Source organism: Rhinoderma darwinii, chromosome 1 (genome assembly GCF_050947455.1).
Source record: "Rhinoderma darwinii isolate aRhiDar2 chromosome 1, aRhiDar2.hap1, whole genome shotgun sequence".
NCBI classification, from domain to species: domain Eukaryota; kingdom Metazoa; phylum Chordata; class Amphibia; order Anura; family Rhinodermatidae; genus Rhinoderma; species Rhinoderma darwinii.
This window is the reverse complement of record NC_134687.1, coordinates 260,652,167-260,724,255: the sequence shown is the minus strand read 5'-3', so window position 1 is coordinate 260,724,255 and position 72,089 is coordinate 260,652,167. Positions and strand designations below refer to the sequence as shown.

The 72,089-nt window shown below is 44.1% G+C and overlaps 8 pseudogenes; all 8 read left to right on the top strand.

The window, feature by feature from the left end:
* Nucleotides 1-55,812: 55,812 nt before the first annotated feature.
* Nucleotides 55,813-55,931, top strand: LOC142707098 (5S ribosomal RNA; annotated as a pseudogene).
* A 67-nt stretch (nucleotides 55,932-55,998) lies between these two features.
* Nucleotides 55,999-56,117, top strand: LOC142694351 (5S ribosomal RNA; annotated as a pseudogene).
* Nucleotides 56,118-58,401: 2,284 nt separating this feature from the next.
* On the top strand, nucleotides 58,402-58,520 carry LOC142705908 (5S ribosomal RNA; annotated as a pseudogene).
* A 439-nt stretch (nucleotides 58,521-58,959) lies between these two features.
* Nucleotides 58,960-59,078, top strand: LOC142712005 (5S ribosomal RNA; annotated as a pseudogene).
* Nucleotides 59,079-61,191: 2,113 nt separating this feature from the next.
* LOC142736419 (5S ribosomal RNA) lies at nucleotides 61,192-61,310 on the top strand (annotated as a pseudogene).
* Nucleotides 61,311-61,749: 439 nt separating this feature from the next.
* Nucleotides 61,750-61,868, top strand: LOC142738253 (5S ribosomal RNA; annotated as a pseudogene).
* Nucleotides 61,869-61,930: 62 nt separating this feature from the next.
* On the top strand, nucleotides 61,931-62,049 carry LOC142702373 (5S ribosomal RNA; annotated as a pseudogene).
* Nucleotides 62,050-62,857: 808 nt separating this feature from the next.
* On the top strand, nucleotides 62,858-62,976 carry LOC142667738 (5S ribosomal RNA; annotated as a pseudogene).
* Nucleotides 62,977-72,089: the final 9,113 nt, after the last annotated feature.

Genomic DNA, 72,089 nt, shown 5'->3' with positions numbered 1-72,089 from the left:
CCTACTAGTCCGTCTCAATGAATTAGAAGATCATCAAAAAGTTAATTTATTTCACGAATTCAATTCAGATAGTGAAACTCCTATATTATATAGATTCATTACACGCAGAGTGATCTATTTCCAGCATTTTTTTCTTTTAATGTTGATGAGTATGGCTAACCGTTAATGAAAAACCCAAAATTTAGCATCTCAGAAAATTAGAATATTATATAAGCCCAATTGCAAAAAAACATTTTTAATAACGAATTGTTGGCATACTGAAAAGGAAATTTCAGATCACTTCATGCTTCCCTCCGCTGACCAGCTTTATGGAGATGCTGATTTCATTTTCCAGCAGGACTTGGCACCTGCCCACACTGCCAAAAGTACCAATACCTGGTTTAATAACCACAGTATCACTGTGAATGATTGGTCAGCAAACTCGCCTGACCTAAACCCCATAGAGAATCTATGGGGTACTGTCAAGAGGAAGATGAGACGCCAGACCGAACAATGCAGACGAGCTGAAGGCCGCTATCAAAGCAACCTGGGCTTTCATAACGCCTCAGCAGTGCCACAGGCTGATCGAGCTCCATGCCACGCCGCATTGATGCAGTAATTCATGCAAAAGGAGCCCCGACCAAGTATTGAGTGCATATACTGTACATACATTTCAGTAGGCCAACTTTTCGGTATTAAAATAATTTTTGAAATTGGGCTTATATAATCTAATTTTCTGAGACACTAAATTTTGGCTTTTCATTAACGGTTAGCCATAATCCTCAACCTTAAAAGAAAACTATGCTAGAAATGGATATCTCTGTGTAATTAATCTATATAATGAGTTTCACTTTTTTAATTGAATTACTGAAATTAACTTTTTCATGATATTCTAATTCATTGAGAAGGACTAATATATAAATTTAGTATCATACTTGAAACAAAAAATGTCTTTGTACAGAAAGGGTTAATGTGGTTTTCAAAGATACATTTTTATATTGTCACTAATTCTAAAGTCTACTCCACACTAACCTTCTAATTGTCTTACTAATTCCACAGTGCCCTGTTCTAGGAAAAACCGAAACCTAGCACATCTGAGGCAAACTGATGCCAACTGAAAGAGAAACAAAAATACCATTGAAATCAATGGTAATACAAACTGAGGCAATAGGTTCCGTTTGGCTTTCCATTCATCTGTTCCTCTGACTGAAAGGCTGAATGGAATAGATCAACGTAAGCCAGCACTAATGTGAACAGGCTCTTACTAGTTTGCTGGGATCAGAGCGGTTGGGGTGTATTTGTATGGTGCATTTTTGGAGGGGTGTGTGACAAGCTTCTTCAATCAGCGGCATCCATAGAATAACTGTGCACCACAAGGGAAACTACTGCATGTGCAGTGCCGGTTGCATTGTTCAATGTAGGCTGCTTAAGGATGGGTCTGGTCACACACCCCTCCATCAGTGGCCATATTTTGTCATTATACCACTAGCTAAAAAGAAAAACTTGGACTTCATTGCATTTGCACCTTCTAAAAATGTGAGTAGTTACCATTAGAGGTAAGTAGCAAAACGTGCATATCCGCAGTTCTCGTCAGTTGCTAGATTACTAATATAAATGACAGAAGCTGACTGGAATCAAGGGACATCTTCACTCCAGGGGAAGACAGACCAGAGAATTGCATTACGTTCGTCATTTGCAGCGATCAATTGTTGGCAGTTGTAGTTTCTCAGCAGCTAGAAGCTGTCAAGAGTGTCAACGCTCTCATTTTAGCCACCATAGGTGGACAAATCAGAAGTTATTGTATATTTTACAACTGAATTTGTATTTGAAGGCTGGGCCTATACAAATGTGCGCAGCAGCTTGTAAAGGTTTACACACAACTTACTAGTAAATATTTTCCCCTTAAAACAAACAAATAAAACTTTGCCTGGGGGGGGTGGTACGTGACGGCGATTCTCATGTTAATGTTCCATGAACCCATCGTGCTGTCCCCTCATACCAGACACTGTCCATAATGCTAAATGTCTTTCTTGGAGTGTTCTTATAAGCTTACAATGTCCTTTCTGTTTTCTCTTTTAGCATGAAGATTTAATTCTGCCTCCTGACACTGGACGCCAATTCCCAGGGAAGCGTGAAACCACCAGACCACCGTGCCAGTCTCTACCGCGTCATTACTAGCCAGAGTTGCTGTGAAATAGTAGGTTCATAGTTTAGTTCATTTAAGTCTGAATGACTTTGTCATATCCGATATCCTTGTCCCATAAGCCTTCAACTACATTCTGTGTAGAAAGACTAATCCTAATCCGCCACAACTGTTTGTGGCCTTGACTGGGATTTCCGATCCCTCCTCTAGATCCTTTGGCCAACTAGAATAATGTTCTTGGCTTTGGCCCTTCCTACATCCCATTCTCCATTCCATAATGTCCCTTGGCTTTTTTTGGCATACTGTGTGATTGTGATAATTGGGGGATTATTGCTTGAACGCCATGCTGAAGATGGCAGTCCCTAGGACTAAAATGCTCATAAGCATTTCTAGATTAATAGCATACATAATGGATTTATAATTCTAAACCATTGTAATAAATCATAGTAATAAGGCGATCACCGTACAACTACATGGTGAAAATGCCGACCCATCCCTAGTTCCGGCAGGATAGGTAGTAGCTACTTGAGCATGATTTGCTGCATTGATAATGGGGGGTTATCAGTGTAGCACCATGTGAAAATGGCTATAAAGATAGCAAATACTACTCAGTAAGAAATATTGATGCAGTGTATTACTGTATCCCTAATAACTTGACAGGCAGTATATGCCAGATAGGTGAGATCACTGATCCCAGATTTTTTGCCTTACAGGACAATGTGTTCTGGCTTTGGACCTTTCAGGGCTCCACTATTTAAAATTATATTCCCTCCATTCCATGATGTCCCTTTGCTTCTTTGGCATACTGTGTGATTGTGATAATTGGGGGATTATTGCTTGAACACCATGCTGAAGATAGCAGTCCCTAGGACTAAAATGCTCATAAGCATTTCTAGATTAATAGCATACATAATGGATTTATAATTCCAAACCACTATTGTAATAAACAATAGTAATAAGGCGATCACCGTACAACTACATGGTGAAAATGCCAACCCATCCCTAGTTCTGGCAGGAAAGGTAGTAGCTACTTGAGCATGATTTGCTGCATTGATAATGGGGGGTTATCAGTGTAGCACCGTGTGAAAATGGCAAATACTAGTCAGTAAAAAATATTGATGCAGGTAGCAGAAAATCCTAGACATAGTCCAGTATAGAACAAAGTACTAGTCCTGATAGAAGACCATTAGCAGTAAATACCCCAGAAATCCTGAGGTACAAAATGGAAGGACATAATGTCATTTGTTTTATTTTAACAGGGCTTGTTAGGAGTTCCTGGATTTCCAATGATCGTCTGTCATGAGAACAGTGGCGGATTAAGTAGACCATGGGCCCTGGGCTGTTACCCAAACTTGGGCCCCCCTTCCTCACCGCCGCCCTGCCGTAACTATTTTTAACACTACTTTTTTGGGCAAGCATTAACAGTGTTACGATTTCCCTTGTCACAGGGCTGTGTCCCTACATACTGAGAGTATCACACTGTGCAGGGACACAACCTCCTGACAAGGGGAATTGTCTATCAGTCCTGGACTGCAGAAAGACTTTTTGTGAAATACAAGGATTCCTATAATAAATGTGTCAGGAGAGGTGACAGATTCTCTATAAATCTAGTGACTCACAGGTGACGACGTCTCAGATTCTAGTAGTTTTTTTCCTCTTTTCTTCTCCATCCGGTCCAGCGCTCATGACGACTTCTCCCGGCCATGACTCCTTTCTGCAGAATTTGCCACTCGGACGTCTCCTCACTTTTCCAACATTTCCACACCTATAAACGAAAATAAAGTTATCATGGTGCCACATACTGTACCCCTAAATATAATAGCACCAAACACTGCGTGCCTGGATATAATAATACCACACACTGTAAAACACCACATACACACAGCCCCCTGTACATAGTGCCACACAGCCCCTGTAGATATTACACATCCCCATAGATATCGCCATACAGCCCCCTCTATATATCACACATCCCCCCCCGTAGAGAGCGTTACACACAGCCCCATATAGATAGTGCCATACAGCCCCCTGTAGAGAGCGCCACACAGCCCTCCCCCTCTTGTAAATAGCACCAAAAAGCCCCCCATAAAGAGCGCCACACACATACCACTGTGGATAGCACTACACAGCCCCCCTTGTATATAGTGCCACACAGCTCTCCCCCTTGTATATAGTGCCACACAGCTCTCCCCCTTGTATATAGTGCCACACAGCGCTCCCCCTTGTATATAGTGCCACACAGCGCTCCCCCTTGTATATAGTGCCACACAGCGCTCCCCCTTGTGTATAGTGCCACACAGCGCTCCCCCTTGTGTATAGTGCCACACAGAGCTCCCCCTTGTGTATAGTGCCACACAGCGCTCCCCCTTGTGTATAGTGCCACACAGCGCTCCCCCTTGTGTATAGTGCCACACAGCGCTCCCCCTTGTGTATAGTGCCACACAGCGCTCCCCCTTGTGTATAGTGCCACACAGCGCTCCCCCTTGTGTATAGTGCCACACAGCGCTCCCCCTTGTGTATAGTGCCACACAGCGCTCCCCCTTGTGTATAGTGCCACACAGCGCTCCCCCTTGTGTATAGTGCCACACAGCGCTCCCCCTTGTGTATAGTGCCACACAGCGCTCCCCCTTGTGTATAGTGCCACACAGCGCTCCCCCTTGTGTATAGTGCCACACAGCGCTCCCCCTTGTGTATAGTGCCACACAGCGCTCCCCCTTGTGTATAGTGCCACACAGCGCTCCCCCTTGTGTATAGTGCCACACAGCGCTCCCCCTTGTGTATAGTGCCACACAGCGCTCCCCCTTGTGTATAGTGCCACACAGCGCTCCCCCTTGTGTATAGTGCCACACAGCGCTCCCCCTTGTGTATAGTGCCACACAGCGCTCCCCCTTGTGTATAGTGCCACACAGCGCTCCCCCTTGTGTATAGTGCCACACAGCGCTCCCCCTTGTGTATAGTGCCACACAGCGCTCCCCCTTGTGTATAGTGCCACACAGCGCTCCCCCTTGTGTATAGTGCCACACAGCGCTCCCCCTTGTGTATAGTGCCACACAGCGCTCCCCCTTGTGTATAGTGCCACACAGCGCTCCCCCTTGTGTATAGTGCCACACAGCGCTCCCCCTTGTGTATAGTGCCACACAGCGCTCCCCCTTGTGTATAGTGCCACACAGCGCTCCCCCTTGTGTATAGTGCCACACAGCGCTCCCCCTTGTGTATAGTGCCACACAGCGCTCCCCCTTGTGTATAGTGCCACACAGCGCTCCCCCTTGTGTATAGTGCCACACAGCGCTCCCCCTTGTGTATAGTGCCACACAGCGCTCCCCCTTGTGTATAGTGCCACACAGCGCTCCCCCTTGTGTATAGTGCCACACAGCGCTCCCCCTTGTGTATAGTGCCACACAGCGCTCCCCCTTGTGTATAGTGCCACACAGCGCTCCCCCTTGTGTATAGTGCCACACAGCGCTCCCCCTTGTGTATAGTGCCACACAGCGCTCCCCCTTGTGTATAGTGCCACACAGCGCTCCCCCTTGTGTATAGTGCCACACAGCGCTCCCCCTTGTGTATAGTGCCACACAGCGCTCCCCCTTGTGTATAGTGCCACACAGCGCTCCCCCTTGTGTATAGTGCCACACAGCGCTCCCCCTTGTGTATAGTGCCACACAGCGCTCCCCCTTGTGTATAGTGCCACACAGCGCTCCCCCTTGTGTATAGTGCCACACAGCGCTCCCCCTTGTGTATAGTGCCACACAGCGCTCCCCCTTGTGTATAGTGCCACACAGCGCTCCCCCTTGTGTATAGTGCCACACAGCGCTCCCCCTTGTGTATAGTGCCACACAGCGCTCCCCCTTGTGTATAGTGCCACACAGCGCTCCCCCTTGTGTATAGTGCCACACAGCGCTCCCCCTTGTGTATAGTGCCACACAGCGCTCCCCCTTGTGTATAGTGCCACACAGCGCTCCCCCTTGTGTATAGTGCCACACAGCGCTCCCCCTTGTGTATAGTGCCACACAGCGCTCCCCCTTGTGTATAGTGCCACACAGCGCTCCCCCTTGTGTATAGTGCCACACAGCGCTCCCCCTTGTGTATAGTGCCACACAGCGCTCCCCCTTGTGTATAGTGCCACACAGCGCTCCCCCTTGTGTATAGTGCCACACAGCGCTCCCCCTTGTGTATAGTGCCACACAGCGCTCCCCCTTGTGTATAGTGCCACACAGCGCTCCCCCTTGTGTATAGTGCCACACAGCGCTCCCCCTTGTGTATAGTGCCACACAGCGCTCCCCCTTGTGTATAGTGCCACACAGCGCTCCCCCTTGTGTATAGTGCCACACAGCGCTCCCCCTTGTGTATAGTGCCACACAGCGCTCCCCCTTGTGTATAGTGCCACACAGCGCTCCCCCTTGTGTATAGTGCCACACAGCGCTCCCCCTTGTGTATAGTGCCACACAGCGCTCCCCCTTGTGTATAGTGCCACACAGCGCTCCCCCTTGTGTATAGTGCCACACAGCGCTCCCCCTTGTGTATAGTGCCACACAGCGCTCCCCCTTGTGTATAGTGCCACACAGCGCTCCCCCTTGTGTATAGTGCCACACAGCGCTCCCCCTTGTGTATAGTGCCACACAGCGCTCCCCCTTGTGTATAGTGCCACACAGCGCTCCCCCTTGTGTATAGTGCCACACAGCGCTCCCCCTTGTGTATAGTGCCACACAGCGCTCCCCCTTGTGTATAGTGCCACACAGCGCTCCCCCTTGTGTATAGTGCCACACAGCGCTCCCCCTTGTGTATAGTGCCACACAGCGCTCCCCCTTGTGTATAGTGCCACACAGCGCTCCCCCTTGTGTATAGTGCCACACAGCGCTCCCCCTTGTGTATAGTGCCACACAGCGCTCCCCCTTGTGTATAGTGCCACACCGCTCCCCCTTGTGTATAGTGCCACACAGCGCTCCCCCTTGTGTATAGTGCCACACAGCGCTCCCCCTTGTGTATAGTGCCACACAGCGCTCCCCCTTGTGTATAGTGCCACACAGCGCTCCCCCTTGTGTATAGTGCCACACAGCGCTCCCCCTTGTGTATAGTGCCACACAGCGCTCCCCCTTGTGTATAGTGCCACACAGCGCTCCCCCTTGTGTATAGTGCCACACAGCGCTCCCCCTTGTGTATAGTGCCACACAGCGCTCCCCCTTGTGTATAGTGCCACACAGCGCTCCCCCTTGTGTATAGTGCCACACAGCGCTCCCCCTTGTGTATAGTGCCACACAGCGCTCCCCCTTGTGTATAGTGCCACACAGCGCTCCCCCTTGTGTATAGTGCCACACAGCGCTCCCCCTTGTGTATAGTGCCACACAGCGCTCCCCCTTGTGTATAGTGCCACACAGCGCTCCCCCTTGTGTATAGTGCCACACAGCGCTCCCCCTTGTGTATAGTGCCACACAGCGCTCCCCCTTGTGTATAGTGCCACACAGCGCTCCCCCTTGTGTATAGTGCCACACAGCGCTCCCCCTTGTGTATAGTGCCACACAGCGCTCCCCCTTGTGTATAGTGCCACACAGCGCTCCCCCTTGTGTATAGTGCCACACAGCGCTCCCCCTTGTGTATAGTGCCACACAGCGCTCCCCCTTGTGTATAGTGCCACACAGCGCTCCCCCTTGTGTATAGTGCCACACAGCGCTCCCCCTTGTGTATAGTGCCACACAGCGCTCCCCCTTGTGTATAGTGCCACACAGCGCTCCCCCTTGTGTATAGTGCCACACAGCGCTCCCCCTTGTGTATAGTGCCACACAGCGCTCCCCCTTGTGTATAGTGCCACACAGCGCTCCCCCTTGTGTATAGTGCCACACAGCGCTCCCCCTTGTGTATAGTGCCACACAGCGCTCCCCCTTGTGTATAGTGCCACACAGCGCTCCCCCTTGTGTATAGTGCCACACAGCGCTCCCCCTTGTGTATAGTGCCACACAGCGCTCCCCCTTGTGTATAGTGCCACACAGCGCTCCCCCTTGTGTATAGTGCCACACAGCGCTCCCCCTTGTGTATAGTGCCACACAGCGCTCCCCCTTGTGTATAGTGCCACACAGCGCTCCCCCTTGTGTATAGTGCCACACAGCGCTCCCCCTTGTGTATAGTGCCACACAGCGCTCCCCCTTGTGTATAGTGCCACACAGCGCTCCCCCTTGTGTATAGTGCCACACAGCGCTCCCCCTTGTGTATAGTGCCACACAGCGCTCCCCCTTGTGTATAGTGCCACACAGCGCTCCCCCTTGTGTATAGTGCCACACAGCGCTCCCCCTTGTGTATAGTGCCACACAGCGCTCCCCCTTGTGTATAGTGCCACACAGCGCTCCCCCTTGTGTATAGTGCCACACAGCGCTCCCCCTTGTGTATAGTGCCACACAGCGCTCCCCCTTGTGTATAGTGCCACACAGCGCTCCCCCTTGTGTATAGTGCCACACAGCGCTCCCCCTTGTGTATAGTGCCACACAGCGCTCCCCCTTGTGTATAGTGCCACACAGCGCTCCCCCTTGTGTATAGTGCCACACAGCGCTCCCCCTTGTGTATAGTGCCACACAGCGCTCCCCCTTGTGTATAGTGCCACACAGCGCTCCCCCTTGTGTATAGTGCCACACAGCGCTCCCCCTTGTGTATAGTGCCACACAGCGCTCCCCCTTGTGTATAGTGCCACACAGCGCTCCCCCTTGTGTATAGTGCCACACAGCGCTCCCCCTTGTGTATAGTGCCACACAGCGCTCCCCCTTGTGTATAGTGCCACACAGCGCTCCCCCTTGTGTATAGTGCCACACAGCGCTCCCCCTTGTGTATAGTGCCACACAGCGCTCCCCCTTGTGTATAGTGCCACACAGCGCTCCCCCTTGTGTATAGTGCCACACAGCGCTCCCCCTTGTGTATAGTGCCACACAGCGCTCCCCCTTGTGTATAGTGCCACACAGCGCTCCCCCTTGTGTATAGTGCCACACAGCGCTCCCCCTTGTGTATAGTGCCACACAGCGCTCCCCCTTGTGTATAGTGCCACACAGCGCTCCCCCTTGTGTATAGTGCCACACAGCGCTCCCCCTTGTGTATAGTGCCACACAGCGCTCCCCCTTGTGTATAGTGCCACACAGCGCTCCCCCTTGTGTATAGTGCCACACAGCGCTCCCCCTTGTGTATAGTGCCACACAGCGCTCCCCCTTGTGTATAGTGCCACACAGTTATGTACACATTTAAAAACTTTATCATAATTTTATATATATATATAGAGTATGTGTGTGATTGATTGATTTTATTAAAAAATATTTTTACTTTTTGAGATACAGCTGCTTTCTATCCTGTATCCGTCAGGTCAGCAGGACTGACAGGATCAGTGACACGCAGGATCCACCTCAAATCTATCACATCTAAGATTATAATTTAGCGCAGGGCCCGTTTCACTGATCCCATCAGTCCTGCTGACCTGACGGATACAGGATACAAAGCAGCTGTATCTCAAAAAGTGAAAATATTTTTTAATAAAACATAATTACAAAGTTGCACCAAACACATTTTTATAAAAAAAAAAAAAAAAATACGTGATTTTTGCGACGTTTTTTCCGTAGACAATGCAGGTTTCGTTTTTTATCGTTTTTATGCACACCTTTTTTGCTATTTTAGAATTTTTATTCATAAAGTTTGAAAATAATAGTAAAAAAATAAGCTTTTTTAGATTTCAGCAATTTTTTGGGGTAATAACATAGTTTAACCCTAAAATAGACCTTTTATTTGTAATCGTCATTGTTTACCATAAATTTTAATATATTACATGTCTATATTAGGGTAATTGGGTCAGCGCTAGCGTTACAACAATGATTGGCGGAGGGGGAACTGTTTTTTTGGGGTGGGTATTTTATGTGTATTTATTTTATTTTTTTTGCACTTTACTTTATTATTACTATGGTCTGTTCCTCAAAGGTCAAAAAAGACCTTTGGGGAACTTTATATATTTTTTTTCTTTCTTTTACACCATGTTTTTCCACTGTAACTGGAGCTGCACAGCAGCCCCAGTTACAGGGGAAATCAGCCTTCTCATAGTGACTATTGTCACTAATAGGGCTGTGCTGGGTCTAGTTAGACCCAGCAACAGTCTGTCACTAACGGCACCCGGCGATCATGTGACCAGTCAAATGATCACCGGGAGGAATAGACAGCGCTGCTGCTGCTGTCTCTATTCCTATACACAGCGTTCATTGATCGCTGTGTAAGAAGACATCGGAGAAGACAGAAGCAGCGAAAGCTGCTTCTGTCTTCTCCTCAGGGTCCCCGGCAGTCACTGACAGCCGGAGACCCGACATTCAGCTGCCCGATCGCGCAGGCAGCAAGTTAAAACCCGAGCCGTAGAAAGTCTATGGCTCGGGTTTTAAGGACCCGTCCCTGACCGCTGGCCGTAAAAATCCAGCCAGCGGTCGGGAACCAGTTGGGAAGGAGGATGACTAACCTCAGCGCCGGTGACCGCCCGCCCAGCTCTTCTCTTGCAGCTTTGGAGTAACAGAACAGCCGTCCGTCGCTGTTCTGTTACTCAATGGTGGCGCCCGCACTTGTCAGGGAGGCGTGTCCTAGCCCTTTCCCGGCCAATGCCCTGCTCCTCCCCTCATCTTCGGCAGTTAGATAGCTAGCGCGCTGAATAGGTACCTTTGTAAGATGTGCGGTTCGGGCTGCCATGGGCCCCCTGGGAGCCTCAGGCCCCGGGCGGCCGCCCGAATCGCCCATATGACTGCATGAGAATGTATATTCTTCCTGAGCATCAATTGTCGTTCCTCTTCTGTGCAGTCTTCCTTTCTCAAACTAATCATGGAGGTGGAAGTGCTTGTCTTTTTCTTCCTTCTGGATTTGTTTACTCAAGTGCTTGAAGTTCATAAATTTGTGATTCTTTCTGCGTTTACATATTTTTAAGTGTGGGAGTTCGAAGTGAGGAACTCAGGCTTCACTTAAACATTGGAGATGTTGGTGGGTATTTTATTTGTTAACCTGCCATTCGTGTTGTGGCAGCCGCCGGCCCCTCTGTCACGTGTTGTGGCAGCCGCCGGCCCCTCTGTCACGTGTTGTGGCAGCCGCCGGCCCTTCTGTCACGTGTTGTGGCAGCCGCCGGCCCTTTTGTCGCTTGTGTCAATGCAATAACTGCAAATATTGCCTTTATGCGTTTCCACTTGTATAATAGATTACAGCTACTGCAATGCTCATGGTTACATTAAAGTAATATGATGCGGTGCAAATCTTTTTTTTTTTTTTCTTTTTTTTTCAGGGTTTGAAAGGTGGTGCAGCTTCTAAAGCTTCTATTGATGTTATCATGATCTGTTTGTTCAGTGTTTTTTACTTACTGTAATTTCTTGCAGGCATGACATTTTCGATCTCCCGTGGACCCCAGAAGTGACTTTAAACAACCACCTAAATTTGCCATCCATGCACTAGTCATTCAACAAGACTGGGCAGGAAGCCACCATAAGATGGTATGTCCATTGTGTTTCATTATTTTCTCACTTTACATTGTCCCTAACACAAGAGGCAAAAAATGGCAATCCTTAGCTGGTCTCGAACTCCCTTCCCTCTATTAAAACTAAAAAATAATGATTCATAATCCCCCCATTATGAATCAAATCTTTTTAGTGTTAATGGGGGAAGGGAATGTTGGCATTGGTGATTTATTGTTGTTTTTCTTAATCTTTGTTTTATTAATAGTAGGACTACTTATGTTCTACTCAAAGTAGTTTGTTTCCTTTTCACCTTTTCTGGTGAAGACCCACCCCATCCCAGATTTCCTTTTGTATATGGAGTAGTGCTGTATGCGACTACAGCCTCCACTAAAGTACATTGGCTTGTGATATTTTGCGAGACATCCAATGTCATCCGTTGATCCCATAGTACCAGGTTTTAAATGGCTATCCAAAGCTGACTTCCAGAAGTGCCCTTTTCATGATCACTTAAAGGTATTATGATTCATATGAGTCAATCCTTTCTGTGTGAATGGAGGGTTGCTGAAGGGTGTTGGTGGTAGACTGCTATTTAACTGGTTAGTTCCCTTTCAAAAGGTAGAGTTCATCTTCAAACAATGTTTCAGATGGCAGTGGTAGGTGGTAATCCATTATAAAAGTTATTTCCAGTACATCCCTCATGACAGCACTACAGGAGGTTGCCCTATTGACCTCTGTAGGGACAGGAAGACAGAGGTTAAAAGGCCCCTCCCACCACCCACTTGCCAGTGTTCTTCCTGTCCCCACAGGGTCAGGAGCAGAGAGACGTCGCTCCTGTGTTACTGCAGGAAAGAAACTCGGGCGGGGCCAAGATCGGGGGGTCCGTGCACTCCCCCTACTCTTCCCCCTAAAGCCCAGGCTAACACACCTCGAATGAGGGGTCCCTTAGCTCCCACCCTGAGACACCTACCGGGGAATCCTAGGCAGGGTTCGGGTAGTGTGTGGGGGTTGGGGTTTCCCAAGCAGGCTTTTGGCCTGGCCGCGGACCAGGCGGGGACCGGCAGCTCCATAAACGTGGACGCACCGGCAAGGATCCTCGCTGCACCGCATAGCAAGCCTCAGTCGCCGGCTATGGCGGCTGCACTCCAAGAGAAAACATGCTGGAGACGAATAGCCGACCGGAAATGACGTCGGGCTACTTCCGGTCCGTGGCCATCTTGGAAGGCGGGAAATTCAAAACGCCCGCATTTAAAGGGACAAGCACAGGTATGTAGTTAGAGCTGATAACTCTAACTTGGATTATTTTTGTGGATTGCATATTGCATTGCCTGTTACCTGTCGCGGTATGGAACTTCCTCGTCCTGATGGAACTCCAGATATGTCCCAGGGTCACGTGAGTCTCACCCTTGGGGAAGGGTTATGACCCCTTATGTATGTACACCATACTTTACCTACCTTCTGTTTTCTCTAGGAAAAAGATTCCTCTCAGAGACAAACTGATAAAAAGAAGGTTAAAAAATGTGTGACTTGTGCAAAAAAATTGCCAGAGTCCCATAGGAAACAATTGTGTCAGGATTGTATTGCAAAAATACTAAAGGAGGAACAACCAACGTTCATGTCTGAACTTAGGGCTATGATTCGTGAAGAAGTGGGTCAGTCAGTAGCCTCCCTCACCCCTCCGCAAGAAACTCCCTCACACTCCCGGGCAAAAAGACCACGGATTGAAGTGGATCAAAAATATTGTCCTTCTCAGGGGTCTGACTCTGAGCAGGAGTGTTATTACCTATCGGAGGGTGAGTTCGAAGGAGAGGAACTCTTGCCTTCAACTTCTTCCACTCAAGAGAAAAAATTATTCTTCTCTTCCGAGATGTCGGATACCTTAATTCAAGCAATACGGGAAACCATGGATATTCCCGAAGAAGACCAACCACATACCATCCAGGATGAGATGTTTGGAGGTCTAACGGAAAAGAAAACAAGGGTTTTTCCAGTCAACTAAAATCTCAAAAGAATGGTGACAACTAAATGGGAAGATTCAGAAAAAAGGCTCTTCATTTCAAGAGATTTTAAAAACAGACTTCTCTTTGATCCAGAGGACACTAAGCCTTGGGATGAGATCCCAAAAGTAGATGTCCCAGTAGCCAGGGTTGCTAAAAAAAACCGCAATCCCAGTTGAAGATTCCTCGCAGTTGAGGGACGCCATGGACCGAAAGGCAGACTGACTACTGAAAAGAGCGTGGGAATCTTCCTCTGCCTTGATCTCAACTAATATCGCGGCCACATCAGTAGCAAGAGCAATGTTTATATGGCTAAACCAGCTAGAGACCCATTTGATGATGAAGACATCACGACAAGATCTATTAGAATCTCTACCTTTACTAAAAATGGCAACCGGATTCTTGGTAGACGCTTCAGCGGAATCTATTAGATTTGCTGCCAGGAATGGGGCTCTCTCAAATGCTGCTAGAAGAGCATTATGGCTCAAAATGGGGTCAGGAGATACGAAGTACAAGAACAAATTGTGTTCTATCCCATTTACAGGGTCTCTGATGTTCGGTCCTCTCCTCGATAACATGCTGGAGAGTGCAACAGATAGGAAAAAGGGATTAACAACCAGAATGTCTCACAGGTATGTTAATTTGGCTAGGTATCACCCACACAGTGGTGTCAAGACACCTCCAAGAACATCACTAGAGAATAGCGAAACTCCGAAATTACATTGAAAACATGAGAAAAAGGAGTCGAGCCAAAAGTACACAGAATATATATATGATTTTATTATTACATCAAAATACAAAGTATAAAAACATGAGGTATTAAAACTGAGAGTAAACAAGTGGATCAATAATCCAAAACACCTCAACACAGGTATGCTAAAGATACTATGTAGAAAACGGTTCTGTTAACTATGGATGAGTTAGGGGAGGGAAACGCACTGCTGTCCCATACAGACAATGCTGATTCACTGCAACAGCATGTGCATTAACCTACCACCAAAAGACACATGCATATCAAATAGGAAGAAATTGCATCTATAAGATAATCACAGTGGAGTAGCGTCTAACTCTGCTTGATGCATGATCCTAAATATCGGACAGGAAATAAGGTAACCTGAAATGACCCGATATGAAAGAGAACCTAAATCCGCATAACAGACATAACTAAATGAAAGCTTACCCATGGAGGACTTGGAAGTAAGGTGATCCACCTAGTGTTAGAGGCACCCCGACGCGCGTTTCGCGTATGTCGCTTCCTCAGGGGGTGTGAGTGCAACAGATAGGAAAAAGGAGTTTCCTGAAGAGAAACCAAAAAAACCCCCTCAGTTTGGAAGATTTTGCCAACAGAGGGATCCTACCTTACAGAACTACAGCGGGAAAGGGAAGTCCGGTCGCTGGAGTTACCCCAAAGGAAAAAGGGGTCGAGGATATCTCCTTAACCCAAATAATTCATTCCAGCCCTCAAAGCAATGACGCCAAGAGCATAGGAGGAAGACTCCTACAATTTTATCCCAGATAGTCGAGAATAACCCAGAACCCCTGGGTTCTAAAGATCATAGAAGAAGGGTACAAAATAGAATTTTCCTCCATTCCTCCGGAGAAATTTCTAATAACCCAGTACCAAGCAAAAGACCTTCATCAGATTCTTATCCAGGACGTCCAGAAACTACTCAAATTGAGAGCCATTTCTCCAGTTCCCCACAACGAAATATGCAAAGGCCACTATTCAAAAATCTTCTTAGTCAAAAAACCAAACTGTTCCTACAGGACAATCAACCTGAAGGTCCTAAACAAATGGGTGAAATATCGAAAATTCAAGATTGAGTCGATCAGATCAACGATTCCTCTAATAAGGGAAGAGGCATCAATGTGTACGATCGATTTAAAGGATGCGTATTATCACGTTCCTATCCACCCCGCGTACCAGAGATTCCTCAGATTTGCAATTCAGGACGGTCCTTCCATTCTCCACTTCCAGTTTGTCTGCCTCCCCTTCGGCATTTCCTCCGCCCCCAGAATTTTTACAAAATATGGCAGAGATCATGGCATTCATAAGAAGTCAAGGTATAGTAATTATCCCATATCTAGACGACTTCTTGTTGACGGCAGATACTCCGGCTATCTTAGTCAGTCATCGGTCACAGGTTCTTTCCCTACTACAGGAATTGGGATGGATAATCAACTTTCAGAAGTCGAGTCTTCCTCCCCAGAAACAGAAGGTCTTCTTAGGAGTACTGCTGGACTCCTCCCTTCAACATTCCTTCCTCCAAGAGAGAAACAAATACTCCTACTGGCAGAAGTAAGGAAATTTTGGGGGAAAGACGCCTGTTCCATAAGGGAATGTATGCGGATGTTGGGAATGATGACGTCTTGCATCCAATCTATTCCATGGAGCCAATTTCACTCCAGACCCTTACAGAATCTGATCTTGTCCCAGTGGGATCGAAAACAAAACTCCCTGAATTCAAAAATTCAAATTTCCGAGACTGTGAAATCATCCCTCCTGTGGTGGCTCTGCACAAACAACATAGACAAGGGAGTCCCCTGGAGAACTTCTCCTTATGTAGTGATTACCACAGATGCCAGCAAACACGGCTGGGGGTCGGTAATCCAAGACCAGCACTGTCAGGGCACATGGCCTGTTCAAATGAAGATGTCCTCAAACTTCAAAGAATTAAGAGCCGTATGGGAGACACTTATAAGAGCTTCACACATCATAAAAGGGAAGCATATAAGAATTTTATCGGACAACACGACAGCAGTGTCCTTTCTTCACCATCAAGGGGGAACAAGACACACTTCTTCAGGCCCTCTCAGGACATTTTCTTCTGCCCAACTGAAAATGTGTAATCAGTCTCTGCAGTCCACCTAAAAGGCTCAGAGAACCTATCAGCAGATTTCCTGAGTCGGGAAAAAGTAGACCATGGAGAATGGTCCCTAAACAGGGAAGTCTTTCTGTCCCTAACCCAAAATTGGGGTTATCCACAAATAGACCTGTTTGCCACGAGGAAAAACTCCCAAGTAGAGACATTCTTCTCCCTAAATCTCAGACAACCCATTGGGAGTAGATGCATTGTCCCAAACCTGGGACATGGATCTGGCCTATGCCTTTCCTCCGTTTCCTCTAATACCAATGGTATTAAGAAAAATCCAGGAAGATTTGACAAAGCTCATCATTATTCTTCCCTATTGGCCAAAAAGAAGTTGGTTTCCAATCGTAAAATACCTAGCGTTGGAAGACCCCATCATGCTCCCAGTCAAGGAGAATCTTCTCTCCCAGGGTCCCTTATTCTTTCAGGGAATAGAAACTCTGAAATTATCAGCCTGGATCCTGAAAGGCAGATCTTGAGGAACCACGGTCTGTCAGATGAGGTAATTTCAACTATCTTATCAAGTCATAAAGAAGTTACCTCTAAAATCTATCAAAAAATTTGGAAGAAATTCTGTTCCTAGCATGGAAACCCAGTACCAGACCCCTTTTCTCCCAACATTGCGAAAATCCTAGATTTTTTACAATCTGGATTCAAGAAAGTGCTTAGTCCTAGTACCTTAAGGGTATGTTCACACGGCGGGGGTCCGTAACGGCTGAAATTACGGGGATGTTTCAGCCTGAAAACATCCCCGTAATTTCAGCCGTACCGGCATGTGCAGGCGCTTGAACGCCGCGTCAATTACGGCCGTAATTAGCGCTGCTATTCATTGGAGTCAATGAATAGCGGCTCCAATTACGGCCAAAGAAGTGACAGGTCACTTCTTCTACGCGGGCGTCTATTTACGCGCCGTCATTTGACAGCGGCGCGTAAATATATGCCTCGTGTGAACAGACAAACGTCTGCCCATTGCTTTCAATGGGCAGATGTTTGTCAGCGCTATTGAGGCGCTATTTTCGGGCGTAATTCGGGGCAAAAACGCCCGATTTACGTCCGTAAATAGGCCGTGTGAACATACCCTAAAAGTACAGATTTCAGCCTTAGGTAATTTTTTTTAACACTCCTCTGGCTGAACATCGGTGGATCAGAAGATTCACCCAAGCGGTCTCTAAACTGAAACCTTCCCTAAAGAAATCCGTTCCTACCTGGGATTTGAATGTGGTGTTAACGACTCTTTGTGAGCCCCCCTTTGAGCCGCTCGACACAATTAGTATGCATTTTTTAACTCTAAAAGCTGCATTCTTAGTCGCTATTCAGAAAAAGGATTGGAGAAATCCAATCTCTGTCAGTCATAGAACCGTACCTAAAAGTACAAGAGGATAAGATCATCCTAAAGCTGGATCCTTCCTTTATTCCAAAGGTATCTACTGCTTTCCATAGAGAACAAGAAATAATTCTACGTTCCTTTTTATCCAGATCCAAAAAACCAACAAGAAGAAAAATTCCATTGCCTGGATGTCAGGCGAACAATTCTTCAGTATCTGGATAGAACCTCTTCCTGGAGACAAGATAAATATTTGTCCTGTTTGGGGGAAAGAATAGAGGAAAGAGCCTCAAAAGGCTCTCTAGCGAGATGGGTAAAAACCACCATACAAGAAGCCTACAAGTCCCAAGGACTATGTGCCCCACAAGGCATCAGAGCCCATTCAACGAGGGCAGTTTCGGCATCCTGGGCAGAAAGAAGAGAAGCCTCTATGGACCAAATCTGCAGAGCTGCCACTTGGTCAAGCCATCATACGTTTTGCAAACATTATAGGCTCGATGTTCTGTCCGATACAGAGATTTAAGTTTTGGACGGAAAGTCCTTCAATCCGTAGTCACGCCCTGAGCATTATAATCTGGTATTGCTCCTGTAGTGCTGTCATGAGGGATGTACTGGAAAATAGCAATTAGACCTACCGGTAATTGTATTTCCAGGAATCCATCATGACAGCACTCTTACATTCCCTCCCTTATTGAATTCTGATTTGTGCAATTAACATGTCAGTTATTATCCCTAGAAATAAAATAGGGTTGCATCCATCCTGGTGTAGTAATTGAAAAACACTGGCAAGGGGTGGTGGGAGGGGCCTTTTAACCTCTGTCTTCCTGTCCCTATACAGGTCAATAGGGCAACCTCCTGTAGTGCTGTCATGATGGATTCCTGGAAATACAATTACCGGTAGGTCTAATTGCTATTTTCTGGCCATCAGGCGTAAGGTTTCCTTATTGAGGCTTTCATGAGGAGTCTGTAAACTAGAGGTCCCATAATGTTTAGAATGGCAGTTCGAAGCTGGCTTCCAGAAGTGCCCTTTTCATGATCACTTAAAGGTATTATGATTCATAAGCCCCCCATTATGAGTCCATCCTTTCTGTGTGAATGGAGGGTTGCTGAAGGGTGTTGGTGGTAGACTGCTATTTAACTAGTTAGTTCCCTTTAAAAAGGTAGAGTTCATCTTCAAACAAGGTTTCAGGTGGTAGGTGGTAATGCATTATGCTGGCTCAATTTACTCAATCGGGAATAGGGTTTATCTCCTCTGCAGTTGCAAATCAGTAAGTGAATTTTGCTAAACATTCCTAGTTGTAATGCGCTTCAATATACTGTAATGAGATTAAAATAATCTGAGAATTGAATTTTCTCTTCTAGGTTCACGCTGACTGGGGATTACTCTGCATCTCTTAATCTGCTATGCTGTGTAGTAATCATCCACTTGCAGTATCAAGAACACATGTGACTTGGAGACCTGGCTGCACAGGATTCTTGAAGAGAACCTTTCACCAGCCCATAAATGTGCATCTGAGTGCACCGTGTAATAGGCACCGCTGCACAAACCTTGTCTACTTTAAACTCTTCCTACCCCCCTCCGTTATTTAGATATCGGTGCCGTTCTATTTGGCAGCCATTATGTAAAAACCCCCTGAAAGATCAATGGGGAGTTTCTTTCATTGTAAATGGCAGGGGGCGTGATACTTGGCACCCCCTGTCGCCCTTGATTGCCGAGAGCTGAAGAAAGAGCGCACATGCGTGCACGCTCTCATTCACTTTTTTGCTCTCGGCAGACTAGGACGACCAGACTGTTTTGAGCTAGACTGAGATTACACAGCACAAGCCGCTCTGATACTGTCCGTGGCTGATTGGACAGTGTCAGTGTGTTCAGTATCACGCTCCATGCCATTTACAATAAGACTTAGACATTGGCCGTTCAGGGGGTTATTTACATATCGGGCACCGATATCTATCTATCTAAATAACAGAGGGCTAGGAACCGTTTAGAGTGGACAGGGTTTGTGCAGCAGTGCCTATTACATGGTGCACTCAGCTGGACATGAATGGGCTGGGGAAAGGTTCTCTTTAATAGGTTACAATTGTGCAATGCTAAAGTTTAAAAATTGATTAACATTTATTTCTTACCTTGAATCTACGTTTGCAATACCATTTAAGACTCTCTTGGATTTATGTTAAAAGTTTGTGAATAAAATTAGCATTTTACTTTTAAATGTATGGACTATTTTTGTTTTACATTTTAATATATGAAAAAACTGCAGGGAGTTGGTATTGGCAGGGCATACATGTCAGGAGAGCATGGAGCAACCCAGATTAAGGGGCGAAGGGGTACAGACAAGTGGGGAAAAAACGTGTGTGTGTGTACGTACACATCCTTTTTCTCCAGAGGGGGAATTGTAACACTATGTAAACTGGAACTTTACTTCAGTCTTGGTTCATACAAAGTGTGTGTGTATGTGTCAAAGGTTCACAGTCCAGTACAAATGTGAATCATCTGATGAATATTATTAATACTAGACTTGATCACAATTCCTTTCTATGGCAGCTCAGTCCAATATAATTACTTCAGCTAAAGAGGGCCTTCTCCACTTCGCTCACTGAGGTGAATATTTGTAGCTTCACATCAGGGTTACTCACAATTTGATGCTGCACAACTCTGGGGATCAGATTGTATGCAAATGAATGTGACATGGAAGCCACGGTGCACCTACTCCACCCAAACCATTAAGAGTGGTGAAGCAGAAGATTCCTTGCACAGCTCTCCTGTCTGGCTGGATATTGACTTATCCTTATGGAGCAGGATAATCTTCATGCCTGCTTAGTGTGGACTTGGATAGAGGTGTGATTCCTGGATGTTGAGGAAGAAAGGAACTGGGCTTGAGGCCTATCTTCGTTACTCTCTGAGATGCTCATGTGAAACGGCCTTCCTCTGGCTATGCCAGGTTGGATCTCCCAAGTTCACCACGAGGTGGTGGCAGTTTGTCACCAGCATTTCACCTATTAAACCAGCAATACCTGGTGGTAGTGGGTGAAAAATAATTTCCATATAACCTATAATGGTGTTCTTAGTCGGCTCTGTAGCTTTAGTATTCAGTTTTTTTAGTGTTCCTACACTGTATGCAAATGAGCATAAGAGTCAAATCTTAGTTTGAAAAGTCACACATTCATTCTCGTCTTTGAGTTTACCGCGCCTCCTTACTTTTGATTGACAGCTCCTCGCCTTCCCCAGCACACACAATCCCGCGCTTGTGCAATGATGATCTATTCTGGTGTGTGCGCACAAAGGGACATCGGATTATTACGATAAAAGGCGCAAAATGTTGGGAGACTGTTAATTACAGTGGGAGGAGGAGTTAAGGAAAGGGGATAGCGGCAATGAACTTTTGATAGCAGCGGCCAGCGAGGGATAAGTGAAGTTCAATAGGTGTAATGCTTGACAGGTTCCCTTTAAGCCAGGAGACGCCTCCCTCAAGGTTCCAGAAGCTTTACACAGAAGCCTCTCAATGTCATGTGACCAACTCCTATTCATTTATACATTACATACACATAAAATCAACCAGTAGACGGCAGCAAAGAAAAACCACCGGACACCATTACCTTCAGTATGTAAATGGAAGCCGTGTGAATGATAAAATGTGAAATTAACATACATTCCATGGTACCCAACACATAATCTGTTATACAATAACACATCCTCAGCCCCCCGACAACCATTACTACAGCGGCTGGGACATGTTTCCAGTGCACTCAAAGGGGTTAGCTAGTATATTTAGAAATGGTAGCAAACAACCTTTTGCACAGGTGATGAAAATCCTAGCTTTGACTGTGACAAACAGTAAGAAAAAAAAAAGTTGGTAATGGTAAAGCACAACTACTGTCGGGTGCCAAGTGTACACTTATCCTTGAAGGTTTTGGAATAATTTAACAGTTAAGCATGGTTAAAAATTTTTTTAACATGCAACACTATTTTACAAGGACCAAGTAATTTCACACTATGACCACATAGAAATGCCACAGACAAATATCACCATACAGGATGACCCAGGCACTCTGCGGAGTATAATGTTGATAGGGCCCCCTGAGTCCTCGGGCCTTGTAGTAACTGCTATCGCTGCCACGGAGGTAGTTACACCTCTGCATAAGGCAATCCGTTTCAGCCTATTTTCCTGCTATGTTGATCTAGAGGCATGTAAACGCAATCATGGCCAAAATATATTCGACTGAAATTTGTAATGGGTATGTCAACCGATACCCACACTCCAGTGACTTATCCAGTTTCCAAATCATAGGTGATAGATATATATATCTGTCAGAGAAGAGATGACACGAGACCATGCTTGTCTGCTCTAAATCCTTCTCTGGTCTTTATTGATGCAAACAAGTATAATGACAGGAAAGGTGTAGGCCTTGATTTCAGCCAATCTACAATATGATAATGACGCTGATTGAGCCAATGAGAATATTTTAATGCATTAGAATAATTCACCCCTCAAGGTCCCTACAAGTTAATGTGTCTCTACTTCTTATCTCACTAGAGAATGGAGACTGCAGATAAGATTAAAGGATGGGTGTCGTGAATTTATTTTTTATATATAGTATTGCTTTTAGTATGTTACGTTTTTTATTTATTTGTGTGTTGGTTTTACTTTTCTTTTTTTCGATCTTTTACTTCACTATGGGGGCTGCCATTTTTTTTTTTAATCTGTCAATTAACCCCTTCCTGCTCCTGGACATACTATTAGGTCATGCTAACCATAGCGTTCGCACTCCATGACAATAGTATGTCTCGGGAGTAACGGCCATTTTGGCCATCTCCCGACCTATATACAGGAGCTGTGACAGCTGCTGTCTCATACAGCAGCTGCCGCAGCTCCTACAGCAGGGACCGATCGCTGTGTCCCCGCTGATTAACCCCTTAAATGCCGCGTTCAATAGAGCGCAGATTTTTAGGGGTTAAGCTGCCATGGCCGGCCTGCTACACGATAGCGGCCGGCGATGGTGACTATGGCAACCGGACACCAAACAATGGCGTCTGGCTATGCCATCGACGGAAGCCTAGTGGGTCCTGACGAAGTCAGGACCCACTATGCTTGCTGTCAATGAGTAACTGACAGTCTAATGCACTGCACTACGGATGTAGTGCAGTGTATTAGAATAGCGATCAGGGCCTCCTGCCCTCAAGTCCCCCAATGGGATAAAGTAAAAAAAGATGTGTGAAAATAAGAAAATAAAACATTTAAAAGTAAAAATCCCCCCTTTTCCCTTGTCAGTCCTTTTATTATTAATAAAAATATATAAACAAACAAATAAACTATACATAATTGGTATCGCCGCGTCCGTAATGGCCTGAACTACAAAATTAATTAGTTATTTATCCCGCGCGGTGAACGCCGTAAAAGAAAATAATAAACCGTACTAGAATCACAATTGTTCGGTCACTTCACCTCCCAAAAAATTTAATAAGTCGCATGTACCTAAAAATGGTACTGATGGAAACTACAGTTGGTTACGCAAAAAATAAGTCCTTGCACGGCTTTATTGATGGAAAAATAAAAAAGTTATGGCTTTTAGAATAAGGTAACACAAAAAGTTAATTATATTTTACAAAATGTATTTTATTGTGCAAACACCATAAGACATAAAAAAAACTATAAACATCTGGTATCGCCATAATTGAATCGCCCCGCAGAATAAAGTGAATGTCATTTATAGCACACGGTGAACGCTGTAAAAAAAAAAAAATAGAATAAAAAACCAATAGTAGAATTGCTGTTTTCTAGTCACTGCGCCACTTAAAAATAGAATAAAAACTGATCAAAAAGTCGCATGCACCCCATGAAAACTACAAAATTCCTCAAGGTGTCTAGTTTCCAAAATGGGGTCACTTTTGGGGGCTTTCCACTGTTTTGGCACCACAAGACCTCTTCAAACCGGACATGGTGCCTAATAAAAAGGAGGGCTCAAAATCCACTAGGTGCTCCTTTGCTTGGGAGGCCGGTCCTTCAGTCCATTACTGCACTAGGGCCACATGTGGGATATTTCTCAAAACTACAGAATCTGGGTAATAAGTACTAAGTTGCGTTTCTCTGGTAAAACCTTTTGTCTTATAAAAAAAAAATGGTATAAAAAGGATTTTCTGAAAAAAAATAAATGCAAATTTCACCTCTACTTTGCTCTAAATTCCCGTGAAACAACTAAAGTGTTCATAAACTTTCTAAATGCTGTTATGAATACTTTGAGGGGTCTAGTTTCTAAAATGGGGTGTTTCATAGGGGTTTCTAATATATAGGCCTCTCAAAGCAACTTCAGAACTGAACTGGAACCTAAAAAAATAAATAAATTAGGCAATACTTTGCTTCTTACATTATACTGATAATAAGCCGTGCCTACTTCGAGATGACCCCAGTTTTGACCGTTTGTATAAATGGAGACCCCTATTAGTCCGTTTCAGTGCCCGGTTTTCCCAAGCATTCACCCCCGAGAAGTGTATTTCTATTGATGAGTCCTTGGTAGATTTTAAAGGGAGGGTTCAATTCCGCCAGTACCTGCCACATGAGAACAGCCACATGTAGGGTATTGACGTACCCGTGAGAACCCACATTACAGTTTATGGGGTGTATGTCTCCGGTCAAAATGCTCACTACACCTCTAGATGAATGCCTCAAGGGTGTAGTTTTTAAAACGGGGTCACTTTTTGGGGGTTTCAACTGTACTGGTACCTCAGGGGCTTCTGCATACATGACTTCGCACCAAAAAATCCCCAGTAGGCCAAATGGTGGTCCTTTCCTTCTGAGCCCTTCCATGGGCCAAAACGGCAGTGTATCACCACAAATGTGGTACTGCCGCACTCAGGACAAATTGCGCAACAGAATGGGGTATTTTATTTCTTGTTAAAATAAGAAATTTTCAGCCAAAACTACATATTATTGGAAAAAAATAATTTTGTTTTAATTCCCAGCCCAATTCAAATAAGTTCTGTGAAAAAACTGTGGGGTCAAAATGGTCACAACACTCATAAATGAATTCATTGAGGGGTGTAGTATCCAAAATGGGGTCAATTCTGGTGGGTTTCCATTGCTTTGATACCTCTGGGGCTCTGCAAATGCGACATGGCACCTGAAAACCAATCCAGCAAAATCTGGACTCCAACAAACACATAGCGCTCCTTTTCTTTCTGAGCCCTCCCATGGGCCCAAACGGCAGTTTATCACCACAAATGGGGTATTGCCGCACTCAGGACAAATTGGGCAACAAAATGGGATATTTTGTTCCCTGTGAAAATAGGAAATTTTGATCACAAATTACATCTTATTGGAGAAAATGATTTTTTTTTTTATTTCACAGCCCAATTAAAATAGGTGGTCAAAATGATAACAACAACCATAAATGAATTCCTTGAGGTGTGTAGTTTCCAAAATGGGGTCATTATTGGAGAATTCCTACTGTTTTGGCACCTCAACACCTCTTCAAACCTGGCATGATGCCTAAAATATATTCTATTAAAAAAGAGGCCTCAAAATGCACTAGGTGCTTCTTTGCTTCTGGGGCTTGTGTTTTAGTCCACGAGCGCACTAGAGCCACATGTGGGACATTTCTAAAAACTGCAGAATCTGGACAATACATATTTAGTAGTGTTTCTCTGGTAAAACCTTCTGTGTTACACAAAAAAAATTGAATAAAATTGAAATTCAGCAAGATAAATGAAATTTGCAAATTTCACCTCCACTTTACTTTAATTCTTGTGAAATGCCTGAAGGGTTAAAAAAAACTTTCTAAATGCTGTTTTGAATACTTTGAGAGGTCTAGTTTTTAAAATGGGGTGTTTTATCGGGGTTTCTAATACACAGGCCCCTCAAAGCCACTTTAGAACTGAACAGGTACCTTAAAAAAAAGGCTTTTGAAATTTTCTTAAAAAAAAGAGAAATTGCTGTTTATGTTCTAAGCCTTGTAACGTCCAAGAAAAATAAAATAATGTTAAAAAAACGATGCCAATCTAAAGTAGACATATGGGAAATGTGAACTAGTAACTATTTTTGGTGGTATAACCATCTGTTTTACAAGCAGATGCATTTAAATTCTGAAAAATGCAATTTTTTCTAAATTTTCTCAAAATTTTGCAATTTTTCACCAATAAACACTGAATATATCGACCAAATTTTACCACGAACATGTCACGAGAAAACAATCAGAATCGCTTGGATAGGTTTAAGCATTCCGACGTTATTACCACATAAAGTGAAATATGTCAGATTTCAAAAATGGGCTCTGAGCCTTAAGGCCCAAACTAGGCTGCGTCCTTAAGGGGTTAACGACACATACAGAGATTCTATACGGCAGCTACAATGCATAGGAGTCAATGAACGGCTCCCGTCTATTGTATCTGCTCTCTGGTTCTGTACTGCGCAGATGCAGGTCAGAGTCACACAGCAGAGCAGCTGTTTGCAGGGAGATAGCAGGTGCCATCATGAAGACCAGCTGTACTGCAGGTAAGGTGTGTGTCTGTCTGTCCCCTTTCTCTCACAAACCGCCGCTCTCGTGACACCCGACGGGCCCCTGCCCCCCCCCCCAACAGGCACCCCTGCAGTCGTGCAGGAGACTGTATAAAGGACACATGATGTAACTGTCCTGGGAAAGCTGGGTGATAAACAATATGCCCGCTGTTAGTGTGGTACCCAGCTTTCCCAGACCCCTGAACGATAAATCTCTCTTGTTGTGCTGAGACTGAGAGGTTCATTAGTCACATTCCCAAACAGTGTCAGTACAACTAGAGAGCTTTGCCGTTCAGGAGTCTGGGAAAGCTGGGTTACCACCATTACCCCTACTACTGGAGTGTGAGAGGTTCATCAGTCACATCCCCAAACACTCCAGTAGGAGGGGTAATGGTGGTCACCCAGCTTTCCCAGAAGCAGATATAACCAGGAAAGGGCTGGATGGATGGGCTGAGGGTGCACAGCGTTTTTGGTGATCCCCTTCTGTCATGTGATTGGACCTAGGTTACCGGTTCTGATGCAGATGGGGTTCATGTGTCTATAAGGGTATGTTCACACGGCAGCCTCCGATACGGCTGAAATTACGGAGCTGTTTTCAGTAGAAAATAGCTCCGCAATTTCAGACGTAATGGCAAGTGCAGGCGCTTTTCGCTGCGTCCATTACGGATGTAATTGGAGCTGTATTTCTATGGAGTCAATAGAAAACAGCTCCAATTACGTCTCAAGAAGTGACTGGCACATCTTTGACGCGGGCGTCTTTACGTGCCGTATTTTGACAGCGGCGCGTAAAAAAATATATTACTGTCGGCACAGAACATCGTAAAACCCATTCAAATGAATGGGCAGATGTTTGCCGACGCTTTGAAGCCGTATTTTCGGACGTATTTCGAGGTTAAAACGCCCGAATTACGTCCGTAAATAGGGTGTGTGAACCCAGCCTAAAGGCTTATTCAGACGAACGTGATATACGTCCGTGCAATGCGCGTGATTTTCACACGCGTCGCACGGACCTATATTAGTCTATGGGGCCGTGCAGACAGTTGCGTGATTTTTACGCAGCGTTAGTCCGCTGCGTAAAAGTCACGACATATCGGTTCTTTGAGCGTTTTTTGCGCATCACGCACCCATTGAAGTCAATGGGTGCGTGAAAACCACGCATGTCACATGGAAGCACTTCCGTGCGAACCGCGTGATTTGCACAACAGCAGTGAAAAGGATGAATGAAAACAGAAAAGCACCACGTGCTTTTCTGTTTACAAACATCCAAACGGAGAGTCATAATGATGGCGGCTGCGCAAAAACCACGCAGCCGCGCATCATATGATACTGCCACATGGAGCTGTAATGGCGGTGGGTGGCTCTGCCGTCGGGTCATCTCAGGACAGAGGGGGTGTCCGGATTGGAGACACAGCGCCGCACCTGTCCTCAGGTTGTGTCTGGTATTGCAGTTCACCTCCATTGAAGTGAATAGGACAGAGCTGTAATACCTGTAATACCACATACGACCTGAGGACAGGTGTGGCGCCATGTTTTCCTGGACGACCCCCTTAAGACTTTTCCTGTGTGTGTGTGTGTGTGTGTGTTTGTGTGTGTGTTTGTGTGTGTGTGTCAGTGTGTGTGTCAGAGTGGAGTGTGCACGGGCACCGCTGATACTCCATAGCCGCATATCAGCTGTTTTTAAGAAAGAGCGGCGAGCACCCCCCCCCCCCCCCACACGTAAAATGTGCAAAACAAAAACGGGTCAAATACACGGCGTGTGAACCGGTCAACTGAAAAGTCATGACTAGCCTAAGTAGAGTCATGTGCTAATTAACCATGTTAACCTATTATTCCTCTTTTCCTTCCAATTAAGACACGTGACAACCGAGGTTGGATGTGAAATGGCCACAGCAGCTGTTTGTTAATTGACATTATTTTAAATGCAATTTAATCCGAAACATTCGGATAACTCCTTTAGGAATTCGACCAGAGAATTCCTACTATAATTCACATGAGCCAACATGGGTCAGAATCATAAATAACAATTAAAATTTTTAACACTAAACAGAGCAGGGAGAAGTCCTTGAAGCCATTTTTCCGATTTTCTTTTAATTAGCCATCTGCAAACCACCACCAACTATTTACCTCTAGCCGTAAACCAGCTCGGAGGCACCGCTCACCCCTGCATATGGCTCCAACCACCAGAAGACCACTTCAAAGGGATAACACCCTATGAAGTCTTCAAATGATCTACCGTTTTGGGGGACGCATACCCCCGATGCGACCCCCCCACCATTTTGTACTGACCAACCTCAAGGACTCCCCCTGCCACAGCGAAACAGGCCTTGACCACCTTAAGCCTGTGAGTCCCTCCAAACCACCACCGCCCTCTCAATTCCTTCTGCTATGGCCAGGCTCCACAAATCAATTCCAACCTCGGTCAAATGTACCCCATCACTCCTCCAATAATTTCCGACTCCTGACTCCAAGTCCCTGTGTCGAACACAAATGCCCCTGTTCTTGGCAACAAAACGTGACACCGCCCGGTTTACCTTAATGCGGGCTTTGTTAACCCTCTCGACTGATCTCGCTAAACGCCAAAACTTCCTCGGAACTATGTCCGACCAAACAATCACTAGGTGAGGATAAGATGCCCATAAACACAATAAATCGTATTTAATATCCCGCACTAACTCCCGAAACGGGCGCACCCCTAGTTCATTCCCCCCCACATGTAACACCAGAACCTCCCGAACCCTATCTAACTGAGAGTATGTTTGAAACTCGGTCAGTACCCGGCTCCATAACATACCTCGGAATCCCAGCCAGTGTAAAACCGCATTGTGCCGCGGAATGCGAAGCTGGCGGCAATCTGGGCGAACGTCCGCCCGCAGTGCCCCCCAGTGCACAAAAGAGTGTCCTAAAACCCACACTAAACAAGGGCGATGATCTGAAAAGAAAGAGCAAGCACCTCACATGAAAACAATCAAAGCAAAATTACCCACTCACAACAAATGAGGGCGCACATAAGTCCGAAACCTATTGGACTCCCACCGGCCAATGCGACGCACACCCTCATCATCCAACCCCCAACGCCCCGCTTCAGTAGCAGCGCCGATCCTGAACGAGTGAGACGAGTAATATCCCTGCCCCACGCCAACCTCAGCCAAGCATTTTTTAAATACAGCACCAAATTGATACCTGGACAAAAAGTAGCCATTCTCATGACGGAGCAATGGCGACTCAGGCACCCCACCCCGTGGCTTAAAAGCAACCATACAAGCAACCGGACACATCGCCGACCCCGGGAGGGCAAACAACACTATGCGCTTACCCCGGCCCACTTGATCAGTCTTGGACCGCCGCAAAAACAACTCGAGTCTGTCCCTATACAGACCCACATCCTCCTGTTGAAATCCCCCAGCCCTCGCCGCACTAGGAGAAACCAACTCCCCAATTCTGAGTGCTCCAAAAAATGTGAGGGAAAAAGCCAAACGAAACAACTCTACCTCATAAGGTGAATTACAAACAGCCCCCAGTGATGCGCCCAACGAACCAAGGAGGGTAAATGACACGGGTCGCCTCTGATCTGTTTCAGCCCTGCCGCGACGCAAACCTTTCAAAGCTTGCCTTACTAAAAAATGCTTGGACACATCATAGAAACCCCGTAATTTAAATCCAATCGCCAAACCAGCAACAAAATTATTCACTTTAGCCAGGGAAAACCCCGACTCCCAAGCATCCCCCAACCAGTACAACAATGCTACCAACCTGTCTTGCGCCGTGCTGACGTTACCCAACACTCTTACCCACTCGTCCCACTGCTGCCAACAAGCCAAATAAGCGCTCCAAGTCGCACTAGCCAGCGACCGCTCAATCAACCGTTCCACGGGACCGAAATCAAATCCCAGAGAAGTTCCGGGCAAGCCAAACCGAACAGCTCCGCTCCCGGTGCCAATTGACGAAAACGATCCCACTGTGAGCGAGAAAAAGCATCAGCAATACAATTGGAAACCCCTGGTACATGCACCGCAACTACCCACGTGTTTAAAGACAAGCACACCAAAACTAGGTGACGCAACAACTGAACCACAGGTGGAGAAGATGCTGATAAGTTGTTAATTGCTAACACCACCCCCATGTGTTATCGCAGTGGACACAAACCTTTTTATCCCTGAGCCTGTCCCCCCAAATGGTCACCGCAACCACAATGGGAAACAGCTAGAGCAGGGCCAGATTCCGCGTAAGACCACTGATCACCCAGCTGTCCGGCCAGTTCCCCGCACCCCATTGACCTCCTGCATATGCGCCAAAACCCCGCCGCGTCAGTAAACAGCTCCAACTCGCCCATATCCTGTACCGGTGACATCCACAGTGATTTACCGTTATATTGCCCGAGGAACGCATCCCAGACCTGCAGATCCGCCCTATGATCCAAACCAATCCTCACAAAATGGTGGGACCCCGGATACCCGTCGTCGCTGCAGCCAATTGCCTACTAAAAATTCTACCCATTGGCATAATCCGACAGGCAAAGTTCAACTTCCCCAGCAGCGACTGGAGATTGCGCAAAGTGATCTTCAATCGGCAAGCCCGCCTTACCTCCTGCCGCAATGGCAGTAATTTATCCTCAGGATGTAAAGGATCTGCCAGGCCCAGTTTCTGTATCAACGCTCATAGGTAATCAGTCTGCACCTGATTCTATGTCTGTGAGACTGACTTCATCTTCCACCACTCAGGATGGCAGGCTTAGGAGTGGGAGAGCCTATCACAGCCTGGCCAGACGGAGCTAGCTTCCGCCCTCTGTCTATTTATACCTGCCTTTCCTGCTGCAGCTTCTTGAACTATTTGTCCTTGCTTGATATTGACCCTGGCTTACTGACTACTCTCCTGCTCTCGTTTGGTACCTCGTACACTCCTGGTTTGATTCGGCTTGTTCACTACTCTCCTGCTCTGCGTTTGGTACCTCGTACACTCCTGGTTTGACTCGGCTCGTTCACTACTGTTGTTGCTCACGGCGTTTCCGTGGGCAACGGCCCCATTTCCCTTAGCTTCTGTGTTCCCTTGTCTGTTTGTCTGTCGTGCACGTATTGAGCGTAGGGACCGTCAACCAGTTGTACCCCGTCGCCTAGGGCGGGTCGTTGCAAGTAGGCAGGGACTGAGTGGCGGGTAGATTAGGGCTCACTTGTCTGTTTCCCTACCCCTATCATTACACAGGAAGCCTGCACTCCATTGCAAGTGAATCAATTTCGATCCCTAAAAAAACAAATGGTAGAGACCGGGCCCTCCGCTTTACCAGGCGCCAGCGGGATTCCAAAATCCATCGCAACCTTCTGCAATGAATACAATACGTTACCGCAAACAGGGGAACCGCTAGGGCCGACGCACAAAAAATCATCAAGATAATGTATTAATGAATCCACCCCAGCTACGCCCTTCGTCACCCATTCCACGAAACTACTAAATGCCTCGAAGTATGCGCAAGAAAGAGAGCACCCCATTGGAAGACACCTATCGACATAAAACCCACCGTTCCAGAAGCAACCCAACAGCCGTTGGCTCTCTGGATGTACCGGCAGCAACCGAAAAGCCGCCTCGATGTCAGTCTTTGCCAACAACTCCCTGGACCTCGCCTGCTGCACTAACGCCACCGCTTTGTCGAATGATGTGTAAACAACCGAGCATAAGTCGTGATCTATCCCGTCAGTCACGGACGATCCCCTGGGAAAAGACAAATGCTGAATCAGACGGAATTTATGAGGCTCCCGCTTTGGCACAACTCCCAAGGGGGATACCACTAGATTCTCTATCGGCGGCTCGGCAAAAGGCCCGGCCATGCGACCCAACGACACTTCTTTCAAAAGCTTTTCCGAAACGACCGCCGAGTGCAAATAAGCCGATTTAAGGTTGCGTCGTGTAACCGGAACGTCATGTGGAGGAGGGGGGATAACAAAACCAAACAAAAACCCTTCGTAAATTAACCTGGCTGCAACTCTATTCGGATATTCACTTAGATACGGGGCCATCCTTTCCACCCTCAACGGCGACCGTCCCTTGACCAACGGCAGAAGACTGAGGGCACGACCGCCTACCTTTTCACATGCATTTTGCGGCCCCATGCGAGGACCCGTTGCACTCCGAACAGACATTCTTAAATTTACATGTGGCACCGAACTTACATTGGCCATTGTTTAATTGCCAACAGAACCCCAACTTTGACCCAGAGCCCTGTCCGGACTGACTAGACTGACCACCTTGGCCAATGCTCCCGGGAAAGGACTGTTTAACTGTGGCCATAACTCGTAACCACAGCGCAATATCCTTTTGATCCCACCTGATCGCCGGCCGGACCGCCTTCCGCTGGCGAAATTGCTCGTCGTACCGCAACCACGCCTGACCCCCGTATGCCCGATAGGCCTCCCCGATGGCATCAAAATAACAAAACAACGCAGAGCAATTTTCCGGCGCCTTTTCTCCGATCACGCTTGCCAAAATAGCAAAAGCTTGCGACCAATTGACAAACGTCTGCGGGATAAGCCTATACCGCCAATGTTCCTCTTACTCCTTCTTACTCTCATCCCGCTTGCCCTTATCCAAATTGAATTTAGCAAGCGGCAGAAGAGAAAAAATGGCCACGTATTCGTCCTTCCAAATCCGCTCACGGACCTCCTGCTTAAGGTGAGCCCCTAAAGGGCCCTCAAAACAGACATAAACCTCGCCCCGAGCACGATCATCAAGCCGAATTCTATCCCCATCCGTCGGTGCCTCGGTTTGGACAGACACTGCTACCGCGTCTTTGGCCACCCCCGGAACGTCACCACCCACGGACTGCGACTGTACCTCCCGAGGACCTTCCCAAACCACCACCGGGGACCCCGTCGGAACTACAGGCGCCGCTGCCCTATCTAAGCACCCGACTAACTCACGCAAACAACCCACTAAATCTGATAAGCCATCGCGCCCGACAACGCCACCGACAGCCGACACCTCCGCGCTCGCTGCCCCACCCCCAACACCCGACATGAAAATTGTTGGATACGGTAGAGTAGGAGTTATACACTCACCAGGCTGCCCAGGTGCTGTGTTCCCGCCAGCCGGAAAATTCTGACCGCGTTGCGACCCATCCAGCTCTCCATCTTCCAGATCCTCTCTTGCTGCCGATTGGTACTCGCATCGACATCTCCGACACGGGGATCCCGGCACGCTGGCAGAGGGGCCGACAACCTGCCGCCCGACCGCACGGACCCAGACTTCCGACCGAACCTGTTGCCGCATCGTCGTTGCCGATCTTGACGTCCTCACTGATGCTCTCGAGGAAGCCTGCCCCCTGGCCGGAACATCACCGTGCTGGGCGGCCGTAGACTGCATTACAAAAACTGCATCTGAAGGTGGAGGCGTGACAAGGAGCCCAGCCTGCAACTCCCTGTTAACCGCCGAGCTCCGTCGTGGCTGGGGATTCCTGCCAGGATGCAGGCCCTGGGAGGAGGCGCCCGTCCCAGCAGCCTGGCCTGCAGCGTCCTTAGAAGGGCTCCCCCTGCGACGCCGGGCCCGCGAGGCCACATCCGGACTCAACCGTTCAGGTGGGCGGGACCTCCGGGAGCGGCGGGGTGACCGAGCTTGAGCCACCGTCGCTCCCACCGACGCCCTCTGCTTTATCGGAGCATGGGCAGTAATCATCATCTCTCCCCCCACCGCCCTGTCACCAGCATCTGAGAGAGGGGCGGGGGAGGGGAGCGCATCCTTGCGGGCCGCCGACATAGAGCGCCGGGCTCGGCGCGAAGACGGGCCCGTCTGAGGAATCCGGGCCAGCGTCGCCACTGTCTCCTCCAGCCAGCCCGGATCGTGGTACGCAGATGCCCGCAGCTGCTCAAGCAGCAGGACCGGAGACGCCATCAGTTAAGCAAGAAGGGGAGCTGACTACTTTACTTGTTGTTCCTCCCGCTGCTTCCGGCTCAATGCCGAAAACAGCGGGAGGAACAGATAACACCCCCGGCTCCTCCCCGCTCCATCTCCTCCCTCTCCCTGCCTCAACTAACCCTCTCTTTTCTATTGGCTGACCCTCCCTCCTATGGCAGTCATGGAGGCTTACCGTTAAGCCCTCCGTGCTGCCGTCCAGCCTCTTCTTTCTCTTCACTTTCATCATTCTGAGGCCAGGTTTACACGAGCGTGTGCATTTTGCGCACGCAAAAAACGTGGCGTTTTGCGTGCGCAAAAGGCACTTAACAGCTCCGTGTGTCAGCCCCGTATGATGCGCGGCTGCGTGCTTTTTGCGCAGTCGCCATTATTATGACACTCCATTTGGATGTTTGTAGCACGTGGTGCTTTTCTTTTTTCATTCATCCTTTACAGTGCTGTTGCGCGAATCACTCGCGTCCCACGGAAGTGCTTCCGTGTGACATGTGTGGTTTTCACGCACCCATTGACTTCAATGGGTGCATGATGCGCGAACAGCGCACAAATATAGGACATGTCGTGCGTTTCACGCAGCGGCCACACGCTGCGTGAAAATCACGGACTGTCTGCACGGCCCAATAGACTAATATAGGTCCCTCCGACGCGCGTGAAAATCACGCGCATCGCACGGACATATAACACGCTCGTGTAAATCACACGCATTGTTTTCAGCTGAAAAATCGGAAGCAGGGTGTTTTTTACGTGGTCGTTTTCCAAAACCGGCACGTAAAAAGACGCCCACCAAAATGAAGTGCACATCACTTCTTGGGACGTTTTTGGAGCCGGTTTTCACTGACTTTATAGAAAAACAGCTCCAATAACGGCCGTTAAAAAACGCAAGTTTGATAAAAAAATGGCTGAAAATCAGGAAAATTCCGCTACACATTCCCTTTAACCCCTTCCCGCTCCTTGACGTACTATTACGTCATGGCAGCTGTATCGTTCGCGCTCCATGCCGTAATAGTACGTCTCGGGAGTAACGGCCGTTTCGGCCGTCCTCCCGACACATACAGGAGCTGTGACGCTGCTGTCTTGTTCAGCAGCTGTCACAGCTCCTACAGCGGGGACCGATCGCTGTGTCCCCGCTGATTAACCCCTTAAAAGCCGCGTTCTATAGAGATCGCGGCTTTTTAGGGGTTAAGCTGCCATCGCCGGCCTGCTACGCGATAGCGGCCGGCGATGGTGACTATGGCAACCGGACACCAAACAATGGCGTCCGGCTATGCCATAGACGGAAGCCTAGTGGGTCCTGACAACGTCAGGACCCACTATGCTTGCTGTCAGTGAGTAGCTGACAGTTCTAATACACTGCACTACGCATGTAGTGCAGTGTATTAGAATAGCGATCAGGGCCTCCTGCCCTCAAGTCCCCTAGTGGGACAAAGTAATAAAGTAAAAAAAAAGTTAAAAAAAGATGTGTAAAAATAAGAAAATAAAAGTTTTAAAAGTAATAAAAGTAAAAGTCCCACTTTTTCCCTTATCAGTCCTTTATTATTAATAAAAATATATAAACAAACAAATAAACTATACATAATTGGTATCGCCGCGTCCGTAACGGCCTGAACTACAAAATTATTTTGTTATTTATCCCGCACGGTGAACGCCGTAAAAAAAAATATTAATAAACCGTACCACAATCACAATTGTTTGGTCACTTCACCTCCCAAAAAATGGAATAAAAAGAGATCAAAAAGTCGCATGTACCTAAAAATGATACTGATGGAAACTACAGTTCGATACGCAAAAAATAAGTCCTCGCACGACTTTATTGATGGAAAAATAAAAACGTTATGGCTCTTAGAATAAGGTAACACAAAAAGTGAATGATTGTTTACAAAACGTATTTTATTGTGCAAACGCCATAAGACATAAAAAAAAACTATAAACATCTGGTATCGCCGTGATCGTATCGCCCCGCAGAATAAAGTTAATATATCATTTATAGCGCACGGTGAACGCTGTAAAAAAAAAAGTATACAAAAACAATAGTAGAATTGCTGTTTATTAGTCACCACGCCACCTAAAAATGGAATAAAAACTGATCAAAAAGCCGCATGCACCCCATGAAAACTACAATGGATTCCTCAAGGGGTCTAGTTTCCAAATTGGGGTCACTTTTGGGGGGTTTCCAATGTTTTGGCACCACAAGACCTCTTCAAACCGGACATGGTGCCTAATAAAAAAGAGGGCTCAAAATCCGCTAGGTGCTCCTTTGCTTCGGAGGCCGGTGCTTCAGTCCATTACCGCCCGAGGGCCACATGTGGGATATTTCTCAAAACTGCAGAATCTGGGCAATAAGTATTGAGTTGCGTTTCTCTGATAAATCCTTTTGTGTTATAAAAAAAATGGTATAAAAAGAGTAAATTTCACCTCTACTTTGCTCTAAATTTCAGTGAAACACCTAAAGGGTTCATAAACTTTCTAAATGCTGTTGTGAATACTTTGAGGGGCCTAGTTTCTAAAATGGGGTGTTTGATAGGGGTTTCTAATATATGGGCCCCTCAAAGCAACTTCTGAACTGAACTGGAACCTAAAAAAATAAATAAATGAGGCAATACTTCGCTTCTTACATTATACTGATAATGAGCCGTGCCCACTCCGAGATGACCCCAGTTTTGACCGTTTGTATAAACGGAGACCCCTATTAGACCGTTCCAGTGCCCGGTTTTCCCAAGCATACACCCCTGAGAAGTGTATTTCTATTGATGAGTCCCTGGTACATTTTAAAGGGAGGGTTCAATTCCGCCAGTACCTGCCAGGTAAGAGGGCAAGGTATGGCGTGAAGATGTATGAGCTGTGCGAGAGTGCATCAGGGTATACCTACAGGTTTAGGATATATGAAGGAAAGGCCACCCCCAAACCAGACTGCATCCTGGACTACAATAGGTACATGGGAGGGATGGACTTGTCAAATCAAGTCCTGAAGCCCTACAGCGCCATGCGGTGTGGTATAAGAAGCTGGCCGGGCACATCATACAGAGGGCTTTGTACAATGCGTATGTGCTACGTCGATGTGCAGGCCAGAGGGGAACTTTCCTGGAATTTCAAGATCTAATCTTTAGGGACCAGGAAGGGGGGGCACCCAGTACTTCTGGAAGCGAGGCCACACGCATCGTACCAGGGCAACACTTTCCAGGAGAAGGTCCCCAAACCGGTGGAAAGGGAAAGAGTCAAAAGAGGTGCAGAGTCTGCTATAAGAGGGGGATAAGGAAGAACACAATATACCAATGTGACACGTGTCCCGAAAAACCAGGGCTCTGTATAAAAGATTGTTTTAAAATGTATCACACATCCCTTGATTTTTAATTTACCCTGATGCACTCCGCACAGCTTACCCCCCTCATCTTTCCCTACTGAGCCCTGCCGTATGCCCAGGCAGCTGATAACAGCCACATGTAGGGTATTGTCGTACCCAGGAGAACCCACATTACAATTTAAGGGGTGTATATCTCCGGTGGCGCATGCTGGGTACACTATATTGGACACTGAAATGGCATATACATATATAAAATTGCAAATCTCACACTGCACCATCTGCTGCGCATTATCTTTTACACAGTACCTGTGGGGTCAAAATGCTCACTACACCACTAGATGAATGTCTTAAGGGGTGTAGTTTTTAAAATGGGGTCACTTCTCGGGGGTTTCAACTGTACTGGTACCTCAGGGGCTTCTGCACACATGACTTAGCACCAGAAAAGCTCCAGTAGGCCAAATGGTGGTCCTTTCCTTCTGAGCCCTCCCATGGGCCCAAAGGGCAGTTTATCACCACAAATGGGGTATTGCCGCACTAAGGACAAATTGGGCAACAAAATGGGGTATGTTGTTCCCTGTGAAAATAAGAAAATTTGATCAAAAATGACATTTTATTGGAAAAAATATCATTTTTTTTCATTTCACAGCCCAATTCAAATAGGTGCTGTGAAAAAACTGTGCGGTCAAAATGATAACAAAAACCATAAATGAATTCCTTGAGGGGTGTAGTTTCCAAAATGGGGTCACTTCTGGTGGGTTTCCATTGCTTTGATACCTCTGGGGCTCTGCAAATGCAACATGGCACCCGAAAACCAATCCAGCAAAATCTGGACTCCAACAAACACATAGCGCTCCTTTCCGTCTGAGCCCTCCCATGGGCCCAAACGGCAGTTTATCACCACAAATGGGGTATTGCCGCACTAAGGACAAATTGGGCAACAAAATGGGGTATGTTGTTCCCTGTGAAAATAAGAAATTTTGATCAAAAATGACATCTTATTGGAAAAAATATAATTTTTTTCATTTCACAGCCCAATTCAAATAGGTGCTGTGAAAAACCTGTGCGGTCAAAATGATAACAAAAACCATAAATGAATTCCTTGAGGGGTGTAGTTTCCAAAATGGGGTCACTTCTGGTGGGTTTCCATTGCTTTGATACCTCTGGGGCTCTGCAAATGCGACATGGCACCCGAAAACCAATCCAGCAAAATCTGGACTCCAACAAACACATAGCGCTCCTTTCCTTCTGAGCCCTCCCATGGGCCCAAACGGCAGTTTATCACCACAAATGGGGTATTGCCGCACTAAGGACAAATTGGGCAACAAAATGGGGTATGTTGTTCCCTGTGAAAATAAGAAAATGTGATCAAAAATGACATTTTATTGGAAAAAATATCATTTTTTTCATTTCACAGCCCAATTCAAATAGGTGCTGTGAAAAAACTGTGCGGTCAAAATGATAACAAAAACCATAAATGAATTCCTTGAGGGGTGTAATTTCCAAAATGGGGTCACTTCTGGTGGGTTTCCATTGTTTTGATACCTCAACGCCTCTTCAAACCTGGCATGCTGCCTAAAATATATTCTAATAAAAAAGAGGCCTCAAAATGCACTAGGTGCTTCTTTGCTTCTAGGGCTTGTGTTTTAGTCCACGAGCGCAGTAGGGCCACATGTGGGACATTTCTAAAAACTGAAGAATCTGGACAATACATATTTAGTAGTGTTTCTCTGGTAAAACCTTCTCTGTTACTAAAAAAAAATTGAATAAAATTGAAATTCAGCAGAAAAAATGAAATTTGCAAATTTCATTTCCACTTTGCTTTAATTCCTGTGAAATGCCTGAAGGGTTAAAAAACTTTCTATATGCTGTTTTGAATACTTTGAGGGGTCTAGTTTTTAAAATGGGGTGTTTTATGGGGGTTTCTAATACATAGGCCCCTCAAATCCACTTCAGAACTGAACTGGCACCTTCAAAAAAAGGCTTTTGAAATTTTCTTAAGAATATGAGAAATTGCTGTTTATGTTCTAAACCTTGTAACGTCCAAGAAAAATAAAATAATGTTCAAAAAACGATGCCAATCTAAAGTAGACATATGGGAAATGTGAACTAGTAACTATTTTGGGTGGTATAACCGTCTGTTTTTCAAGCAGATGCATTTAAATTCTGAAAAATGCTATTTTTTGTAAATTTTCTCTAAATTTTGCAATTTTTCACAAATAAAGACTGAATATATCGACCAAATTTTACCACGAACATGAAGCCCAAAGTGTCACGAGAAAACAATCTCAGAATCGCTTGGATAGGTTTAAGCATTCCGACGTTATTACCACATAAAGTGAAATATGTCAGATTTGAAAAATGGGCTCTGAGCCTTAAGGCCCAAACTAGGCTGCGTCCTTAAGGGGTTACATTTTAACAGAGTGCTTCTCTAAGGCTCATCACCCCCTCCATCATGGTAAACAATGTCATTGTCCATTTGACCAAGGCTAATTGATCTGCTTCTTGCAAGAGTAATAAAGCATTCAATTCAAAACACAACATAGAATTGCTTCAAGACAGCTGCTGACATATTACTTTTTACTTATTAATCTCAAGATGGATCCTTCAGGCCAAAAGATGAATTCCAATGATCCAAAATGGACGACTACCATACAAGATGGAGTCCATGCAAAATGTTATCTTTTAAACATTCTAATCACTTTCACATTTCCCACCTTTTGTTTATATGAGGATATTTTGCCAGGTACTTAAAGGAGGCCTTATCCCCCCTTGAGGACTTACCTAAACTTTTCACCTCATCTCCTCCTGGACATGTCAACCAAATTCCTTCCCATAATTGTTTCACTCATAGGGTACACTTGATCAAAAGATCCAGGATGGGGGGCTAATCATTTTAGCCTTTGCTGCGAAGTGTTGCAAGAGTTTTGTCAGGCCTCAAAATATGAGCCTCAGAAGCAAATATGATGCAATACATAATAAAATAACCTGCAGGACACTCTGGAGCAACCCATCCCCCAACACCCTTTAACCAGTTAAAGCTGAGAAAATAAAGGAAGAGTTCAGGAAAGCCAATTCTAAAGATGATTGGAACCTGGAGTGGCCAGATTGGTTGTCATGGCTCAATCCCTCTATCTACAGTCATACTTGTCCTGCATAATGCCAAAAAGGTCTATATAATGGCAAGAGGCTGTATCAACTACTTGGCGCATGCACACCCCACCTTGGGCAGCATTGAAAACATCAAACACAATCTGTAACAGTGTCCAATCTGTCACCCACTTTCTCTATATTATGAGCATTCTTTACTGTTTAAACCTACTAGTATTGGCAGTAATCCAAACGTCTCCTCCACGGTACTTGTATTGGTCATAATTGTCACACTGTCACTGTCCTAATGGGACTTTTATCCCTGCAGATATAACTGGTCGTGGGCAGTATCTTCCTCAAACCTAAAGACACCCAGGTAACAATCTCTGGGTTCTCATTGCTGCCATGTACTTCTTACTTATGAGTGACAACAACCAGTGACCTTCACCACACACCTCCACATAAAACTCCTCAGATTGTAATTTTTACACACCTTATAATTATAAACATCAGACAATATAAACAATAGGGCCTCAACTAATAAAATAATACCATCACCAATCTCATGCTATCACCCCTCAGGTTTTGGGTCCCATCAGTTCATTGACAAGTCCTGTACACCATCGTCCTCTTCTTCTGTATTCTGCTATTCACTGACTGTCGCCCTTAGGGTAACCCACACAATTGTGTAGTCAGGCTGTACGGTGGTGTCCTGTGGGGGATTTATTATTACCCTCCTCCTGGTCACTTATTAAAACACTGGATACTGCTGACGGATTCACTCAGGTCTTTGCTTTACTTTGATCTTTGCTGATGTCATCAGGACTTGGTTTGGTCCTTCTCATCTGTCAGACACACCGTCTCCTTTAGTATACATCACTGGGCTGTACTGTGAGCCTGGGGTGAGATCCCACGTAGATGGATTAGTGGAGTTTTATTATGACTACCACAAACCTTCCATATCTGTTCTCTTCCTCCAGTAAGTTACTTGTCTGCACGGCTGCTTAGAATTGTGACACTGCCGTCAGTTCATAACAAACGCGTTGTATTGGCTCAGGCTGCGCATGCCGCATCTCAGTGATGGAGTTCATCATATTAAAGGGAATTTTTTTTTTTTTTTTTCCGTTAAACAGTTAGTAAATACATGATTAGACATTGTTATGATTTTTTTTATGTTTTCACAAGTCAGGAAATGTTATAAATTAGATTCTAATTTATAACATTTCCCTGTGCTGGTCACTAGAGGGAGCAATTCCCAAAATTGCAGCATTGGCATGTGCACATTGCTTTATGCTGCAAATTTGGTGAAAACAAACACGCTCTAGTGAGCTCACAGAATCCCCCCTCCCTTATCCTGGCTAGTGCCAGGAGAAAGGAGGGGATTGAATGTTCAAACCTCATACACTGTATGCCGCCATTTTTTGAGTGTACATACAGTGGTAATCACACACTAAAACACGAACATACACAGACATAACTTACCTGCTCCTGCCGCCGCCGCTCCCTCCGGTCCGTCTACTCCGTCTGCTCCCTCCGCTCCTAGTGCTTGCTTCAGAACACATGTCCGGAAGCCGCGACCGGAAGTAGTCATCTTACTGTCCGGCCGCGGCTTCCGGTCCACAAGAAAATGGCGCCGGATGTCGCTCGGCCGAAGACCTTCCATTTGGACTGTGTGGGAGCGGCGCATGCACCGCTCCCACACAGACGGCGTACACCATAGTGAATGCGAACGGCTCCCGTTCGCATTCTCTATGGGGATGTATGTGCCGTATTCCATCTCTGTATGTGTCGTTAATCGACACATACAGAGATGAAAAAAAAAATGGCAGCCCCATAGGGAAGAAAAAGTTATAAAAAAAAAATAGTAAAATACAAACACACAAATAAATAAAAATTTTTTTTAATAAAACACTAAAAGCAAATTGATCTAAAATTGTTTTTTTTCGCGACACCCTTCCTTTAACCCCTTCCCGCTCCTTGACGTACTATTACGTCATGGCAGCTGTATCGTTCGCGCTCCATGCCGTAATAGTACGTCTCGGGAGTAACGGCCGTTTCGGCCGTCCTCCCGACACATACAGGAGCTGTGACGCTGCTGTCTTGTTCAGCAGCTGTCACAGCTCCTACAGCGGGGACCGATCGCTGTGTCCCCGCTGATTAACCCCTTAAAAGCCGCGTTCTATAGAGATCGCGGCTTTTTAGGGGTTAAGCTGCCATCGCCGGCCTGCTACGCGATAGCGGCCGGCGATGGTGACTATGGCAACCGGACACCAAACAATGGCGTCCGGCTATGCCATAGACGGAAGCCTAGTGGGTCCTGACAACCTCAGGACCCACTATGCTTGCTGTCAGTGAGTAGCTGACAGTTCTAATACACTGCACTACGCATGTAGTGCAGTGTATTAGAATAGCGATCAGGGCCTCCTGCCCTCATGTCCCCTAGTGGGACAAAGTAATAAAGTAAAAAAAAAGTTAAAAAAAGATGTGTAAAAATAAGAAAATAAAAGATTTAAAAGTAATAAAAGTAAAAATCCCCCTTTTTCCCTTATCAGTCCTTTATTATTAATAAAAATATATAAACAAACAAATAAACTATACATAATTGGTATCGCCGCGTCCGTATTTATCCCTCATGGTGAACGCCGTAAAATAAAATAATAATAAACCGAACCACAGTCACAATTCTTTGGTCACTTCACCTCCCAAAAAATGGAATAAAAAGAGATCAAAAAGTTGCATGTACCTAAAAATGGTACTAATCGAAACTACAGTTCGTTACGCAAAAAATAAGTCCTCGCACGGCTTTATTGATTGAAAAATAAAAACGTTCTGGCTCTTAGAATAGGGTAACACAAAAAGTGAATGATTGTTTACAAAACGTATTTTATTGTGCAAAACGCCATAAGACATAAAAAAAAACTATAAACATCTGGTATCGCCGTAATCGTATCGCCCCGCAGAACAAAGTGAATATGTCATTTATGGCGCATGGTGAACGCTGTAAAAAAAAAACGAAAAAAAACGAATCGTACAATTGCTGTTTTTTAGTCACCACGCCACCTAAAAATAGAATAAAAACTGATCAAAAAGCTGCATGCACCCCAAGAAAACTACAATGGATTCCTCAAGGGGTCTAGTTTCCAAATTGGGGTCACTTTTGGGGGGTTCCCAATGTTTTGGCACATACAAGACCTCTTCAAACCGGACATGGTGCCTAATAAAAAGGAGGGCTCAAAATCCACTAGGTGCTCCTTTGCTTCGGAGGCCGGCGCTTCAGTCCATTACTGCACTAGGGCCACATGTGGGATATTTCTCAAAACTGCAGAATCTGGGCAATACGTATTGAGTTGTGTTTCACTGATAAATCCTTTTGTGTTATAAAAAAAATGGTATAAAGAGGATTTTCTGACAAAAAAAAATGTAAATTTCAAATCTACTTTGCTCTAAATTTTTGTGACACACCTAAAGGGTTCATAAACTTTCTAAATGCTGTTGTGAATACTTTGAGGGGTTTCGTTTTTAAAATGGGGTATTTGATAGGGGTTTCTAATATATGGGCCCCTCAAAGCAACTTCAGAACTGAACTGGAACCTAAAAAAATAAATAAATGAGGCAATACTTTGCTTCTTACATTATACTGATAATAAGCCGTGCCCACCCCGAGATGACCCCAGTTTTGACCGTTTGTATAAACGGAGACCCCTATTAGACCGTTCCAGTGCCCGGTTTTCCCAAGCATACACCCCAGAGAAGTGTATTTCTATTGATGAGTCCCTGGTACATTTTAAAGGGAGGGTTCAATTCCGCGAGTACCTGCCGGGTAAGAGGGCAAGGTATGGCGTGAAGATGTATAAGCTGTGAGAGTGCATCAGGGTATACCTACAGGTTTAGGATATAAGAAGGAAAGGCCACCCCCAAACCAGACTGCATCCTGGACTACAATAGGTACATGGGAGGGATGGACTTGTCAGATCAAGTCCTGAAGCCCTACAGCGCCATGCGGTGTGGTATAAGAAGCTGGCCGGGCACATCATACAGATGGCATTGTACAATGCGTACATGCTACGTCGATGTGCAGGCCAGACGGGAACTTTCCTGGAATTTCAAGAGGTGATTATCAAGAACCTAATCTTTAGGGACCAAGAAGGGGGGGCACCCAGTACTTCTGGAAGCGAGCCCACACGCATCGTACCAGGGCAACACTTTCCAGGAGAAGTTCCCCAAACTGGCAAGAAGGGAAAAAGTCAAAAGAGGTGCAAAGTCTGCTATAAGAGGGCGATAATGGATGACACAATATATCAATGTGACACATGTCCCGAATAACCAGAGCTCTGTATGAAAGTGTTTTAAAATGTATCATACATCCCTTGGTTTATAATTTACCCCAATTTTACTTACCCTGATGCACTCCGCACAGCTTATCCCCCCTCGTCTTTCCCCTCTGAGCCCTGCTGTGTGCCCAGGCAGCTGATAACAGCCACATGTAGGGTATTGCCATACCCGGGAGAACCCACATTACAGTTTATGGGGTGTAGGTCTCCGGTCAAAATGCTCACTACACCTCTAGATGAATGCCTTAAGGGTGTAGTTTTTAAAACGGGGCACTTCTTGCGGGTTTCAACTGTACTGGTACCTCAGGGGCTTCTGCATACATGACTTCGCACTAGAAAATCCCCAGTAGGCCAAATGGTGGTCCTTTCCTTCTGAGCCCTCCCATGGGCCCAAACGGCAGTTTATCACAACAAATGGGGTATTGCGACACTCAGAACAAATTGCGCAACAGAATGGGGTATTTTGTTTCTTGTGAAAATAAGAAATTTTCAGCCAAAACTACATATTATTTGAAAAAAATAATTTTGTTTTCATTCCCAGCCCAATTCAAATAAGTTCTGTGAAAAAACTATGGGGTCAAAATGGTCACAACACCCATAAATGAATTCCTTGAGGGGTGTAGTTTCCAAAATGGTGTCATTTGTGGTGGGTTTCTATTGCTTTGATACCTCTGGGGCTCTGCAAATGCGACATGGCACCCGAAAACCAATCCAGCAAAATCTGTACTCCAAAGAACACACAGCGCTCCTTTCCTTCTGAGCCCTCCCATGGGCCCAAACGGCAGTTTATCACCACAAAAGGGGTATTGCCGCACTCAGGACAAATTGGGCAACAAAATGGAGTATTTTATTTCTTGTGAAAATAAGAATTTTTGAGCTAAAATGACATATTATTGGAAAAAATATATTTGTTTTTAATTCCCAGCCCAATTCAAATAAGTTCTGTGAAGAAACTATGGAGTCTAAATGGTCACATTACCCATAAATGAATTCCTTGAGGGGTGTAGTTTCCAAAATGGGGTCAGTTCTGGTGGGTTTCCATTGCTTTGATACCTCTGGGGCTCTGCAAATGCGACATGGCACCCGAAAACCAAACCAGCAAAATCTGTACTCCAAAGAACACGCAGCGCTCCTTCCCTTCTGACGCCTCCCATGGGCCCAAACGGCAGTTTATTGCCACAAATGGGGTATTGGTGCACTCAGGAGAAATTGGGCAACAAAATTGAGTATTTTGTTCCCTGTGAAAATAAGCAATTTTGGTAAAAAATTACATCTTATTGGAAAAAATGTCATTTTTTTAATGTCACAGCCCAATTGAAATAGGTGCTGTGAAAAAACTGTGTGGTCAAAATGATAACAACAACCATAAATGAATTCCTTGAGGGGTGTAGTTTCCAAAATGGGGTCACTTCTGGCGGGTTTCCATTGCTTTGATACCTCTGAGGCTCTGCAAATGCGACATGGCACCCGAAAACCAATCCAACAAAATCTGGACTCCAACAAACATATAGCGCTCCTTTCCTTCTGAGCCCTCCCATGGGCCCAAACGGCAGTTTATCACCACAAATGGGGTATTGCCACACTAAAGACAAATTGGGCAACAAAATGGGGTATTTTGTTCCCTGTGAAAATAAGAAATTTTGATCACAAATGACATTTTATTGGAAAAAATGACATTTTTTTCATTTCAGAGCCCAATTCAAATACGTGCTGTGAAAAAACTGTGCGGTCAAAATGGTAACAACAACCCTAAATGAATTCCTTGAGGGGTGTAGTTTCCAAAATGGGGTCACTATTGGGGGATTCCTACTGTTTTGACACCTCAACACCTCTTCAAACCTGGCATGCTGCCTAAGATATATTCTAATAAAAAAGAGGACTCAAAATGCACTAGGTACTTCTTTGCTTCTAGGGCTTGTGTTTTAGTCCACGAGCGCAGTAGGGCCACATGTGGGACATTTCTAAAAACTGCAGAATCTGGACAATACATATTTAGTTGTGTTTCTCTGGTAAAACCTTCTGTGTTACAGAAAAAAAAATTAATAAAATTGAAATTCAGCAAGAAAAATGAAATTTGCAAATTTCACCTCCACTTTGCTTTAATTCCTGTGAAATGCCTGAAGGGTTAAAAAACTTTCTAACTGCTGTTTTGAATACTTTGAGGGGTCTAGTTTTTAAAATGGGGTGTTTTATCAGGGTTTCTAATACATAGGCCCCACAAAGCTACTTCAGAACTCAAGAGGTACCTTAAAAAAAAGGCTTTTGAAATTTTCTTAAAAATATGAGAAATTGCTGTTTATGTTCTAAGCCTTGTAACGTCCAAGAAAAATAAAAGAATGTTCAAAAAACGATGCCAATCTAAAGTAGACATATGGGAAATGTGAACTAGTAACTATTTTGGGTGGTATAACCGTCTGTTTTACAAGCAGATGCATTTAAATTCTGAAAAATGCAATTTTTTCAAAATTTTCTCTACATTTTGCAATTTTTCACCAATAAAGACTGAATATATCGACCAAATTTTACCACGAACATGAAGCCCAATGTGTCACGAGAAAACAATCTCAGAATCGCTTGGGTAGGTTTAAGCATTCCGACGTTATTACCACATAAAGTGAAATATGTCAGATTTGAAAAATGGGCTCTGAGCCTTAAGGCCAAAACTAGGCTGCGTCCTTAAGGGGTTAAAAGTCTTTTAGTTCATATTTACTAGCACTTGCTGGGGACCCAACCCTTGTCAATTGTAAAAATATATGCTAATTTGGTGATAACATCATCCGCTAACACTATAAAAGTACATACAATGACAGGTCCCAGGACACAGCCTGTTTTGGCCTTGTGGACACAGATGATTTTTTCAAATCTGACATGTGTCACTTTATGTGGTAATAACTCCGGAATGCTTTTACCTATCCAAGCGATTCTGAGATTGTTTTCTCGTGACATAATGTATTTTATGTTAGTGAAAAAATTTGATTGATAAATTCAATATTTATTTGTGAAAAACGTCAAATTTTAGCAAAAATTTGCATTTTTCTCAATTTAAATGTATTTGCTTGTAAAACAGATAGTAATACCACACAAAATAGTTACTAGTTAACATCCCCCATATGTCTACTTTATGTTTGCATCATTTTTTTTCACGTACTTTTATTTTTCTAGGACGTTACGAGGCTTAGAACTTTATCAGCAATTTCTCATATTTTCAATAAAATTTCAATAGGCCATTTTTTCACGGACTAGTTCAGTTCTGAAGTGGCTTTGAGGGCCTTATATATTAGAAAGCCCCCATAAATCACCCCATTTTGAAAACTGCACCCCTCAAGGTATTCAAAACCACATTCAGAAAGTATTTTAACCCTTTAGGCGTTTCACAGGAATTAAGGCAATGTAGAGGTGAAATTTACAAATTTCATTTTTTTTGCCGAAATTCATTTGTAATAAAAAAAAATCTGTAACACAGAAGGTTTTACCAGAGAAATACAACTCAATATTTATTGAACTGAAACACAGGCCACAGAAGCAAAGGAGCACCTGGTGGATTTTGGGGCCTCCTTTTTTTAGGAATATATTTTAGGCACCATGTCAGGTTTGAGGAGGTCTTGTGGTACCTAAACAGTCGAAACCCCCAAAAAGTGACCCCATTTTGGAAACTACACCCCTCAAGGCATTTTTCTAGGGGTATAGTTAGCATTTTGACCCCACAGTTTTTTTGCAGAATTTAGTGGAATTAGTCTGTGAAGATGAAAATCACCTATTTTTCTGTGGAAACATAGAATTTTTTCATTTTTACAAGGAATAAAGGAGAAAAAGCCGCCCAACATTTGTAAAGCAATTTCTCCCAATTACGGCAATACCCCATATGCGGTCATAAACTGATGTTTGGACCCACAGCAAGCCTCAGGAGGGAAGGAGCGCCTTTTGGATTTTGGAGCGCAGATTTTGCTGGATTGGTTTTCAGTGACATGTCGGGTTTGCAACGCCCCGGAGGGACCAAAACAGTGGAAACCCCCCAAAAGTGACCCTATTTTGGAATCTACACCTATCAAGGAATTTATCTAGGGGTATAGTTAGCATTTTGACCACACAGATTTTTCGCTAAATATATTGGAATTAGTCTGTAAAAATGAAAATCTACTTTTTTTCTGAAAAAACATAGAAATTTGTAATATTTACGAGGAATAATGAAGAAAATCACTGCAACATTTGTAAAGCAATGTCTCCTAATTACAGCAATATCCCATATGTGGTAATAAACTGCTGATTGGACCCACAGCAGGGCTCAGAAGGGAAGGAGTGCATTTTGGAGCACAGATTTTGCTGGATTCGTTTTCGGTGCCATGTCGCGTGCGTTTGCAACGCCCTGGAGAGACCAAAACAGTGGAAACACCCAAAAAGTTACCCCATTTTGGAAACTACACCTCTCAAGGAATTTATCTAGGGGTATAGTTAGCATTTTGACCACACAGGTTTTTTGCAGAATTTAGTGGAATTAGGCAGTGAAAATGAAAATCAACTTTTTTTCTGAAAAAGCATAGAAATTTTTACAAGGAATAAAGGAAAAAAGAACCACAACATTTGTAAAGCATTTTCTCCTGATTATGTCAATACCCCATATGTGGTAATAAACTGCTGATTGGACCCATGGCAGCGATCAGAAGGGAAGTAGCGCCATTTGGATTTTGGAGCACGGATTTTGCTGGATTGTTTTTCGGTGCCATGCCGCCTTTGCAACGCCCTGGAGGGACCAAAACAGTGGAAGTTACCCCATTTTGGAAACACCCCTCAAGGAATTTTTATAGGGGTATAGTGAGCATTTAGACTCCACGGGTCTTTTGCAGAATTTATTAGAATTAGGCGGAGAAAATTAATATCACAATTTTTTTCCACTAAAATGTTGAATTTTCTAATTTTCACAAGGGATAAAGGAGAAATAAACAACCAATTTTTGTAAAGCTATTTCTCCCGGGTACGGAAATACCCCACATGTGGTCATACATTTTTTTCATTAGAAATTAATTAAACCTTTCAGGACTGATCTATTTTTTTGCTTTCTTATTTTCGTTTTTCACTACCCGCCTTCCAAGAGCCATAACTTTTTTTTCTTTCCGTCAGTAGAGTGATGTTAGAGCTTATTTCTTGCGGGAGGAATTATAGTTTCTATTGATACCATTTAAAGTGCCATAAAAAGTACTGGGAAACTGAAAAAAAATAGGAAAATATAGGAATATAGGAAAAAAATCTGATTACATTTTTTGGGGTTTTCGTTTTTACAGTTTCGCCGTGCGGTAAAAACGAAAACTACAGCGATTTTGGCGGTTTAAATTATTTAAGTTTTTTACGGTGTTCACCGTGGAAGTTAAATAATGGTATATTGTAATAGTTCGGCCTTTTACGGACGTAGCGATATCAATTCTGTTTATTTTTTTACATTACTTTTGAAGAAAAATGGGAAAAGTTTTTTTTTTTAACTTTAAGTTTTTTTCTTTCTCACTTCTAATAACTTTAATTCTTCTACACATTTTATTAGTCCCCTTAGGGGACTTGTACCAGCGATCATTGGATCGGCGGGTACAATATGCTGCAATACTAATGTATTGCAGTATATTGTTATTTTTACAGACTCCTGTAACAGCGCGATCGCTGTTCCTATCCGTTAGTCCCGGGTGTCAGCTGTAATACACAGCTGACACCCGCAGTGTATGGAGCGGGCTCAGCACGTGAGCCCGCTCCATACATCACCCCCGCACCATGACGTGCTATTAAGTCATAGTGCTCAAAGGGGTTAATGCACAACGGGTGGTGTGAATATTGCAATTTTCCACTGATATGCCATTTCAGTGCATAATATGTCGTGCCCAGTTTGTGCCCCTGAAGACAAATACCTCATAAAGCGTTAAGCGGGTTCTCCCGGGTATGGGGATGCCATATATGTGGGCACAAACTGCTGTTTGGGCACGCTGCAGGGCTCAGAAGGGAGGGACACCATTTTGCTTTTGGAGCGCAGATTTTGCTTGGTAGTAGTTCTGTTTTGGGTTTTGCTGGTATTTCAGTTTATAATGTGGGGACATATGTAATCTGTGCGGAGAACATCAGGGCATAATAAGAGGGTATAAAAATGCGGTAAATAAATAATAATTCATAGATGTGTGACCAGTGTTGCACTGATAAATGGTGTCTGATGTTACCCGCTTTTAGAAAACACTGCACATTTTGCATCGCCATATTCCTGGGAGCCAGAACGTCTTTATTTTTTCACCACCAGAGCCGTGTGAGGGCTTATTTGTTGCGGGACAATCTGTACCTTTCATTGGTACCATTTTGGGGTACATGCGATTTTTTTTGATCACTTTTTATTAATTTTTTTTGCAAGCCGGGTGACCAAAAACAAGCAATTCTGACAATGTTTTTTAGTTTATTTTTTGCGGCGTTCACCGTGCACTATAAATGACCATTATATTTTATTCTGCGGGTCGGTACGATTACGGCGATACCATATGTATATAGGTTTTTTTTATGTTTTGCAGCGTTTGCGCAATAAAATCACTTTTTTATAAAATAATTTATTTTCTGTCACCATATTCTGAGAGCCGTAACTTTTTTATTTTTCAGTCAAAAAAGCTGTGTAAGAGCTTGTTTTTTGCGGGACGGGTTGTAGTTTTTATCGGTATTATTTTCGGGTACATGCGACTTTTTGATCACTTTTTATTCTCTATTTTGAGAGGGGTGGTGACCAAAAAATAGCGATTCTGGTGTAGTTTTTTATTGATTTTTTTTGGGGTGTTCATCGTGCGGGAAAAATAACATTATAATTTTATAGTTGGGGTCGTTACGAACGCGGTGATACCAGATATGTGTACTTTTTTTAACGTGTTCATTTTTTTCCTATAATGAAAGACTTATTATAGAAAAAAAATGCAGTGTTTGTTTATATGACTTATAACTTTTATTTTTACACTTTTTTGAAAACATTTTTATTATCTTTTTTTGACTTTTTTGACTTGTTCCACTAGGGGACACTTAGACTTGCAGCTCTGATCGCTGCTAGAGTACATTACACTACACACGTAGTGTAATGTACTCTAACTGTCATTGTGACGTGACAGTCACATTGACAGGAAGCCTCGGAGGACCGGCAGGAGGCTGCTCCTCCGAGGCTTCCGTACATGGCAACCCGGAGGTCATTGTCTGACCTATGATTGCCGTGACAAGCATCGGTAGCCCCCACAATCACTTTGTGGGGGCTTCCGATGTGCTTCAAACCACCTAAATGCGGCGACGGCAATCCGTCGACACATTTATGGGGTTAATTGCCGAAATCAGCGGCGATGGTCCGTTGACCAGCAAGGCTGGAGTGTCAGCTGTCGGGGACAGCTGACCTCCCGGTTCCCGGACACTGTTAGGAACTACTCCGCAATAGTACGTCTGGATGCGGAAACTAACCCCTCTGCAGGACGTACTATTGCGGAGCAGCGCGTGAAGAGGTTAAACTACATCAAACAAACACCTTTATGTAAGAAAAACTTCTCTGTTCCACTGGACAGGGCACCTAGAAAATGTGTAGTTACTGGGTACATTGTATTTGCACTTGGTGTTACTCTTTTCAGCAGGATTTATACCTTGTTTTCAGCTGATTACCTTTAACAGCTTCTACTCACAGAAATATTCACAGCTACCATACGTTTTATCTGACAAGTGTCTCAACCAAATTTTCTCCCCCTACTCTGGTTTGTTTTATCTGGGAAGGCCTCTCAAGGTCTCTTCTCTTTGTGGGAGGCGGGTATGATAAGGTTGGCATCGGTCTGCCAGGACTGTTCTGTAGTCAAATCAAACAGCTCTAACAGAATTTAGCAGCAACAGCTGTAAAACCTGGGACATACCAATTAGATCTTACCAAATCGATCCTTGCAGTCTTGGGGCATATGTGAGGTCATACACTATCAATGCAAGTGCCATCAAGAGTGCCTTGAGTGCTACCGGTTTACCTTCCTTTATCCGTCCACATTTTGTTAGAATCTGGTTTTCACGCCTTCCGCTCCCAGTTGGACACTTCCTGTGGAGAACAATCTTTTACATCGCATAATCATAAATTTATCTTAATCAGATAATTCAATTGAAGAAAAACATTAAAAATTACATATTTATGTTAAATGTTCACACTGGGCAGTAAGTAAAACTGATACATACAAACTGATTCTTCTTCTTTTTATATATATATACTGCACAGAATTCTCTGCTCTAACATTTTCCTTTCACAACAAAAATATTTTCAAATAGGAATCTACTTGCACTGTAAGAAGTTATCATTTACACAAACATAATACTGACGCAGGCCTCCAATAGTCCAATGCTAAGGCACGTTGATCCAGAACTTTACATAAAACTTAGGGCGGATTTACACGAGCGTGTGCGTTTCGCGCACGCAAAAAATGCGGCGTTTTGTGTGCGCAAAAGGCACTTTACAGCTCCGTGTGGCATCACATAGGATGCGTGGCTGCGTGATTTTCACGCAGCCGCCATCATTATGACACTCTGTTTGGATGTTTGTAAAGAGAAAAGCACGTGGTGCTTTTCTGTTTGCAAACATACTTTTGACTGCTATTGCGAGAATCACGCGTGTCCCACGGAAGTGCTTCCGTGTGGTGCGCGTGATTTTTCACGCACCCATTGACTTCAATGGGTGCGTGATGCGCGAAAAATGCAGAAATATATTACCTGTCGTGAGTTTTACGCAGCGAAATCACGGACTGTCTGCACGGCCCCATAGACTAATATAGGTCCGTGTGAGGCGCGTGAAAATGACGCGCGTTGCACGGACGTATATCACGGTCGTGTAAATCCGCCCTTAACCTGAGTTTTTAATATTCCCACAGCACTTCTTGAATACAGTTATTAAACAAACTAACTTTGGAATAACATCTGGAGAACTCCTGACATCATTAATCATTGTACAAACACCAGTTCAATACTTGGGAGAACACTATTCCCCTGTGACTACACACAACTTCTGCAGTGGGGAAGATACTGGTCAGGCCTCAGGCCACCCTGAGAACAGGTCTACACATAGGAGCACATTGTCATGCACACCTACCTCGGGTAGTTGTATGTTCTTCAGTCGCTGGAACGGATAATCTGGCCATGGTGCACTTTTCATAGGTACCTTTGCTGTTTTACCTATGTCATGCTGTGCGCACATCATGCAGGCTGCTACAAACCAAGCGGTTGCATTATTGAATCCAGGGACAAGTCAATTTACTGAAAGCTGGCTGCACATACTCTATTTGCCAGGTCTTTCATCTCTTACGCTTTCAATTGGTTTACCCGATGATCCAACAAAGGTCCTGCTACCAATGGGCCCATAACTGTGGGCAATGCCAAAAGGGTACCTAGAGTCAGTATAAATGTCAGCCGGCTTACCTTTTGCCAGGTTACAAGCCTCAGCGAGCACCTCCAGCTCTGCTCCTTGGGATGAACAAGAATGTGAGAGTGGTTTCTGGGTAATTTAACGTATCCTGTCTTGTACATACTGTATATGATGAAGTATCTTTACATTACAAATTTACATTAAAAACCATTGTCACATATAGATAGACCATTTCAAAAGGGTGGCGTCTTCAGTCTCAAAAATAAAAACAAATGTTATGCACTTCTCCACACTCATCTGATAATCCAGAACACTTGAGAATCCCACCCCCATCAGGTCCTATAGATACCTGATTAATACCACAATAAAGCACAGCATACCCAGTGCCATATTTACCGTTCTGGAAAACATCTGGAACCATCTACACAGAAAATCCTCAAAATTTAGGTTACTGTCATACACATTTAATCTGGATTACTCATTAGGGTCTCATACATATTTTGTAGATCTCCTGGAACCAAATTCATTAATTCAAAGCAAAACAAAATTGTACCTGATCAGTCTCATCGCTACTCCCCCTTTTTGGACTCTGCAAAAGTAATGTAGCAGGGTTCAAAACTACATATCTCAACATAATAAGGTTGGGCAATCTATCTGGGGGGCACTCGTTTGGCCCCCTGTAATACACAGTAGCCTGAAAAAAACGTCCTCCTGACAAAACAGCATGTTCTTTTAGATACCTTGCAACCATTTACTTTTATCCCCTTCCCGACCTTTGCCGTATGGGTACGCCATGGAAAGCTATTACTTCCCGCAAATTGCCGTATCCATACGCCAAATGTATCTTACAGCTGACATCTGGCTGTAATGGCGGGGACCGAAATTAGCTTCGATCCCCGCCATTAACCCCTTAAGTGCAGCGCTCAAACGCGAGTGCTGCACTTAATCTGTTTGCAGCTCATCGGAACCCCAGCAATAAATTGCCGGGGTTCCGGTGGCTGCAATGGAAACCTGAGGCCTAATACTGGCCTCCCGGTCTGCCTAGCACGGAAGATCCGCCCGGCGGCGGAGCCTGATCGGCTTCCGTAGGCGCCGGCTGAGGAGCTGATCCGGCGTCTAAGTGGTGGAAGTCAGCTGTATGTTACAGCTGACATCCACCTGTAATGGCAGGAACTGGAGCTAGCTCCGATCTCTGCCATCAACCCCTTCGATGCAGCAATCGAAAGCGATTGCTGCATCTTATCGGTCTCTAGCAGATCGCCAGCCCTGACAGGCAATCAGGACTGGCGACTGCTGCTATGTCAACATGAGAAGACAATAGAAGTTTATGATGCTGACAAATCAGCATCATTCACTTCTCATCGTTCCCACCCAGCTTCTTTCACTAAAGACACACAGCGTGACGTCACCCACAGGTCCTTCAACCTTGGCGTCTCTAGTGAGTTTGCTATGCTTACCTGTACATGGTGATGCTGCTGCAAATTCAACTGTACGCCTGGAGCTGAGGTGTCTTCTCTCTTCCGACGCCAAGGTTGAAGGACCTGTGGGTGACGTCACGCTGTGTCTGCAGTGAAAGAAGCTGCATAAAGGACTATGGATTAAAGCATTTAATGTCAATGGCCATTCTAAGCTGAATGTGCCTGCTCTCGTCAGATCGCAGAAGTTACGCAGCTTAAGGCCTTGCTAGTACCAGTGTGGGAGACTGTCTGGGAATCCGTGGTGCGCTCAACTTTTTATTATGTTGTTTAGATTTTGTTTCACAATCGATTAAAAAGGACTATGGATTAAAGCATTTAATGTCTATGGCCATTCTAAGCTGAATGTACCTGCTCTCGTCAGATCGCAGAAGTTACACAGCTTAAGTCCTCGCTAGTACCAGTGTGGGAGACTGTCTGGGGATCCGTGGTGCGGTTGACTTTTTATTATGTCGTTTAGAATTTGTTTCACAATCGATTAAAAAGGACTATGGATTAAAGTGTTCAATGTCAATGGCCATTCTAAGCTGAATGTGCCTGCTCGCGTCAGATCGCAGAGGTTGCGCAGCTTAAGGCCTCACTGATACCAGTGTGGGAGACTGTCTGGGAATACGTGGTGCAGTTGACTTTTTATTATGTCGTTTAAATTTTGTTTCACAATCGATTAAAAAGGACTATGGATAAAAGCATTTAACGTCAATGGCCATTCTAAGCTGAATGTACCTTCTCTCGTCAGATCGCAGAAGTTACACAGCTTAAGTCCTCGCTAGTACCAGTGTGGAAGACTGTCTGGGAATCCATGGTGCGGTTGACTTTTTATTTTGTCGTTTAGATTTTGTTTCACAATTGATTAAAAAGGACTATGGATTAAATTATTTAAAGTCAATGGCCATTCTAATCTGAATGTACCTGCTCTCGTCAGATCGCAGAAGTTGCGCAGCTTAATGCCTCTCTAGTAGAGGTGTGGAATACTGTCTGGGAATACGTGGTGCAATTGACTTTTTATTATGTCGTTTAGATTTTGTTTCACAATAGATTAAAAAGGACTATGGATAAAAGAATTTAATGTCAATGGCTATTCTAAGCTGAATGTACCTTCTCTCGTCAGATCGCAGAAGTTACTCAGCTTAAGGCCTTGCTAGTACCAGTGTGGGAGACTGTCTGGGAATCCGTGGAGCGGTTGAGTTTTTATTATGTCGTTTAGATTTTGTTTCACAATCGATTAAAAAGGACTTTGGATTAATGCATTTAATGTCAAAGGCCATTCTAAGCTGAATGTGCCTGCTCTCGTCAGATCGCAGAAGTTGCGCAGCTTAATGCCTCTCTAGTAGAGGTGTGGAATACTGTCTGGGAATACGTGGTGCAATTGACTTTTTATTATGTCGTTTAGATTTTGTTTCACAATAGATTAAAAAGGACTATGGATAAAAGAATTTAATGTCAATGGCTATTCTAAGCTGAATGTACCTTCTCTCGTCAGATCGCAGAAGTTACTCAGCTTAAGGCCTTGCTAGTACCAGTGTGGGAGACTGTCTGGGAATCCGTGGAGCGGTTGAGTTTTTATTATGTCGTTTAGATTTTGTTTCACAATCGATTAAAAAGGACTTTGGATTAATGCATTTAATGTCAAAGGCCATTCTAAGCTGAATGTGCCTGCTCTCGTCAGATCGCAGAAGTTACACAGCTTAAGGCCTCGCTAGAACCAGTGTCGGAGAATCCGTGGTGTGGTTGACTTTTTATTATGTCGTTTAGATTTTGTTTCATAATCGATTAAAAAGGACTATGGATTAAAGCATTTAATGACAATGGCCATTCTAAGCTGAATGTACCTGCTCTCGTTAGATGGCAGGAGTTACACAACTTAAGGCCTCACTAGTACCAGTGTGGAAAACTGTCTGGGAATCCGTGGTGCGGTTGACTTTTTATTACGTCATTTAGATTTTGTTTCACAATCGATTAAAAAGGACTATGGATTAAAGCATTTAATGTCAATGGCCACGCTTAGCTGAATGTTCCTGCTCTCATCAGATCACAGAAGTTACACAGCTTAAGGCCTCGCTAGTACCAGTGTGGGAGACTGTCTGGGAATCTGTGGTGGGCTTGACTTTTTATGATGTCGTTAAGATTTTGTTTCACAATCGATTAAAAAGGACTATGGATTAATGCATGTAATGTCAAAGGCCCCTCTAAGCTGAATGTTCCTGCTCTCGTCAGATCGCAGAAGTTACACAGCTTAAGGCCTCCCTAGAACCAGTGTGGGAGACTGTCTGGGAATCTGTGGTGCGGTTGACTTTTTATTATGTCGTTTAGATTTTGTTTCACAATCAAAAGGACTATGGATTAAAGCATTTAACGTCAATGGCCATTCTGAGCTGAATGTGCATGCTCTCGTCAGATTGCAGAAGTTACACTGCTTAAGGCCTCGCTAGTACCAGTGTAAGAGACTGTCTGGAAATCCGTGGTGCGGTTGACTTTTTATTATGTTGTTTAGATTTTGTTTCACAATCGATTAAAAAGGACTATGGTTTAAAGCATTTAAAGTCAATGGCCATTCTAAGCTGAATGTGCCTGCCTTTGTCAGGTGGCAGAAGTTACTCAGTTTAAGGCCACGCTAGTACTAGTGTGGGAGACTGTCTGGAAATCCGTGGTGCGGTTGACTATTTAAGTTGGCGTTTAGATTTTGTTTCACAATCTATTAAAAAGGACTATGGATTAAAGCATTTAACGTCAATGGCCATTATTAGATGAATGTGCCTGCTCTCGTCAGATCGCAGAAGTTACACAGCTTAAGGCCTCGCTAGTACCGGTGTGGGAGACTGTCTGGGAATCCGTGGTGCGGTTGACTTTTTATTATGTCGTTTAGATTTTGTTTCACAATCGATTACAAAGGACTATGGATTCAACCATTTAATGTCAATGGCCATTCTAAGCTGAATCTGCCTGCTCTCGTCAGATTGCAGAACTTACACAGCTTAAGACCTCGCTAGTACTAGCGTGGGAGACTGTCTGGAAATCCGTGGTGTGGTTGACTATTTATTTTATCTTTTAGATTTTGTTTCACAATCTATTAAAAAGGACTATGGATTAAATCATTTAACGTCAATGGCAATTCTTAGATGAATGTGCCTGCTCTCGTCAGAGTGCAGAAGTTACACAGCTTAAGGCCTCGCTAGTACCAGTGTGGTAGACTGGCTGGAATTCCGTGATGCGGTTGTCTTTTTATTTTGTCGTTTAGATTTTGTTTCACAATCGATTAAAAAGGACTATGGATTAAAGCATTTAACGTCAATGGCCATTCTAAGCTGAATGTGCCTGCTCTCGTCAGATCGCAGAAGTTACACAGCTTAAGTCCTCGCTAGTATCATTGTGGGAGACTTTCTGGGAATCCGTGGTTCGGTTGACCTTTTATCATGTCGTTTAGATTTTGTTTCACAATCGATAAAAAGGACTATGGATTAAAGCATTTAATGTCAGTGGCCATTCTAAGCTGAATGTGCCTGCCCTCGTCAGATTGCAGAAGTTACACAGCTTAAGGCATCGCTAGTACAAGTGTAGGAGACTGGCTGGAACTCCGCGATGCGGTTGACCTTTTATTTTGTCGTTTAGATTTTTGTTTCACAATCGATTAAAAAGGACTATGGATTAAAGAATTTAAGGTCAATGGCTATTCTAAGATGAATGTGCCTGCTCTCGTCAGATCGTAGAAGTTACACAGCTTAAGGCCTCGCTAGTACAAGTGTGGGAGACTGTCTGGAAATCTGTGGTGCGGTTGCATTTTTATTATATCGTTTAGATTTTGTTTCACAATTGAATACAAAGGACTATGGATTAAAGCATTTAATGTCAATGGCCATTCTAAGCTGAATGTGACTACTCTGTACAGATCGCAGAAGTTACACTGCTTAAGGCCTCGCTAGTACCAATGTGGTAGACTGTCTGGGAATCCGTGGTGCGGTTGCCTTTTTTATTATGTCGTTTAGATTTTGTATCACAATCGATTAAAAAGGACTATGGATTAATGTATGTAATGTTAATGGCTATTCTAAACTGAATGTTCCTTCTCTCATCAGATCGCAGAAGTTACACAGCTTAAGCCCTCGCTAGTACTAGTGTGGGAGTCTGTCTGGGAATCCGTGGTGCGGTTGACTTTTTATTATGTCGTTTAGATTTTGTTTCACAATCGATTAAAAAGGACTATGGATTAAAGCATTTAACGTCAATGGCCATTCTAAGCTGAATGTGCCTGCTCTCGTCAGATTGCAGAACTTACACAGCTTAAGACCTCGCTAGTACTAGCTTGGGAGACTGTCTGGAAATCCGTGGTGCGGTTGACTTTTTATTATGTCGTTTAGATTTTGTTTCACAATCGATTAAAAAGGACTATGGATTAAAGCATTTAATGTCAATGGCAATTCTAAGCTGAATGTACCTGCTCTCGTCAGATTGCAGAACTTACACAGCTTAAGACCTCGCTAGTACTAGTGTGGGAGACTGTCTGGAAATCCGTGGTGCGGTTGACTATTTATTTTGTCGTTTAGATTTTGTTTCACAATATATTAAAAAGGACTATGGATTAAAGCATTTAACGTCAATGACAATTCTTAGATGAATGTACCTGCTCTCGTCAGAGTGCAGAAGTTACACAGCTTAAGGCCTCGCTAGTACCAGTGTGGGAGACTGGCTGGGAATCCGTGGTGCGGTTGACTTTTATTATGTCGTTTAGATTTTGTTTCACAATCGATTAAAAAGGACTATGGATTAAAGAATTTAGTGTCAATGGCCATTCTAAGCTGAATGTGCCTTCTCCCGTCAGATCGCAGAAGTTACACAGCTTAAGTCCTCGCTAGTACCAGTGTGGGAGACTGTCTGGGAATCCGTTGTGCGGTTGACTTTTTATTATGTCGTTTAGATTTTGTTTCACAATCGATTAAAAAGGACTATGGATTAAAGTATTTAATGTCAATGGCCATTCTTAGCTGAATGTGCCTGCTCTGGGAAGATTGCAGAAGTTACACAGCTAAAGGCCTCGCTAGTATCATTGTTGTAGATTGTCTGGGAATCCGTGGTGCGGTTGACTTTTTATTATGGCGTTTAGATTTTGTTTCACAATCGATTAAAAAGGACTATGGATTAAAGCATTTAAAGTCAATGGCCATTCAAAGCTGAATGTGCCTTTTTTTGTCAAATCACAGAAGATGCACAGCTTAAGGCCTCGCTAGTACCAGTATGGGAGACTGTCTGGGAATACGTGGTACGGTTGACTTTTTATTACGTCGTTTAGATTTTGTTTCACAATCGATTAAAAAGGACTATGGGTTAAAGCATTTAATGTCAATGGCCATTCTAAGCTGTATGTGCCTTCTCTCGTCAGATCGCAGAAGTTACACTGCTTAAGGCCTCGCTAGTACTAGTGCGGGGGACTATCCGGGAATCCGTGGTGCGGTTGACTTTTTATTATGTCGTTTAGATTTTGTTTCACAATAGATTAAAAAGGACTATGGATTAAAGCATTTAACGTCAATGGCTATTCTAAGCTGAATATGCCTGCTCTCGTCCGATCGCAGTAGTTACACAGCTTAAGGCCTCGCTAGTACCCGGCTGGGAGACTGTCTGGGAATCCGTGGTGCGGTTGACTTTCCATTATGTCGTTTAGCTTTTATTTCACAATCGATTAAAAAGGACTATGGACTAAAGCATTTAAGGTCAATGGACATTCTAAGCTGAATGTGCCTGCTCTCGTCAGATCGCAGACGTTATACAGCTTAAGGCAAATCTAGTACTAGAGTGGGAGATTGTCTGGGACTCTGTGGTGCTGTTGACTTTTTATTATGTCGTTTAGATTATGTTTCACAATAGATTAAAAAGGACTATGGATTAAAGCATTCAACGTCAATGGCCATTCTAAGCTGAACGTGCCTGCTCTCGTCAGATCGCAGACGTTATACAGCTTAAGGCAAATCTAGTACTAGTGTGGGAGATTGTCTGGGACTCTGTGGTGCTGTTGGCTTTTTATTATGTCGTTTAGATTATGTTTCACAATAGATTAAAAAGGACTATGGATTAAAGCAGTTAACGTCAATGGCTATTCTAAGCTGAATGTGCCTGCTCTCATCAGATCGCAGAAGTTACACAGCTTAAGGCCTCGCTAGTACCCGGCTGGGAGACTGTCTGGGAATCCGTGGTGCGGTTAGCTTTTTATTATGTCGTTTAGATTTTGTTTCACAATCGAAAGGACTATGGATTAAAGCATTTAACGTCAATGGCCATTCTAAGCTGAACGTACCTGCTCTCGTCAGATTGCAGAAGTTACACAGCTTAAGGCCTCGCTAGTACCAGTGTAAGAGACTGTCTGGAAATCCGTGGTGCGGTTGACTTTTTATTATGTCGTTTAGATTTTGTTTCACAATCGATTAAAAAGGACTATGGATTAAAGCATTTAATGTCAATGGCCATTCTAAGCTTAATGTGCCTCCCCCCGTCAAATCGCAGCAGTTACACAGTTAAAGGCCTGATATTACCAATGTGGGAGACTGTCTGGAAATCCGTGGTGCGGTTGACTTTGTATTATATCGTTTAGATTTTGTTTCACAATCGATTAAAAAGGACTATGGTTTAAAGCATTTAATGTCGATGGCCATTCTAAGCTGAATGTGCCTGCCTTTGTCAGGCCGCAAAAGTTTCACAGCTTAAGGCCTCGCCAGTACTAGTGTGGGAGACTGTCTGGGAATCCGTGGTGCGGTTGACTTTTTATTATGTTTAGATTTTGTTTCACAATCGATTAAAAAGGACTATGGTTTAAAGCATTTAATGTCAATGGCCATTCTAAGCTGAGTGTTCCTGTTCTCGTCATATCGCAGAAGTTACACAGCTTAAGGCCTCGCTAGTACCAGTGTGGGAGACTGTCTGGGAGTTCGTGATGCAGTTGACTTTTGATTATGTTGTTTAGATTTTGTTTCACAATAGATTAAAAAGGACTATGGATTAAAGCTTTAAAAATCAATGGCCATTCTAAGCTGATTGTGCCTGCTCTCATCAGATCGCAGAAGTTACCCAGCTTAAGGCCTCGCTAGTACTAGTGTGGGAGACTGTCTGGGAATACGTCGTGCATTTAAGCTTTTATTATGTCGTTTAGATTTTGTTTCACAATCGATTAAAAACGGACTATGGATTAAAGAATTTTATGTCAATGGCCATTCTAAGCTGAATGTGCCTGCTCTCGTCAGATCGCAGAAACTACACAGCTTAAGGCCTCGCTAGTACCAGCGTGGGAGACTGTCTGGGAATCTGTGGTGCGGTTGTCGTTTTATTATCTCGTTTAGATTTTGTTTCACAATAGATTAAAAAGGAGTGTGGATTAAAGAATTTAATGTCAATGGCCATTCTAAGCTGAATGTGCCTGCTCTCGTCAAATTGCAAAAGTTGCACAGCTTAAGCCCTCGCTAGTACCAGTGTGGGAGACTATCCTAGGATCCGTGGTGCGGTTGACGTTTTATTATGTCGTTTAGATTTTGTTTCACAATAGATTAAAAAGGACTATGGATTAAAGCAATACATGTCAGTGGCCATTCTAAGCTGAATGTGCCTGCTCTCATCAGATTGCAGAAGTTACACAGCTTAAGACATCGCTAGTATCAGTGTGGGAGACTGTATGGGAATCCGTGGTGCAGTTGCCTTTTTATTATGTAGTTTAGATTTTGTTTCACAATCGATTAAAAAGGACTATGGATTAAAGCATTTAATGTCAATGGCCGTTCTAAGCTGAATGTGCTTGCTCTCGGCCGATCGCAGAAGTTACACAGCTTAAAGCCTAGCCAGTACCAGTGTGGGAGACTGTATGGGAATCCGTAGTGCGATTGACTTTTTATTATGTCGTTTAGATTTTGTTTCACATGCGATTAAAAAGGACTATGGATTAAAGCATTTAATGTAAATGGCCATTCTAAGCTGAATGTGCCTGATCTTGTCAGAGTGCAGAAGTTACACAGTTTAAAGGGAACCTGTCACCAGCATTTCACCTATTAAACCAGCAATACCTGGTGGTAGTGGGTGAAAAATTATTTCTATATATCCTATAATTGTCTTCTTAGTCGGTTGTGTAGGTTCAATATTCAGTTTTTTAGTGTTCCCACACGTATGCTAATGAGCATAAAAGAGTCAAATCTTCATTTGAAAAGAGTCAAATCTTCGTTTGAAAAGAGTCATATATTCATACCTCAAGTTTTTCTGAGTTTACCCCGCCGCCTTACTTTTGATTGACAGCTCCTCGCCTTCCCCCAGCACACAAAATCCGTCGCTTGTGCATTGATGTCCTCTTGTGGTGTGTGCGCACAAAGGGACACCAGATTATTACGATAAAAGGCGCAAAATGTTTGCAGATCGTTATTTACAGGTGGAGAAGGAGTTTAGGAGAGGGGATAACGGTAATTAACTTTTGATAGCAGCGGCCAGTGAGGGATAAGTAAAGTTCAATAAGTGAAATGCTGATGACAGGTTCCCTTTAAGGCCCCACTAGTACCAGTGTGGGAGACTGTCTGGGAATCCGTGATGCGCTTGACTTTTTATTATGTCGTTTAGATTTTGTTTCACAATCGATTAAAAAGGACTATGGATTAAAGCATTTGCTATCAATGGCCATTCTAAGCTGAATGTGCCTGCTCTTGTCAGATGGCAGTAGTTCCACAGCTTAAGGCCTCACTAGTACGAGTGTGGGAGACTGTCTGGGAATGCGTGGTGTGGTTGACTTTTTATTATGTCGTTTAGATTTTGTTTCGCAATCGATTAAAAAGGACTATGGATTAAAGCATTTAATGTAAATGGCCATTCTAAGCTGAATGTGACTGCTCTCATCAGATTGCAGAAGTTACACAGCTTAAGGCATCGCTAGTACCAGTGTGGGGGACTGTATGGGAATCCGTGGTGCAGTTGACTTTTTATTATGTAGTTTAGATTTTGTTTCACAATCGATTAAAAAGGACTATGGATTAAAGCATTTAATGTCAATGGCCATTCTAAGCTGAATGTGCTTGCTCTCGGCCGATCGCAGAAGTTACACAGCTTAAAGCCTAGCTAGTACCAGTGTGGGAGACTGTTTGGGAATCCGTGGTGCGTTTCTCTTTTTATTATGTCGTTTAGATTTTGTTTCACAATAGATTAAAAAGGACTATGGATTAAAGTATTTATTGTCTATGGCCATTCTTAGCTGAATGTGCCTGCTCTGGGAAGATCGCAGAAGTTACCCAGCTTAAGGCCTCGCTAGTACCAGTGTGGGAGACTGTCTGGGAATCCGTGATGCAGTTTACTTTTTATTATGTCGTTTAGATTTTGATTCACAATCGACTAAAAAGGACTATGGATTAAAGCATTTGATGTTAATGGCCATTCTAAGCTGAATGTGCCTACTCTCGGCAGATTGAAGAAGTTACACAGCTTAGGGCCTAGCTAGTACCAGTGTGGGAGACTGTTTGGGAATCCGTAGTGCGGTTGACTTTTTATTATGTAGTTTAGATTTTGTTTCACAATCGATTAAAAAGGACTATGGATTAAAGCATTTAATGTCACTGGCCATTCTAAGCTGAATCTGCCTGCTCTCGGCAGATCACAGTAGTTACACAGCTTAATACCTCGCTAGTACCAATGTGGGAGTCTGTCTGGGAATCTGTGGTGCGGTTGACTTTTTATTATGTCGTTTAGATTTTGTTTCACAATCGATAAAAAAGGACTATGGATTAAAGCATTTAATATCTATGGCCATTCTAAGCTGAATGTGCCTGCTCTCGTCAGAGCGCAAAAGTTACACAGCTTAAGGTCTCGCTAGTGTGTGAGACTGTCTGGGAATCCGTGGTGCGGTTGCCTTTTTTTTATGTCGTTTAGATTTTGTTTCACAATCGATTAAAAAGGACTATGGATTAAAGTATTTAATGTCAATGGCCATTCTTAGCTGAATGTTCCTGCTCTGGGAAGATTGCAGAAGTTGCCCAGCTTAAGGCCTCGCTAGTACCAGTGTGGGAGACTGTCTGGGAATCCGTGATGCGGTTTACTTTTTATTATGTCGTTTAGATTTTGATTCACAATCGACTAAAAAGGACTATGGATTAAAGCATTTGATCTTAATGGCCATTCTAAGCTGAATGTGCTTACTCTCGGCAGATTGAAGAAGTTACACAGCTTAGGGCCTAGCTAGTACCAGTGTGGGAGACTGTTTGGGAATCCGTAGTGCGGTTGACTTTTTATTATGTCGTTTAGATTTTGTTTCACAATCGATTAAAAAGGACTATGGATTAAAGCTTTAAAAGAAAATGGCAATTCTAAGCTGAAATGTGCCTTTTCTCGTCAGATCGCAGAAGTTACACAGCTTAAGGCCTCCCTAGTACCAGTGTGGGAGACAGTCTGGGAATCTGTGGTGCGGTTCACATTTTATTATGTAGTTTAAATTTTGTTTCACAATCGATTAAAAAGGACTATGGATTAAAGTATTTAATGTCAATGGCCATTCTTAGCTGAATGTACCTGCTCTGGGAAGATTGCAGAAGTTGCCCAGCTTAAGGCCTTGCTAGAACCAGTGTGGGAGACAGTCTGGGAATCCGTGATGCGGTTTACTTTTTATTATGTCGTTTAGATTTTGATTCACAATCGACTAAAAAGGACTATGGATTAAAGCATTTAATGTCAATGGCCATTCTAAGCAGAAGGTGCCTGTTTCCCATCAGGTGTCAGAAGTTCCACAGCTTAAGGCCTCACTAGTACCAGTGTGGGAGACTGTCTGGGAATGCGTGGTGCGGTTGACTTTTTATTATGTCGTTTAGATTTTGTTTCACAATAGATTAAAAAGGACTATGGATTAAACCCTTTAATGTCAGTGGCCATTCTAAGCTGAATGTACCTGCTCTCATCAGATTGCAGAATTAACACAGCTTAAGGCCTCGCTAGTACCAGTGTGGGAATCTGTGGTGTGGTTGACTTTTTATTATGTAGTTTAGATTTTGTTTCACAATCGATGAAAAAGGACTATGGATTAAAGCATTTAATGTCAATGGCCAGAGTACCAGTGTGGGAGACTGTCTGGAAATCCGTCGTGCATTTGAGCTTTTATTATGTCGTTTAGATTTTGTTTCACAATCGATTAAAAAGGACTATGGATTAAAGCATTTTATGTCAATGGCCATTCTAAGCCTAATGTGCGTGCCCTTGTCAGATCGCAGAAGTTACGCAGCTTAAGGCCTCGCTATCACCAGTGTGGGAGACTGTCTGGGAATCCGTGGTGTGGTTGCCTTTTTATTATGTCGTTTAGATTTTGTTTTACAATAGATTAAAAAGGAGTATGGATTAAAGAATTTATTGTCAATGGCCATTCTAAGCTGAATGTGCCTGCTCTCGTCAAATCGCAAAAGTTGCACAGCTTAAGGCCTCGCTAGTACCAGTGTGGGAGATGTTTTATTATGTAGTTTAGATTTTGTTTCACAATAGATTAAAAAGGACTATGGATTAAAGCAATAATTGTCAGTGGCCATTCTAAGCTGACTGTGCCTGCTCTCGGCAGATTGCCGTAGTTACACAACTTAAGTCCTCGCTAGCACCAGTGTGGGAGACTATCTGGGAATCCGTGGTGAGGTTGACTTTTTATTATGTCGTTTAGATTTTGTTTCACAATCGATTAAAAAGGACTATGGATTATAGCTTTTAATGTCAGTGGCCATTCTAAGCTGAATGTGCCTGCTCTCGTCAGATCGCAGAAGTTACACAGTTTAAGGTCTCAAAGTACCAGTGTGGGAGACTGTCTGGGAATCCGTGGTGGGGTTGACTTTTTATTATGTCATTTAGATATTTTTTCACAATCGATTAAAAAGGACTATGGATTAACCCCTTCCCCCTGCTGGCATTCTGGGCCCTAATGTCCAAGCCATTTTTTAGATTTTTCCATTGTCACATTCGAAGAGCTGTAACTTTTTTATTTTTGCGTCGGCATAGCTGTATAAGGTCTTGTTTTTTGTGGGACAACTTGCAGTTTTTATTGGTACCATTTGAGAGTAGATGCGACTTTTTGATCACTTTCTATCACATTTTTTTTAAGTCAGGATTAACAGAAAACAGCAATTTTTCCATTGTTTTTTATTTTATTTTTTACGGCGTTCACAGTGCGGGTTAAATAATGTAACAGCTTTATAGTCGGGGTCGTTACGGACGCGGCGATACCAAATATGTGTAACTTTTTTGCTTTATTGTAGTTTTTTTTAATAGTAAAGCATTTTGTAAGGGGAAAAGCTGGGTTTTTCATTTTTTTTTTTTTCACTTTTTTTTTTTTATTAACTTTATTAAACTTTTTTTACTTTTTTACTAGTCCCACTAGGGGACTTCACTATCCTCCGATCGCTATTATAATACACTGCAATACTTTTGTATTGCAGTGTATTACTGCCTGTCCGTTTAAAACGGACAGGCATCTGCTAGGTCATGCCTGCGGCATGATCTAGCAGGCATTCGCTGCAGGCAGACCTGGGGGTCTTTATTAGACCCCCGGCTGCCATAGAAGACACAGACACTCGGCGATTTTATCGCCGGGTGTCAGTGAGATGAGAGGGAGCTCCCTCCCTCTCTCCAAAACCATTCAGATGCGGTGCTCGCTATTGTGCACCGCATCTGAAGGGTTAAACAGGTAAGATCGATACTAATATCGATCTCACCCAGCAGAGCAGGGACGCCCCCAGCCCTCAGCTGCTTCTGGCAGCTGACAGCAGGGAGATTTCACGGCTCCCTGCTCTGTTTACTTTATTCTACAGCAGCGACGTAGTTTGGCGGCGCTCTAGAATAAAGCCCACTAATGACCGCCGTAAAAAGACGTATCGGCGGTCATTAAGGGGTTAAAGTATTTCATGTCAATGGCCATTCAAACTGAATGTGCCTGCTCTCGTCAGTTATCAGAGGTTAAACTGCTTAAGGCCTCGCTAGTACCAGTGTGGGAGACTATCTGGGAATCCGTGGTGCAATTGCCTTTTTATTATGTCGTTTAGATTTTGTTTCACAATCGATTAAAAAGGACTATGGATTAATGCATTTAATGTCAATGTCCATTCTAAGCTGAATGTGCCTGCTCTCGTCAGATCGCAGAATTTATACAGCTTAGGGCTTCTATAGTACCAGTGTGGGAGACTGTATTGGAATCTGTGGTGCGTTTGAGTTTTTATTATGTCGTTTAGATTTTGTATCACAATAGATTAAAAAAGGACTTTGGATTATAGCTTTTAACGTCAATGGCCATTCTAAGCTGAATGTGCCTGCTCTCATCAGATCTCAGAATTTACACAGCTTAAGGCCTCACTAGTATCAGTGTGGGATCCTGTCTGGGAATCCATGGTGCGGTTGACTTTTTATTATGTCGTTTCGATTTTGTTTCACAATCGATTAAAAAGGACTATGGATTAAAGCATTAAAAGTCAATGGCCATTCTAAGCTGAATGTGCTTGCTTTCGTCAGATCGCAGAAGTTACACAGCTTATGGCCTCGCTAGTACCGGTGTGGGAGACTGTCTGGGAATCCGTGGTGCGGTTTCCTTTTTATTATGTCATTTAGATTTTGTTTCACAATCGATTAAAAAGGACTATGGATTAAAGTATTTAATGTCAATGGCCATTCTAATCTGGATGTACCTGCTCTCGTCAGATCGCAGACGTTGCACAGCTTAAGGCCTTGCTAGTACCTGTGTGGGAGACTGTCTGTGAATCCGTGGTGCGTTTGACTTTTTATTATGTCGTTTAGATTTTGTTTCATAATCGATTAAAAAGGACAATGGATTAAAGCATTTATTAGCAATGGCCATTCTAAGCTGAATGTGCCTGCTCTCGTCAGATTGCAGAAGTTACACAGTTTAAGGCCTCGCTGGTACCAGTGTGACAGACTGTATGGGAATCCGTGGTGCGGTTGCCTTTTTATTATGTAGTTTAGATTTTGTTTCACATGCGATTAAAAAGGACTATGGATTAAAGCATTTAATGTAAATGGCCATTCTAAGCTGAATGTGCCTGCTCTCGTCAGATTGCAGAAGTTACACAGCTTAAGACATCGCTAGTATCAGTGTGGGAGACTGTATGGGAATCCGTGGTGCAGTTGCCTTTTTATTATGTCGTTTAGATTTTGTTTCACAATCGATTAAAAAGGACTATGGATTAAAGCATTTAATGTCAATGGCCATTCTAAGCTGAATGTGCTTGCTCTCGGCCGATCGCAGAAGTTACACAGCTTAAAGCCTAGCCAGTACCAGTGTGGGAGACTGTATGGGAATCCGTAGTGCGATTGACTTTTTATTATGTCGTTTAGATTTTGTTTCACATGCGATTAAAAAGGACTATGGATTAAAGCATTTAATGTAAATGGCCATTCTAAGCTGAATGTGCCTGCTCTTGTCAGAGTGCAGAAGTTACACAGCTTAAGGCCCCGCTAGTACCAGTGTGGGAGACTGTCTGGGAATCCGTGATGCGCTTGACTTTTTATTATGTCGTTTAGATTTTGTTTCACAATCGATTAAAAAGGACTATGGATTAAAGCATTTAATATCAATGGCCATTCTAAGCTGAATGTGCCTGCTCTTGTCAGATGGCAGTAGTTCCGCAGCTTAAGGCCTCACTAGTACGAGTGTGGGAGACTGTCTGGGAATGCGTGGTGTGGTTGACTTTTTATTATGTCGTTTAGATTTTGTTTCGCAATCGATTAAAAAGGACTATGGATTAAAGCATTTAATTATCAACGGATATTCTAAGCTGAATGTACCTGCTCTCGTTATGATCGCAGAAGTTACACAATTTAAGGCCTCGCTAGTACCAGTGTGGTAGACTGTCTGGGAATCTGTGGTAAGGTTGACTTTTTATTATGTCATTTAGATTTTGTTTCACAATAGATTAAAAAGGACTATGGATTAAAGCATTTAATGTTAATGGCCATTCTAAGCTGAATGTGCCTGTTCTTGTCAGATCGCAGAAGTGGCACAGCTTAAGCCCTCGCTAGTACCAGTGTGGGAGACTGTCTGGGAATCCGTGGTGTGTTTTAGTTTTTATTATGTCGTTTAGATTTTGTTTCACAATCGATTTAAAAAGGACTATGGATTAAAGCATATGTTGTCAATGGCCACTCTAAGCTGAATGTGCCTGCTCTCGGCAGATCGCAGTAGTTACACAGCTTAAAGGCATGGTGTCGCCCGAAAAACATGTTTTTTTTTTAAAATTTAAACATTTAGTGTGTGGGTGATTAAACATTGTTCAAATTTTTTTTATTTTTTTCGCGAGTCAGGAAATATTATAATTTTTTTCAAATTTATAATACTACCCATTTTTGGTCACTAGATGGAGCTAGTTCCCAAAATTGCAGCATTGCAACATTGGGTTAAAAGCTCTCGCTCTAGTGAGCTCTCAGCATCCCCCCCTCCTTTATCCTGGCTAGTGCCGGGATAAACGAGGGGTTTGAAAGGTTTAACCTCCTACACTGTGTGTCGCCATTTTTTGAGGTAACCCACAGTGTAGTAGGTTTACATACAGTAGTAAACACACACAAACACTAACATACATTGAAATCGCTTACCTGCTCCTGCCGCCGCGGCTCCCTCCGGCCCGTCCGCTCCCTTTGCTGCCGCTGTTCCATGTGCACAAGTCCGGAAGCCGCGACCGGAAGTAGTAATATTACAGTCCGGCCGCGACTTCCGGTCCACAGGAAAATGGCGCCGGACGGCGCCAATTTCGAATAGGACTGTGTGGGAGCGGCGCATGCGCAGTTCCCACACAGACGCCGTACACGGACGTGAATGGGACGGGAGCCGTTCACAGTCCCTATGGGACTGTGGCTGCCGTACTCCATGTCTGTGTGTGTCGTTAATCGACACACACAGAAATGGAACAAAAAATGGCAGCCCCCATAGGGAAGAAAAAGTGTAAAAATAAGAAACAGTAAAACACAAACACACAAATGAATATAAACGTTTTTATTACAGCACTAACATCTTTAACATATAAAAAAATTATTTGCCATGACACTGTTCCTTTAAGGCCTCGCTAGTACCAGTGTGGGAGACTGTCTGGGAATCTGTGGTGCAATTGCCTTTTTATTATGTCATTTAGATTTTGTTTCACAATCAATTAAAAAGGACTATGGATTAAAGCATTTAAGATCAACGGCTAGTCTAAGCTGAATGTGCCTGCTCTCGTCAGATCGCAGAAGTTACACAGTTTAAGGCCTCGCTAGTACCAGTGTGCGAGATTGTCTGGGAATCCGTGGTGCGGTTGACTTTTTATTGTCGTTTAGATTTTGTTTCACAATCGATTAAAAAAGACTATGGATTTAAGCATTTAATGTCAATGGTCATTCTAAGCTGAATGTGCATGCTCTCGTCAGATCGCAGAAGTTACACAGCTTAAGGCCTCGCTAGTACCAGTGTGGG